The sequence below is a fragment of the Pleurodeles waltl genome, chromosome 2_1 (assembly GCF_031143425.1).
Source record: "Pleurodeles waltl isolate 20211129_DDA chromosome 2_1, aPleWal1.hap1.20221129, whole genome shotgun sequence".
NCBI classification, from domain to species: domain Eukaryota; kingdom Metazoa; phylum Chordata; class Amphibia; order Caudata; family Salamandridae; genus Pleurodeles; species Pleurodeles waltl.
The window spans coordinates 347,525,071-347,597,159 of NC_090438.1; the positions used below are offsets into that span (position 1 = coordinate 347,525,071).

General features: G+C 49.3%; 1 long non-coding RNA gene across 1 annotated transcript; it reads right to left on the reverse strand.

The window, feature by feature from the left end:
• Positions 1 to 971: 971 nt before the first annotated feature.
• LOC138258843 (uncharacterized) lies at positions 972 to 49,175 on the reverse strand. The gene is made up of 3 exons (XR_011198589.1): positions 49,111 to 49,175; positions 48,908 to 48,974; positions 972 to 1,089 (listed from the first exon to the last, which is right to left on the reverse strand). It is a non-coding gene; the product is annotated as an uncharacterized lncRNA (long non-coding RNA).
• Between the last annotated feature and the right edge of the window lie 22,914 nt (positions 49,176 to 72,089).

Below are 72,089 nucleotides of genomic sequence, written 5' to 3' on the forward strand. Positions count from 1 at the left end.
GCGGCAGTCAGCATTGCGGTAAGTGGGATTTACTGCCAATGTCACAATGAGGGCCAAAGTCTCTTAACTAGATTGCACATTTTTTTAAATGATGTACAGCTAACTTTCTAAAGTGTCGAAAATTACTTTTACACACTTTTTTGAAAGACATGCCAAAGAATGACCTTGTAAGTTTGTGCATTTTCTAAGTGTACATGAATCTAATTCTTGAAGCATCTTAATTTTCTGTTTCAGACTCCTCCATGAAAATTCTCTTAGAAACCTTTTTAATTTATGAATGGATTCCTGACGGACAGTACAGATACTGCTACACCTGTACTTGTACACAGGAGCTTGCTTAGGCCTACCCTGTACTACTTCAGCTATCACTTGTTTTACATTCCTAGGAACTAATTGTTCTTTTTCTATTGGACTGCCATCCTTCACTGCAGAGCAATGGGCACTTCTGTCAACTGTATGCACTAATGAGTTTTCTTGCAAGTAGTTCTCTTCATTAAAAAAAATGGCTCTGTGCTAGATGTGTGCATCCATTCACCTTTAAAAGATTTTAGATAATTATGTATTTGTTAATTAGCCTTTTCCTCAATGTTCTTTTCCTCATGCAGAGTACTGTTTTGTCTAGTGTCCTGATTCAGAGTAATATTAGGACAAGTTTCGTTTTAAAACCAATGCTTTGTCCACAATACTCTCAATAAGTTGCTTCTCCTTAACTACAGCACTTCTCTTTCTATCGTTCTTAATCTTTTTCAGCAAATTTTGTAATACTCTAGTTCAAAACTTTTTGCTCTTATTTCCTTAAACTTTTTTTGTCTCCAAGCCAACTCCTCCCATTGTTGATTACTTTTTCTACCTTTACTAGCATGTAAACCTTCCTCTGTGATTTAATTTACACTTCCTCGTCTCACTGGACATTTGTTTTCAATTTGCAATTTGCAATTTTCATCAGACTTTTTTTTCTTGTCACCATTTTGTACCTTATCTGTCTTTTTACTGTCAGTTTTGAATTAGGTAGTATTTCTTCCTCTGTTTCTTTCTTCTGTATGTCTTATCAGGCATTCTGATTTTTCTTTTTTCAATACAAGTGGATATCTGCAAATTAAATTATAAAAAAAACATTTAGCTCTGTCTACATACCGGCACCTCTATCCTTTTGTTATTAACTATGAGTTGCAGTATTAGTTAGACAATACATATATAAGTAAGCACACCACCCTGTAACTGCTTATCTTAGTCAGTTAAACTTAGAGGGACATGTTTCATTTTTTTAAGATGAAGCTCCCTGATCTATGTCCTAAATAGAGCCTACCTGACAAGTGAACTTTGACCACTAAAATGACAATTTAAGAACTGACAAGCAGCCTTTCTAATGTCAACTTCAGCAGATAGTAAAGGTGCATACTTGGAGTGTGCAGTAGTAGGCCTGAGCCATGATTTAAAAAATAGTTATTTGGAAGTGTGAGCAGGTTGTGACAGTACCTGGCTATATGTCTGGGTGACGTATGAGTCATTTTATGAGTGTGCCTCCAGATGTTTAAGTAAATATGGTAACCACAGACATATGTAACTGTGTGTGCAACTGGCCCCAATACTAATGGGATCATAAGTGCTGTCTGGGTGTGTGCCTGGATGTATAAGCATGTCTCTCAGTGTCTGACTGGATGTGTCAGTGGCTCTATTGTTTTGTTATTATTAGCTATATGAGTTGTAGTATAAAGTATAAAAGTGAGCATAAGACTCTCTATCTACACATCTAACTTTTAAATAGGAAGCTCCCTGCTCTATGCCCTACCTAGAGTCTACCTGAGAACTGAACTTTTACCACTAAAATGACAATTTGAGGACTGATAAGCAGCCTTTCCAATGGCACGTGCAGCTGACAGTAAAACTGCATACTCAGGGTCTACAGCAGTAGAATACTTATGTAGATAGCTGAGCAGGTTGTGTTAGTATTTGGTACATATCTGACTGAGTGTATCAGTACCTTTATGACTGTCCCACCAGATATTTAAGTATATGTGGTGAGTAAATGAGTATGTAACTGTGTGTGCAACAGCCACCAATACTGCTGGATACATAACTGCTATCTCGGTGCATGTATTAATGTATAACTGGCCCTCTTCCTGTCTTATTGGTTACATGTCACTGATTGCCTAAGTGAAGGGTAACTTATTTGTACTAAAAGTACACTTTAAAGCTTTACTAAAAGGATTTTTAATGTCAACTTGAAGTATCGGTAATATTTCACACTCACACTCTGTAGTAGTAGCCTCAAGCCATGCTTAAAGGAGGACCTGTCTTAATAGGTGACTACTTTCTATCAGTACCTTAGTACATATCTGAGTTAGTGTATGAGTCTGTATAAGACTATACCAGCAAATGTTTAACACAATATGACAGCATATCACTGGCTCTCTCACTAAGTCTATGGGTCTGTAAATGTGTCTGTAACTGTCTCTGTGAATACCTAACTAGCTGTGCTGGTGACTACAATAGTATGTAAGTGTGTGTGCAACTGGCTTTGATACTGCTGGCTGCATAGCTACTGACTGAGTAGGTGCACGGGTTTATAAGCGAGCATCTCACTCTCAGACTGGCTGTGTCAGTGGTTCTATCCTTTTGTAATTAGCTATGTCAGTTGCAGTATGACTTGGACACTGCATATATAAGTTAGCATAGACGTCTGTAAGTGCATGTCTAACTCAGTGAAAGTTAAAAGGACATCTTTTAACTACAAGGCTCCTTTAGATGTTTAAGTAAATAAAGTGAGTGCAGGACTATATAACTATGTATGCATATTTCTCCAATACTGATAAAACCATAAATAGTATCTAGCTGCACGCATGAGTCTAAAATCAGCCCTATAAGTATCTAAGGGAGTCATTACAACCTCGGCAGTCTGCATGGCAGACCGCCGAGGTTGCGGGTGCCAGAATACCGCCATTGCTGGCGGTATGGCTGGCTCCCTATTTTGACATTTTCGCTGGGCCAGCGGAAAAGTCACATCAACATTGCCGCCGGCTCGTAATTGAGCCGGCGGCAATGCTGATGTGCGGCGGGTGCAGTAGCAGTGCAGTGAAATGCGCGACGGGGCTCTGCCTGGGGGCCCCTGCACTGCCCATGCCAAGTGCATGGGCAGTGCAGGGGCCCCCAGGGGCCCCCTGAGTCCCCTTAGCGCCAGCCTCTTCCTGGCGGTGCAAACCACCAGAAACAGGCTAGCGGTAGGGGAGTCATAATCCCCAGGGCAGCGCTGCTTGCAGCGCTGCCCTGGCGGATTATCACCACCGGGGCTAAAATGGCGGTAAAACGCCGGCCCCGGCGGTGCGACCGCGGCGCTACCGCCGCGGTCCAAATACACCGGGAGGCACCGCCAGCCTGTTGGCGGTGCTCCCGTTGTTTTGGCCCTGGAGGTCAAAGACCGCCAGGGTCATAATGATCCCCTTAGTGTTAAGTCAGTGGCTCCATCCGTATGGTAATAGCAATACCACCTCTAGTATCTATTTAAGAGTTAATATGCATGTGACCATAATGCTCTCCAATTCCACATATAACTCAGTTCAACTTAAAACAACATGTTTCATATTCTAAGAACAAGCTACCGTACTCTATGGCCTACCTCTAGTCTAGCTTAGTTTTGCTTCTTCCGTGGTTACAATGAAGTGTAATCTTTCTTTACTGATTATTATACCTATGTTTGTTCTTAGCATATAGACATTATATATATTCCTTTTAGTGCTTATGAACATATTAATCACTTGCACTCTTGTGATATACTATTATTCCTCTAGTAAAACATTTGAATTTAAAATATACTATACTACACATACCTGTTAAGTATGTTTCTTGCTCTGTATATTCGCCTGTAAGTATTTGTTTCAATTTCTTCTCACTTAAAATACACATAAACCAAGCAGTAGAACGGTACACCACTCTCAAGCAAATTAACCATTACCGACAATCGGTTCAACTTTGCTTTCAAGGTTACTCAATTACAAAGCCAATCAAAATCTCCCTTTCACATGTAAGTAATAGCATTCATCTTCTGACTGGATATCATAGTTTACCCTTTCCAACACTCCTCAAAAGATAGCCCAATTCATACCAGTTTCTGCCAGATCCTCCGCAGGGCTCATCTTGGACCCCTTATGTATTTTCACGGTTGGATCCACATGGGAGGACGAAATTTGTTTTTGGTATTTAATCTAAAATAATGCTATCTATGGTTCTGTTTTAATAAACAAATCTATTCTCTCCAAAACATACTTTTCAACACTTTTTTCCGGTGGACTTTAACTACCAAGTCACAATCTAGTCTTTTTTATACCCTCCGCCCCATGGTACTCTAGCTGTGCTTCCGTGGTAACGTAGTTTGCAACATTCTCTTGCAGCAGTAGGTCACAAGTTCATAACAGTTTCTGCAAGCACCATGCTTAACCTTAAATGAACGATAGCAGGTGTGGTTGACTTTTTCAAATATTACACATATCACAGACAACAATAGATTTTTCTGCCTTCTCAAAAGCCAATCCCACATCTATTCTCTTTTCTCACAATATTGTTATCTACCTCTATGTACCAACATACACAGAACAACCAATAAAAACTTTTTACTAGTACCCTCCAATTATAACTATATTTCTGCATTTCATTTGAACACAGCCTTATAGTTTGTGGATGTGACTGAGAGTATGAGAGTCTAACTGTGAGAGTGTGTGTGGGAGGATATCTTAGGGTGTGAGAGAAAATGTCTGGATGTGAAAAGACTGTGTCTGAGTACCAGAGTGGGTGTGACAGCTTGACTCTGAGCATCAGAATGCATTTGAGACTGTCTCTATGGGTCTGAGAGTGGGTGTGAGACTTTCTGTATCATGTGAGATTGGGTCAGAGAGTGTCTCTGTTGGTGCGAAAGTGGGTGTCAGAGTCTCTGTCTGGATTTGACACTAGTGTCTGTCATGTTGTGAGAGAGGGTGTCAAAGTGTCTATGTGTAAGAGTGAGTGTGAGAGTGTCTGTCTTGTAAGAGTAGATGTGAGAGGATATGTCTTGCTGTGAGAATGGAAGTGAGAGGGTCTCTGTTGGTATGATAGTTGATGTGACTGTGTCTGTCTTGGTGTGAGAGTCGGTGTGAAAGTGTTTGAATGTGAAATTGGGTGTGAGAGTGGCTGTCTGGGTGTGAGAGTGGGGATGAGAGTGTCTGTCTTGTTAAGAGAGTGGGTGTCTGAGTGTCTATCTTAGTGTGAGAGTGTCTTAGTGTCTGTCTAGGTGTCAGAGTGGGTGTGAGATTGTCTTTTTAGATGTGAGAGTGCATGCAAGAGTGCCTGTCTTAGTGTGGCAGTAGGGGTCTGAGTGTCTGTTTGAATGTCAGAGTGGGTGTAAGAATGTCTGTCTAGGTATGAGAGTAGGAATATTTGTCTTGCTTTCAGAGTACATGTAACAGTATCTCTGATGATGTGCAAGTGAGTGTGAGAGAGTCTCTCTGGATGTGAGAGTGGGTGTAAGAGTGTCAGTCTTTGTGTAAGAGTGGGTATTAGAGTGTATGTGTGTGAGAGTGAAAGTGTATGTCCGGTTGTGAGAGTGGGTATGAGAGTGTCTGGCTTGGTGTAACAGAGGGCGTGAGAGTGTCTGTGTTGGACTTGGCATTATTGGCGTGGTCTCCACTAACTTTTTGCATCTACTTCCCACTTTGTTTCTATGTGCTGGACTCTGTTTTTGCTGTTTTTGTTACTCTGGGCACTTTACCACTGCTGACGAGTCCTAAAGTGCAAGTGCTCCCTATGTGAAACTATGGGGGTCATTCTGACCCTGGCGGCCGGTGACCGCCAGGGTCACCGACCACGGGAGCACCGCCAACAGGCTGGCGGTGCTCCCAAGGGCATTCTGACTGCGGCGGTTCAGCCGCGGTCAGAAAGGGTAAACCGGCGGTCTCCCGCCGGTTTACCGCTGCCCCATTGAATCCTCCATGGCGGCGGAGCGCGCTCCGCCGCCATGGGGATTCAGACACCCCCTACCGCCATCCTGTTCATGGCGGGAAACCCGCCATGAACAGGATGGCGGTAGGGGGTGCCGCGGGGCCCCTGGGGGCCCCTGCAGTGCCCATGCCAATGGCATGGGCACTGCAGGGCCCCCGTAAGAGGGCCCCACAAAGTATTTCAGTGTCTGCTTTGTAGACACTGAAATACGCGACGGGTGCAACTGCACCCGTCGCACCCCTGCAACTACGCCGGCTCAATTCTGAGCCGGCGTCCTCATTGCAGGGGCATTTCCGCTGGGCCGGCGGGCGCTCTTTTGGAGAGCGCCCGCCGGCCCAGCGGAAATGTTTGAATGGCTGCCGCGGTCTTTTGACCGCGGTGCGGTCATTTGTCGGCGGTACCTTGGTCTGAATGACACCCTATATGTGTAATTGTCATTTCCATGATTGGCATATTTGATTTACTAATAAGTCCCTAGTAAAGTGCACTAGAGGTGCCTATGGCCTGTAAATCAAATGTTACTAGTAGGCCTGCAGCACTTGTTGTGCCACCTACTTGAGTAGCCTTGTAAACATGGCGCAGACTTGCCACTGAAGTGTCAGTGTGTGCAGTTTTGAGCTGCCAGTTCGACTTGGCAAGTGTACCCACTTGCCAGGCCTAAACCTTCTCTTTTTTATACATGTAGGGCACCCCTAAGGTAAGCCATAGGTAGTCCCACGGGCAGGGTGCAATATATGTTGAAGAAGGGACATGTACTGATGTGTTTTGCATGTCCTAACAGTGAAATACTGCCAAATTTCGTTTACACTGTTGTAAGGCCTATCTCTCTCAGAGGTTAACATTGGGGCTGCCATTAAATATTCTTAAAGTGCAGTTTCCCTTTGAGAGCAGATCAAAATTTGGAGTTTGGGGTCTCTGAACACAAAATTTAAAAATACACCTTTTAGTGAAGTTGGTTTTTAGATTGTTAATTTGAAAATGACACTTTTAGAAAGTAGGCATTTTGTTGCTTTAAGAATTATGTGACTCTGTCTGTTTTGTGGATTCCCTGTCTAGGTCAGACTGACAGTTGGGCTGTTTGTGAAGCTCCTCTAGATAGTGACACAAAGGAAGCTGGGGTGTAGCCTGCATATTCTGATGAGCCATCTGGGCTAGAATGGAGGGAGGAGTTGTCACTTACACCTGAATGGGCTCTGCCTGCCCTCAGACAATGTAGTCTACTACCCCTGGTGTGTGTCTGGCCCTTGCCTGGGCAAGGCAGGATCTTGTGAACAACAGAGACTTCCCTTTGAATTTTGCCTACTTCAGAGGCAGAAAGGGGTATAAGTAGTGGACCCAAAACCCCAGACTTTAAAATCACTTCTGGAACCAAGAGAAACCTCTGCCAAGGAGAAGAGCTGAGAAGTGCTGCTCCTGCCTGTTTGGCTACCCTGTAGTTGCTGCTTCTGCCTGTGAAAGAGGACAAAGACTGGACTTTGTTGTGCATTTCTGCTTGAAGAAAAATCTCCAAGGGCTTGGAGTAGAGCTTGCCTACTGTTTTGAAAGTAAAGGCTTCACCATCCAGTTTCAAGTCTGCATGTTGTGGACTCTAGCTTGCCAGAGTGTGCCGTTCCAGTTCCTGGGCCTCTGGAAGGCAATTTCTGGTGAAATCCTGTAAAACGACACCAGACGACGTCATGCAGCTTCACTAAGGACGCCGCTGCACGCAACCTGCAAGGCCTCCTGCACCTGAAGCCGTGGACCCCACAGAAGTGTGATGACCCCAACAACTCTGCAGGCCTTGCATCGCCGCAGCCGCTGATCCCACATGAGTTCGCTGAGATCAGAATGTCGTGGCACCGACGTTCATGACACCCGACTCTGTTGCGGCACCTATGACCCCGTGATGTGAGCATGACCCAGTGAGGTCACCCTGCAGCATCATGACTAAGCCAGACTTTGGGGGTCATTCTGACCTCGGCGGTAAAAGTCGCTTACCGCCGGCCAGAAGGCCACCATAACACCGCCGCAGCCGCGGTAAACCGCCACGGTCATTCTGACCCGCAACTGGCAAACCGCCAAAAACCCGACATCCACAAAAATCCGCCACACCAAAGGACAGCGAAAAAATGGCGCTGACCAAACCTCCACCGTCACGCCAACAGAAAAACGCCCATACCATTCCGACCCACAAATCCACGCGGCGGTCTTTCAAACGCGGTATTCCATTGGCGGTACACGCCGCCGCGGTCACAATACACACACACATAGAAAACTCAGCAACATTGGTCAGTTCGAAATACGCACACCTGATACACATACTAATACCACTCCCACACACCCAACAAAATATAAAGCACACACCCACATCACCCACAAGTCCCTACGACCCGAAATCATTGATGAAGGCGAGAGACAGAGCACAGAATAGAGAATCCCACAACACACAGGCACACAACACCATCACCCACACAGAATCCACGCACCAAACACCACACACCACCACACGCACCACACCCAGCACCACAAACGCCACCCCACACCTCAACCACACCACCCCATGGCACCCCAAAAACACCCCAGGTTCAGTGACGCCAAACTCAGGGTCATGGTGGAGGAAATAGTCCGTGTAGAGCCCCAGCTCTTCGGGGCACAGGTGCAGCACACCACAATTGCCAGGAAGATGGAGCTATGGCAAAGGATAGTGGACAGGGTTAACGCGGTGGGACAGCATCCACGCAATCGGGAGGACATCAGGAAGAGATGGAACGACCTACGGGGGAAGGTGCGTTCCATGGTATCAAGGCACAACATTGCGGTGCAGAAGACTGGCGGTGGACCCCCACCTACTCCCCCAGAATTTACCGCGTGGGAGGAGGAAGTCTTGCACATCCTGCATCCTGAGAGCCTCGCAGGAGTAGGCGGAGGAATGGACTCTGGTAAGGCAAATCTTCACTACTGCTTTCCACCCCCACTCCCACCCCACCTGCATGCCAAATCATACCCCCACCCTCACCCCCTTCCCCATCACACCAACCCCTAGCAAATGTCTCACCATCACAACCCACCCATCCCAACACCAAGCCCTGCATGCGAGCACAAAGCATGGCCACCCATCACCAAAGCATGCCCACTGCACACACACATCACCCCCACAAGCCACCCTCACAAAAGCCCCCACAAGGAAATGCCTGCACATGGGTACACGGACACCCACCCATCACACGAAATGCCACACACAGAAGCAATAACCATACCTTTATACCCCTGCAGGACCCGAACGACACCACACCGCCACGGAGGGTCCAGAGATGTCCATCCCACCCCCAGAAGAGGCCCCCAGCGATGACAGCAGCTCTGTCTCCCTGGAGCCAGACGACCAGCCCGGCCCATCGGGGACCTCTGGACAGTCGGTTCCCCACAGACAGCCACAGGCTACACCAGACCCAACCCCCTCTGGGAACACCAGCACAGCTCCCACCCAGCGGGCCCATGCCTCTGTCTCCAGGGCACGTAAATCAGCGGTGTGTCCACCACTACAGGGCACCCAGGTTGACCCACCACCCCAACAACAACAGGGACCTGGGGGCAGTGGTAGTGGGCACACCGTCCAGGGGACAGAGGCCCAGGAACACAGGGGAACTGGGAGGGCTGCTGTGCGACAGGGGGGGACAGGCCCGGGGAACCGACTCTCCAAGAGGCCCTCTCCACCATCATGGGAGCATACCACCGCTCCCAGGAGACGATGGCGACGGTACTGGCCCGGTTCCAGGAGATCCAGGAACTGCAGGAGGAACGGTACATGGGGTTCAGGGAGGAACTGAGGAACTGAGGAACATCGGTTCCGCAATGGGGACCATCGTCCTGGCCCTTACCCAGATCGTCACCACATTGCGGGACCATGTGGCACCCCAAAGGGCCCCTGTCACTAGCCCAGGCCAGGAACAGCCTACCACCTCTGCCGGCGCTAGTGGACAGGAGGCCCCCACACAATGACAGGCCACCAGAACCCCACCTCCTGCAGAAGATGAACCACCCCGCAAGCGGAACCTGAGATCTCACAAGAAGACAGAGTAGGATTGCAAGACCCCCCGCCAGCCTAAGATACGCCCTGATGTCATCCCACTGTCCCACATTGTCACCCTGTCCAACCTTGAACTGCCCTTGCTCCATCCTTCCACAGGCATATGGACAATGCACCTGTGCGACTGAGAACTGGACTCTGCCATGGACATTACTCCACCCCCACCCATCCCCGCTTCCCAATCATTTACCTATATGTAGCACTTAAAATAAATCACTTATTCCACTTAAAAAAACAGGAGTCTGCTTGTATTCTTAACAAATGTATTACACATAACGGTGCAATAATGGCCAGTTACTTTGTGATGACAACATACCAATTTCAATAAGCTTTAGTCCATGGGCAAAGAAACCAGAAGTCAGGCAGTGGGTCATACAGCTCTGAAAAGGGAAGGGAAAGTCACAAATCAGTTAACAGGAACTGGGGGGAAACACAGACAGTGGAGACGCATGAGGCCTCAACTAAAAGTACTGACATAACCTGCACCAGAGGGGGAATCCCTGTGGGTTGGCGGATGGGGGACATCAGGTCTGGCTCCAGCTGGGCACATAGTTCATGTATAGTTGCTCAAGCCGGTATGTAAGTATGATATGTCGTTCTTCCATTGTCGAATGGTCCACCAGCGGTCGGTACACAGGAGGATTCATCCTTCTCCTCGCAAGTCCCAGCGGACGGTGCCTAGGAAGGACAACATGGAGCACAGAGTCAAGCAACCCACAGGTCAATTCAAACAGCTTGCACAGTACACGAATCGCTATGCATGGAACGGCTTGTATGAGTGGCTATGCAAGGCCTGTGTGACGCAGTAGAAATCATGGCATATGGGCCCTTGAAATGGCGGCTGCCTGACCTGTGAAGTGTGACAGTGGGATGTGAGGTCACTGCGCTGGCGTGGCACACCGTGGCGGTCGAAGACCGCGGCGCAAAGCAGCCAATGACGATGTGCGCCGGCGGTCGCGGTACGCACTGCCGCGGTACGCACCACCGCGGGCGTGACCGCCATTTTCTATCTGATTAATCACTCGAGATCTGATCATCCACAGGAGAGGACCTATACTGCAAGTGCTGCTGTGACCTCGGTCTGGGAGATACAATGGCTGCTGCGACTGGGGAAAGGGCCCCTGCCTTCACTGCCGAAGAATTGGAGGAACTTGTTGATGGGGTCCTCCCCCAGTATGCGCTACTCTACGGTCCTCCAGACCAACAGGTTAGTACACAGGGTGCACGTTGAATGGGCTATGCCTGTGTTGAGTGGGGTGTATGTAAGATGGTGGGAAGGGGAGCGAATGAGGACTGCAACGCACGAAAGATGAGAGCATGTGCCACATGGCAAGGTTGGGGAGGGGGGGCCACTCACATTGACCAGGCAGAAAACTGATGCGATTTCTTTTATCACCCTGTACATGTCACATAGGTCAGCGCCCATCAGAAGATCGACATTTGGCGTGCCATCGCCAAGGACGTCCGGGCCCTGGGGGTCTACAACAGACGGGGCACCCACTGCCGAAAGAGGTGGGAGGACATCCGCCGCGGGACCAGAAAGACCGCAGAGTCTCTGCTGTGGATGGCCTCCCAACGTAGGAGGGGTGCCAGCCGCCAATTGACCCCCCTGATGTCCCGGATCCTGGCGGTGGCCTACCCCGATTTGGATGGGCGCGTGAGGACATCACAGCAGACACAAGGGGGTGAGTATCAGCACATTCTGCTATCTTTGCGCGCAGGCAATGTGTCTGGGTGGGGGAGGAGGGCTGTGGCTATCTCCAGGCCACGGCGCATTCTGTAGGCTAGGCCCCTCTGTTAGACACGGTCCTGTGCCCCCGCCCCCCAGGGCGCCAAGTACAGCTATCCATGGTCCAGCCTCACCCATGTGTGGATTTGTCGTCCAGAGACCCGTAGTACTAGTCACAATAACTGAGTAGTGTACCCCCATTGCGCGGCCTAGTTCAGGGGGCTTCTGTGTCTGTCCTCTCCGACAACGGTGTTGCCAATGCATGCACTCAACCTGTCTTCATTTCTCCACCCCCCCCCATTTTCTTTGTCTTCCTGTTCATGTGTGCATTAGCATCATCTGGCGGAGGAGAAGTGGCATTGGAGCACAAGGGAGCTGCATCTCACATGGCCCCGGAGGGCCATACGACAGACTCCGAGTACACCAGTGAGACGGAGGGCGAGTGGAGCTCCACAACGGGGACCCGTGGAGACGTCAGCGACACCGACACGTCCTCGGAAGGGAGCTCCCTAGCGGTGGCGGCAACATCCGTGCCCACCGCCACAACAGGTACAGCCGCCACCCAGCGCACCAGCCCCGCCCGCCCTCCCAGCAGCCCCTCAGCCTTCGCTCCGTGCCCGCTCGCCCAGGATGGCGGGCATCTCCTTCGCCCCAGGCACCTCAGGCCCTGCCCCAGTTACCCCTGCTGCCCTCAGGACACTCATTGTTGGGCAGTCTACCCTTTTGAATGCCATCCAGGGTGTAGAGAGGGAGGTGCATCGGAGCAATGCATACCTGGAGGGCATTCATTCGGGTCAGGCTGCCCATCAGCGATCATTCAACGGTCTGGCCTCAGCACTGACGGCAGCCATTGTCCCTGTCTCCAGCCTCCCTCTTCTGACTCCCTCCACCCAGTCCCAGTCTCCTGTTCCTCTGCCTATCCCATCCACACCATCAGACCAGCCTGCACACACCTCAACACCCAAGGGCAGCTCATCCAGACATAAGCACCACAGATCCCACAAGCATTCACCCAAGCAACATCCAGAGGTAGACATGCCAACAGTCACTACCACCTCTGTGTCCCCCACCTCCTCATCTCCCTCCTCCCTCCCTGTGACGTCTCCACTCACACCTGCATGCACACCCCCATCAGCCAGTACTTCCATCACCAGCACACCCTCCATTACAGTACGCACACATGCAGTCACCACCCCCACTGCCATTTACACGTCCCCTGTGTCCTCTCCCAGTGTGTCTGTCACCCCCTCTTCCAAAGCACACAAACGCAGGCAGCCACCCACCCAACAGCCATCCACCTCACGACAGCCTCCGTCACAAGCACCTGCACCCAAAGACAGCACACTTGACTCTCCTACAACCACATCCTCTTCCTCCACTCCCAAACCCACTACACCTACCCGTCCCTGTCCTCCCCAAGTCCTTTTCCTTTCCAACCTTGAACTCGTTCCAATCACTGACCCACCCCCTCCATCTGGTAAGACCAAAAAAAGCACCTCAGCCACCACCAGCCCTGCATCTACTGTGACCATAGTGAGGGCTATTGGAGTCCACCAGATCCTAGGGCAGGAACATCGGCCAGCAGCAAGGGGACAGCCAGCCCCCCCCCCTGGGAAGAGGACAAAGAAGAAAAAGGCCCGGCGCAACAAGCCTGAGACGGCTGCCACCAAGGACAGTAGCCTTGCCCCATCACCTGCCACATCATCCAAGGGAGGCAAGGGCCACAGAGCTCCAGCGAAGGAGGGCAAGGGCAGCAGGGCGGAGAAGTCAGGCAGCAGGCGAGCTGCCCACTACGGACGACACCCACGGGCCCAGGACTCCATCACAGGAGGGCGCCGCGACCGCAAGTTCGGATGGTGAATGAGCGGGAAGTCTTGCCCAGGTCTGGCTCCCTAGACACACAGGACAAGCACCGCTGAACGGGCCCTGCCGGGACAAGAACCGCTGAACGGGCCCCGCCGGGAGGAGCACCGCTGAACAGGGCCCCGCCGGGGCAAGAACCGCTGAACGGGCCCCACCGGGACAAGAACCGCTGAACAGGCCCCGCCGGGACAAGAACCGCTGAACGGGCCCCGCTGGGACAAGAACCGCTGAACGGGCCCCGCCGGGACAAGAACCGCTGAACGGGCCCCGCCGGGAGGAGCACCGCAGAACAGGGCCCCGCCATCTCAAGCACCGCTCCGCTGGGCCCTTCATGTCAAGCACCGCTCCGCTGGGCCCTTCATGTCAAGCACCGCTCCGCTGGGCCCTTCATGTCAAGCACTGCTCCGCTGGGCCCTTCATGTCAAGCACCGCTCCGCTGGGCCCTTCATGTCAAGCACCGCTCCGCTGGGCCCTTCATGTCAAGCACCGCTCCGCTGGGCCCTTCATCTCAAGCACCGCTCCGCTGGGCCCTTCATCTCAAGCACCGCTCCGCTGGGCCCTTCATCTCAAGCACCGCTCCGCTGGGCCCTTCATCTCAAGCACCGCTCCGCTGGGCCCGCCATCTCAAGCACCGCTCCGCTGGGCCCGCCATCTCAAGCACCGCTCCGCTGGGCCCTTCCTGTCAAGCACCGCTCCGCTGGGCCCTTCCTGTCAAGCACCGCTCCGCTTGGCCCTTCCTGTCAAGCACCGCTCCGCTTGGCCCTTCCTGTCAAGCACCACTCCGCTGGGCCCTTCATCTCAAGCACCGCTCCGCTGGGCCCCGCCGTCTCAAGCACCGCTCCGCTGGGCCCCGCCGTGCCCCGCCGTCTCAAGCACCGCTCCGCTGGGCCCCGCCGTCTCAAGCACCGCTCCGCTGGGCCCCGCCGTCTCGAGCACCGCTCCGCTGGGCCCCGCCGTCTCGAGCACCGCTCCGCTGGGCCCCGCCGTCTCGAGCACCGCTCCGCTGGGCCCCGCCGTCTCGAGCACCGCTCCGCTGGGCCCTTCATCTCGAGCACCGCTCCGCTGGGCCCTTCATCTCGAGCACCGCTCCGCTGGGCCCTTCATCTCGAGCACCGCTCCGCTGGGCCCTTCATCTCGAGCACCGCTCCGCTGGGCCCTTCATCTCAAGCACCGCTGGCCCATTGACAGTGCCGGTTCTGTGTCGAGCAGGGCTTCAGGAAGCACTCGGGGCACCATGACTCCTCCAATAACAGTGGAGTCGGTAATCCATCTGATGGACTGTGGCTTTGCACCCCCCAGGATGGGACAGTGGGCATGGAGGCCCCTGGTGGATCTGGCATTGTGGACTCATGTGGCTGAGGTGCCCCCCCCTTCCCTTCCCCCTGAGGTGCCTGTAGTTTTATCATCTGATGCCCCTGCAGTGTTCTCTCCAATGGTATCGGGTCTCCTGTGTGGGCGTTGCCCATGTGTTTGTGCACATTGGCCCACGGACTATGGAACTTTGACGGAATGTGCCGGACTTTTTGCCTATGGATATCTTGTTGACTATGTTCATTCCTTATTTTTGTATCTTTTATATGGCCTATTTGCCATTCCTTCAATGGAGCTATTTATACATATATTTTATCGAACATTTCAATTGTGTCTTTGCATTATTCCGGGGGGTTTGTGTGGTGTCACTCTGACTTGTTGGTCGGCATTGGGGTGTAGGTATTTGTGGTGGGGGGGGTGTATAGCACATGTGTGTGCCCGTAAGCTTTTCTCCTCCCCCCTCCCCTGTGTCGTGGGTGCAGTACTCACCGTTGTCGTCTGCGCCGGCGTTCGTACTCCTGGTAGATGAGCAGGTAGACAATAGCTGGTAGGATGTGTAATTTGGGCTCCATGCTGTCCTCCATCCTCGTGGACTGTGTATAGGTGAGCGTTTTCCCGTTCGTAGTCTGTTGCCGCCATGTTTTTATCGGCGGGGCTCCCGCCCCGGAAAAGGTGGCGGATTGGTGAGTTGTGATAGGGTGGGCGGTACATTGTCTGCCGCCTGCCTGTTGGCGGTGACCGCCGCGCTGTTTGTCGGTCCCGCCGTGGCGGTCGGAGTGTTAATGTGGCGGCCTGTGTTGGCGGTTCCCGCCAGAGTTAGAATACCATTTTTTAGACCGCCGGCCTGTTTGCGGGTTGGCCGCCGCTTTATCACCGACCGCCAGGGTCAGAATGACCGCCTATGTCTCTGCCAGAGGTACCCTAGGACCCACACCTCTCTTAATATCAAATTGCAACATTTGTGCTTCTAGGCACTATTTTTGTGTTTTTAAGTGCTAAAATCATATTTGTTTTTTGTAAACAAAGTTTATTGCAATTTCGATCAACCAATGATTAGGTAAACATAGTATAAGAGAATATACAGTGATCTACATAGACTCTGAGATCAAGAGCTTTTTCAATCTACACATCTCTGCACTAATAGCAATCTGATGTTGCAACAACTACCCTACCCCCCCATCCCTCAACCTCCCCAACAGTGCCCCACCCCCCAGTGATGGTACTGGTAGCTTATCTGGACAGTTGTATTGTATGTAGGTGTGCTATGAAGGAGTCAACCCTCCGCTCACAGTGTGAGAGTGTTTACCCCGTCCAGTCCAACCGTAGGATCCTGCCCCGGGGTCATCTGTACTGGCACCAATGGATTGGGACTATTGGTAACTTCTCAAAACATCCAAACATCATTCAATCAGGGGACTGGACCTAATCGGCATTCCTCCTTAAAGGAGTCTAATATCGCGTCCCAACCTTGCGCCACCTCCAGGGGCCGCCAACCCCTTCTGGCCTCGCTATGTAAAACAGCGCTCTCACACCCAGCCCACCTAGTTAATTCTCTGGTCCATAGGGACAGTCTCGGCCCAACTGGATTCTTCCAGGACATCGCTATTTCCCTCTTGGCCAGTACGTAGGCCAAGTCCCGGAACCTGTTGGTTATTTTGTACTTAGCCGTGCGTGGAAACCAGCCAAGCAGACAATGCCCTATTGTGCAAGGGACTTCTCTTCCTATCGCTCCAGCCACCAGACGGCTCACCTCCGCCCAATACACCTCCGCCGTAGGGCAGCTCCAGAACATATGCCTAAATTCTGCCTTCTCTAGTCCGCACCTCGGGCAATTTACTCCTTCCACTTCAAAGTACCTGCTGATCCGCTCAGGGGTGAGATATGCCCTATGAAGTACATAAAAATTAATCAGCTTAAATCTGGCATTGCGAGTCATTTTGGGGAAGCCCCCCAGAATACGCTCCCAGTCCACATCGGATATAGTTGTGCCCAGGTCTACTTCCCATGACGATTTGAGTTGAGTCAAAGGTATGTTCCTATCCGCTTGAACCCTGCTGTAGAGATTAGAAACTGCCTTAAAGGTGCCAGAAGAAGTCGCCAAATATGTACAGGTTGTTTGTGTAGTGAGCTCTCCTGTCCGTGTCAGCCAGTGTTTCCTGATACTAGCCACTACTGAGCCATACAATAAGAAGTGTCCTCCCTGTAGACCGAATTGTGTCCGAAGGACTTCAAACGGCATCAGTGTCCCCTCCTTAAATAGTGCTCCTACCGTCTGTATCCCGGACTCCACCCAGGACTGGAGTCCTCCCCAGTCACCCCGATGGGGCAAAGCTCTTAGGGACAAGAGGGGTAGGTCAGGGGAGTAAGGGGCCTTTACTTTAAGTTTACGCAAAAAGCTCCTCCAACAGCGCGCAAGGACTTTAAATTCAAGGGAATCATGCGCCCCAGTACCCGGACACCCCAACAACAGTTCGTATAATCTAGTCTCTGGGGGAGTAAATGCCTTTACCCCCAACCCTGTTGCTGCTCTGTTGGCTATCCATTGCGCCAACCACTGGAATTGCGCTGCCAAGTAGTAAGCCTCAAAGTCCGGGACTGCTAGGCCTCCGTCTGTGGACCGCCTCTGAAGTTTGGCCAGAGCCACTCGCTTCTGTCCACCCCCCCAGATAAAGGCCATGACCATGGATTCTAGTTCTGCAAATATGGCCTTAGGAATCCATACTGGCAGGACCGTGAAGTGATACAGAAGGCGAGGCAACACCACCATTTTAAGGATGGCTACCCTTCCCGCTACAGATAGAGGTAAGGTTTGCCAGAAAGCCATGTTGGAACGGAGGGAACGCAATGAGCCTCCAATATTGCTGTCTATTATATCCTTTGGGTCATGGAAAATCTTGACCCCCAAGTATGAGAGGCATCTTGGAACCCACTGGACATTTCCCAACTCTAATGGTGGGGCTACAGTAGCGTTCAAAGGAAACAGGCCGGTCTTGCCCCAATTCACCCGAAGACCAGAAAGCTCACCAAACTGCGAAAGTAACTGCTGGGTCCGGGAAAGGTCTCTGTGTACATCGTCTAAGAAGATCAACAGATCATCCGCATACAACGCTATTTGATGTCTCTTGCCCCCTGCCACTATGCCGGGACCCCCCCCACCACCGCGCGCTGCGGCCGCTAATGGCTCCATAGCCAGTGCAAATAGCAGCGGCGATAGGGGACACCCCTGTCTGGTACCCCGCTCAACGACATAAGGTCTGGATATTATCCGTCCTGTCCGTACCCTAGCAGTGGGCTCAGTATACAACAATCTGACCCAGGCAATGTATTCAGGTCCGAAACGAAGGCGGGACATCACTGTATAAAGGAAGGCCCACTCCAAGCTATCAAAGGCCTTTTCTATATCGACTGCGAGCACTCCAGGGGCTGGGCTAGACGATTTTCGATCGTTCATGACCGCTATAAATCTGCGTATGTTATCCGCTGTGTTGCGCCCCGGGATGAACCCTGCCTGGTCAGTATGTATTAGTGTTGCCATGTGGGGGAGAAGCCTAGTGGCCAGAACCTTGCTGAGGATCTTGTAATCCAGGTTCAGCATGGATAAAGGTCTGTATGCCCCAGCTTCCGCAGGATTTTTCCCAGGTTTAAGCAAGGGCACTATTACCGCCTCCCTCGCTGTTGCCGGTAAAATTCCTCGGTTTCTGGCGGATTGATATAGAATCTCAAGCCTAGGAGCTAACAAATCTATATACGTGGCATAGAATTCGATAGGGAGACTATCTGTCCCCGGAGTCTTTCCCCTCGATAGTTCTCTAATGGCCCTCCGAATCTCTGGTTGTGTAATGGCTCCCTCAAGTTGTGTCGCAACATCTGGTGGTAGTGTCTGCAACTGCAGACTAGATACATAACTATCGGTGGAGTTACCGACAGGACGAAGAGTGCTTTTATATAATCGTTCGTAAAAGGACATGAGGTGAGAGTTAATTTGCTCCTGCCCGTGAAGGGGATTTCCACCCTCCGATATCATTTCCAGGATAGGGGATGTCTTATGCGTTTGCGATATTACCCAAGCTAACATCCGACCCGCTTTGTCTCTCTCCCCGTGTGCTCGTGTAATATAGTTTTGGTAGTCAAAGCATCGAAGACGCTCCACACAGTCAGCGACCGTTGCTCTAAGCTCTAAGATAGTAGGTTGAAGGAGCGGACTTTCAGGCCTTTTTTTCTCCATCTCTCGCAGCTCACTCTCCGCTTGTTCAGTGTCCCTAAGTAGAGTCCTTCGGACCCCTACCGCTCCCGCAATACAGCGCCCACGCACCACCACTTTAAAAGCGTCCCATTCAATCAAGGGGTTATTGGTCGAAGCCTCGTTATCTACAAAGTAGTGGGTAATATGTTGTCTTAGCTCCTCCCGAAAGGGTGCGTCTTCTAGGGACTCAGTCTTCAGCCGCCAGGTGGGGATGCGAGAGGGGGGCGAACCCCAGCGTGACTCTAGTAATAGAGGGTTATGATCAGAGATTGTGCGGGTCAGGTATTCAACATTATGCACCTGAGGGAAAATGTCTGGGGAGCAGAAAAACACATCCAAGCGGACATGGAGCTCATGCCGGGGGGAGAAGAAGGAATAGACTCTGGTCTCTGGGTGTACTCGTCTCCAGACATCCACCAGCCCCCAACTCACCTGCCAGGAGGAGAATAGCCCTGCTACTCTCATCAGAGGGGAATCATGTAACGGAGGGTGAGAGCGATCCCTGGAGGGATCGGCCACACAATTAAAGTCGCCCCCCATCACTAGGGGGAACTGCAAATAGGTGGCTAGGAGGCCCGATAAGCGTGTAAAGAACTCACCCTGGTCCCAGTTCGGGGCATAGACATTGATCAACGCTAGATCTCTTCCCTCCAATCGACCCCGGATTGCTACAAAACGTCCCTCTGGGTCTATGAGCGTGTCTAATAACTGGAATGGATCCCCGGCTCTGATCCATATCAAGGCACCCCTGGCGAATGCGGAATAAGAGGTATAGTATGCCTGGCCCCTCCACCTTTTCTGTAGTGCTAGCCCTTCAGCCTGGGTTAAATGTGTTTCTTGGAGCAACGCAATCTGAATCCCCCTCCGCTGTAAATGTGAGAATACCTTATATCTCTTAGACATTGTGTGCATGCCCCGTACATTCCATGAGAGAAATTTATAAGTGCCTAACGACGCCATAACTGTGTTTCAATCCCCATCTGTGACATACCCCATGCAGGGCTAGCATATACCACGAAGATCCCTACTCTCACATTATATAACATCAGCAGACCAGTGTTAAACATCCACCACTCATCACTCCCCCTAAACAAGCCCCAACAATTAACATCCCAACTCCCCTTCCCCGGGACAAAAGTTTGAACTACTCTCATCCAAACTTCGCGAAGTGTCAACTAGATTATCGAAAGTGGGGTAACTCCTAGATCACAAAAGGAGTGGGCCATCGCCCTAATCCCCACTACCGGATTGCAAGATATAGTAGTACTTGTGGACCCCGGTCTCATCCATCTGGCGGGTACGACCGCCATAGTGACAGCTAGTACGCCCTCCTCACCGGCCACCACGGTGCCTGCCAGGGGAGGCTCTCATTACCAGGACAACTGGCTCAAGTGTAGTTCGATGGGAGGACTCTCATATGATACAGTCAGAAGTGCCCGGTGTTATGGCCGGGCCCGATCTGTCGGATACTTGGGAAGTCTCGGATTCATGGTCCGAATCAGATGGTTCACAGTCCGCAGCAGTCTGTACCTGGGATCCGCGATCAGAGCCGCTCAATGAAGCTGCTGCCTCCATGGCTTTTCGTCTCTCAGTTTGCATCTCCACTGGTGAGGGACTATTTACTATACGGGCCGTGTTGCGTTTAGCCCCTCTCCTCCGTCCATGCTCAGGGCCCTGTGCCGGAGGACCATTCCCCTCATGTGGAAGCAGATCAATCCATTGCCATACCTCCTCCGCCGTAGTGAAAAACTGTGTACTGTCTTTGGTCACTACCCTAAGCTTCGCCGGGAACAGCATGCCATATTGTAGACCCAATTGACGTAGTTTCTGTTTTGCAGCTCTGAAGGTGGCCCGTTGTTTCTGTACTTCCCGGGAGAAGTCTGGGAAGATACGAACCGTGTGATTGTCCATTGTGCGGTCCCCTTTGGCCCTGCTTTGATGCAACAGGTAATCCCTATCCCGGTAATGAAGAAGCCTGGCTATTATAGGTCGCGGGGGGGCTCCCGGAGGGGGAGGACGCGACGGAACTCTATGTGCCCTCTCGATCGCAAAAAAAGGAGAAAGTCCGTCGCCCGCTAAGTCCTCTCGGAGCCACCGCTCGAGGAACTCCGCCAGGCCAGTTTGTGGAACACTTTCAGGCATACCAATCACCCGTATGTTATTGCGACGCGATCTATTTTCCGCGTCTTCGGCCCTTAATTCCAGGGCCTTGATCCTGGTCTCCAGCTGCTGTGTAGACTTAGTGGCATCTTTGACCTCTGGAAGGAGCTCTTTAAGTTGTCTGTCGGTGGTGGACACCTTTTCGGCCAGGCGGCGGTGATCATCTCGCAGTACTGTGAGATCTTTGGCCAAAGCGTCGATTTTCCCCTCCAGTGCTACACGGGAAGCAGTTATAGCTTTTAGGACATCTTGAAGTGTGGGGTCGTCACGGCCCTCTCCTGAAGCGTCATTCCTGGGTTCAGGCGGGACTGCCTGTGCCTCAGCTGAGGACCCACCTTTTTGTTCTATGTCCCTCCGGCGACCGACTTTACCCATTTTCTGGGGTATGGCTCCAACTCCGTCTGATCGGTGGGCTCTGGACCCCTACTCTCCCACCACCGCGCTGTATACTACACTGCCAAAGGGATCGCCGAACTTTTTATTAGAGACTTGCTGTTTCTGGCGCTCGGTACACGTGTAAGAGGATTATCGCCTTCCAGTGCCAGCCGCACTCCGCACTCTAGGCCGCTAAGAACCCCTGAGGTACACCACACGCCAGGTAGATAGGACACTCTCTCTCCTCCCAGTTAGGGTGTGGACCCGTCGAGCCAAAAAGCCTCGCAGTTCGTGGAGGGTGCCTTCAAGCATGCATGACTCCCATCCAGTGTCTGGGGGCCCCCTGCACTCTCCTGTATGTAGCACTGCGCATCTAGGGGGACCCCCGTAGAGGGGTGCCGCATGCACCGTGTCCCAGTGCAGGCCAGGTTCGCCCCATCAAGTCGCCGACTTCGCCCTCCTCGTTCCAGCTCACCTGAGGCGGTCCATGGGGTCAAGCCTCCCAGAAGTACCCCCCGGCGCTGTCGTGTAGACTGCGATCAGACGTCCTCAGAGGGGAGCTGCCAAAGGAGCTCTGGGGGAACCCCGGAATTATCGCCTCTCACCGTGATCCACTCGGTCCTTCCCTCGGGTGTCGGTCGCCATGTTGTGTGTGCTCCGCGGTCCTTATCCGAGCACAGACGCCGCGCTGGGCCCCACTGTTCGTCGGCGTGGGACCCCAGAGGGAACCACCAGGGCCCCTTGTACTTCCTGTCTCCCAGAGGGGTGAGCGGGAAAGGAGCAGGGAATTGCTTTAGTGGCTCTTCTGCCACCGGGGACGCCGTTCAGATCGCGGCCGCCATCTTTTTTTTTTCGCGGCACTCCATCGGCCGCCAATTCGGCCCCGAAACTCTCTTCTCTCCGGGATCGCACCCCTCAAAATGAGCCTCGGGACCCCTGCGCATATTCAGCCAGGCAATGGAGCGGTTTGGGGGTCCACTGCCTTTCAGGCTGGACCGGAGTGGGAATCGCTGGCAGGAGCCTCACGGAGAGGCTTCCACTGCCATCGGCGTCAGGCCACGCCCCCCCTGCTAAAATCATATTTGTGATGGTATATTGTGGATATTTTTTATCGTATTTGGTCTTGTTTATTTAGATAAAATATTTACTATTTTTCTAAACCTGTGTTGTGTCAGTTTGTAGTGGTTTACTGTATTACTGTGTGTGTTGGTACAAATACTAAACACATTGGGGGTTATTCTAACTTTGGAGGAGTGTTAATCCGTCCCAAAAGTGACGGTAAAGTGACGGATATACCACCAGCCGTATTACGAGTTCCATAGGATATAATGGACTCGTAATATGGCTGGTGGTAAATCCGTCACTTTTCCGTCACTTTTGGGACGGATTAACACCTCCTCCAAAGTTAGAATAACCCCCATTGTCTCTAAGTTAAGCCTGCCTGCTCGTGCCAAGCTACCAAGGGGGTGAGCGGGGTTACCTTAGTGTGATTTTCCTTTACCCTGATTGGAGTAAGGGTCCTTTCTTCGACAGGGGGCAACCGGACTGCCAACCAAAGACCCCATTTCTAAAGGTCTGCGTGTGAGATTGAGTGTCAGAGTGTTTCTCCGGGTGTGAGAGTGGATGGCCCTCATTACAACCCTGGCGGTCGGTGTTAAAGCGGCGGTAATACCGCCAACAGGCCGGCGAAAAAAATAATGGAATTACGACCACGGCAGAAACCGCCAACATAGACATCCACTTAAACACTCCGACCGCCACGGCGGTACAAACAAACAGCGCGGCGGTAACCGCCAACAGACAGGGAGAAGACAATGTACCGCCCACCCTATCACAACACGGCAATCCGCCACCTTTTCCGGGGCAGAACAAATGCAAAAAAAAACACGGTGGAAACAGTACACAGAAGGGGAAATCACTCACCTCTCTACACCCCACGAGTAGCCAGGACACCATGGAGCCAGAAATGCAGATACTGCCGGCGATGGTCTTCCTGCTCCTCTATCAGGAGATCCAGAGACGGTGGCGACGACCACAGGGGAGTACTGCACCTACAACACAGGGGAGGGGGGGAGGGAAAAGAGAGTGACACACACACGCAATACACAACACCCCCACCCCCACCCTCACCCATAACACCATACACACAAATACATGACGCAACATTACATATACACCACCCACCCCCCCCTTGAATAACGCAAGGACAAAAGGAATTGATTTGAACGATTGTAATCAATAAAAATACAGTAGTCAAAACTCAAAATACAGTATATACAATTATGTACACCAACTACACAAGTCTGGATAATGCACCAATCATTGTCCGTGGACCACTGGGCCCAAAATGCATGGGCAAGGCCCACATTCAATACCTGACTCCAAACGGAGAGAACACTGGAGGGGTATCACAAAGAATATATACAGGGACCTCAGGGAGAGTGGGAGGGGGGGCACCTCAGGCTGATGAATGCCACTGCTCCACGAGGGGGCTCCATGCCCATTGATGTATCCTGGGGAGTGCAAAGCCACAGTCTCTCAAGTCCTTTCAGTGGGTGGTTTGCCCGCTGCTGCATCCTGGGGAGTGCAAAGCCAGTCTCTCAAGTCTCTCAAGTGGGTGGTTTGCCCATTGCTGCATCCTGGGGAGTGCAAAGCCACAGTCTCCCAAGTCTTTTCAGTGGGTGGTTTGCCCACAGCTGCATCCTGGGGAGTGCAAAACCACGGTCTCTCAAGTGGGTGGTTTGCCCACTGCTGCATCCTGGGGAGTGCAAAGCCACAGTCTCTCAAATCTCTCAAGTGGGTTGTTTGCCCACTGCTTTATCCTGGGGAGTGCAAAGCCAGTCTCTCAAGTCTCTCAAGTGGGTGGTTTGCCCATTGCTGCATCCTGGGGAGTGCAAAGCCACAGTCTCCCAAGTCTTTTCAGTGGGTGGTTTGCCCACAGCTGCATCCTGGGGAGTGCAAAACCACGGTCTCTCAAGTGGGTGGTTTGCCCACTGCTGCATCCTGGGGAGTGCAAAGCCACAGTCTCTCAAATCTCTCAAGTGGGTTGTTTGCCCACTGCTTTATCCTGGGGAGTGCAAAGCCACAGTCTCTCAAGTCTCTCAAGTGGGAGTGGTTTGCCCACTGCTGCATCCTGGGGAGTACAAAGCCACAGTATCACAAGCGGATAACAGTCTCCACTGGTTCTGGAGGGGGCCTGGTGCCCAGAGTGTTTCATCCTGCCAAGGACTGAGGTAGTGGATGTGATACTCCACTGGTTCTGGAGTGGGCTTTGTGCCCAGAGTGCTTCATCCTGCCAAGGGCAGAGGTAGTGTATGCCTTTCTCCACTGGTTCTGGAGGGGGCTTTGTACCTAGAGTGCTTCATCCTGTCAAGGACAGAGGTAGTGGATGCCTTTCTCCACTGGTTCTGGAGGGGGCTTTCTGCCCAGAGTGCTTCATACTGCCAAGGACAGAGGTAGTGGATGTGATACTCCACTGGTTCTGGAGGGGGCTTTGTGCCCAGAGTGCTTCATCCTGCCAAGGACAGAGATAGTGGATGCCTTTCTCCACTGGTTCTGGAGGGGTTTTTGTGCCCAGAGTGCTTCATCGGACGAATGACCACTGGAGATGGCAGCCATGTCTGCGGTTGTGCCACTGGCTCAGGAAGTCCCGGGGCCGCTGGCAGTGTTTGCGGCGGTGTCAGTCACTGCGGTGCTTGCGGCGGTGAGAGTCGTGGTGGTGCTGCCTGCGTGCTCTGTAGCGGTGGTGTTGGCTGCGGGCTCTGTGGCGGCGGTGCTGGCTGTGGGCTCTGTGGCGGCGGTGCTGGCTGTGGGCTCTGTGGAGGTGCAGGTGGCGGTCTTCTCCGCCGTACAGGTTGGCATCGACGTGGACAGAAGGTGTAACACTGGTCCCTCAGTTTCTGGCCCTTCCCCACCTTTGAAGGTGGCACAGCTGTCTTGCCACTATCCCCTTTCGTTTTCCCTGACCCCTTGGTGGCAGGTGTTTTCGGCTTCTTGCTCCGGGATGTGGCCAACTTTTTTAGCTTTGCAGGTGGGGGGATGTCCTTGCCTTCGCTCTGTGGCACACTGGCAGCCCTGATGGTTGGCGCACTCCAATAGCCCGCAGTTGCTGGCACCATTGTCCCTGGGGATGTGGTGGCTGAGGTGCTGGGGTGGGACCTGGAAAGCCTGGCCCTAGGGGAAAGACGGGGGAGGTGTAGGGAAGAGGTCAATATTAGCCAGGAAAAGGTTTTTAGACACACTGGGACAGGTAGATGGGGGGGTTTGGGAGTGGAGGAAGAGGTAGTGGTTGTATGAGGTGTACGTCTGCTGGATTTGGGTGAAGGTGCATGGGCCGGAGGCTGTTGTGAGGTGGATGGCTGTTGGGTGGGTGTGTGCCTGCGTTTGTGTACTTTGGGAGGAGGGCTCACTGACACGCTGGGAGAGGACACTGGGGATGTGTGTATGGTAGTGGAGGTGGTGAGTGCACGTGAGCGGTGTGTGGTGTGTGGTGATGGGCGTGCTGGTGATGGAGGTAGTGGCTGAAGATGTAGTGCATGCAGGTGTGAGTGGAGACAAGACTGGAAGAGAGACATGGAGGAGGGGGACACAGTGGAGGCAGTGGATGTTGGTATGTCTGCATGGGTATGATGCTTGTGTGAGGCTCAGTGCATGACGCCTACATTTTGAGGAATAGCAGCATCGCTTATGTGATGGGGCAACTCCAGAGGCACCGTATGTGGCTAATAGGTGAGGACAAGGACCCTATACAGTGTGAATAGTTGTCTGGGTATGGGTTTGTCCCTACGGGTTAGTGTGTGTCTAACAGTTGTCCCTCGACATTTGCAGGTGACTGATTTCCCCAACCTGTCATGGCTACTTCCCCCAGTAAGGAATCCCAGGACAAGGGCAGAGGAACGCTACAATGAGGAACATGGGCGAACTAGGAGGGTGATAGAAAGGGCCTTCGGCCTCCTGAAGGCCAGGTTCTGGTGCCTCCATATGACAGGTGGTTCTCTCCACTGCTCACCAAAGAATGTGTGCCAGATCATCGTGGCCTGCTGTATGCTGCACAACCTGGCTTTGCGATAACAGGTGCCTTTTCTGCAGGAGGAGGGTCCAGCTGGAGGTCTTGTTGCAGCTGTGGAGCCTGTGGACAGTGAAGAAGAGGAGGCAGAAGAAGAAGATACCGACAACAGAAACAACGTTATCCAGCAATACTTCCAGTGAGACACAGGTAAGATACATTTGTTCTGCCTCTCATCTGTCTGTCACGTTCACCCAGTGTATGGACCCTGATTTGTCACTTTCCCTTTCGATTTTTCACAGATGTGGGTCTCACTGTGTTACCTCTGCTATGTTTCCTCATGGACTACAGCTGTGTGACATAGGTATGTTGACAATACAATGGACATTGCTATTTCCCTCAGTTATTGCAATTACAGATTTATGAAAGCACAGACTGACTCCAGATTGTTTTGTGATTAAAGTGTGTTTATTTCTGTGCAAATAAGTGGAGGGGGTTGTAAAATGGGCAGGGGTGATGGTGGAGGAATGTCCATGGCAGAGTCCAGTCTATTAGTTTCACATGTGCATTGTCCAAAGGGGCATAGGAAGTGGAGCAAAGGCAGTTGTAGGATGGACAGGGTGACAAAGTGGGACAGAAGGGTGACATTCTGGGGGGTCTCATTTCCTGGCCGGGGTCTTGGCAATGTTCTGTGTCTTGTTCCTGGATCTCAGGGACCGTTTGCGGGGTGTTTCTCCATCTGCAGGGGGTGAGGTGCTGGTGTTGTGGTCCTGTGGCGGTGCCTCTTGTCCACTAGCACTGGCGGAGGTTCATCATCCAGGCTAGTATCAGAGGCCCCTTGTTGTGCCACAGTGTCCCTCCTGATGTTGACAAGGTCCTGGGGCACCCCTGCAATGGTGACCAAGGTGGTGTTGATGGACTTGAGTTCCTCCCTGATCCCCAGATAGTGTTCCTCCTGCATCCGCTGGGTCTCCTGAAAGTTGGCCAGTACCGTTGCCATCGTCTCCTGGGAATGATGGTACACTCCCATGGTGTTGGAGAGTGCCTCGTGGAGAGTGGGTTCCCTGGGCCTGTCCTCCCCCTGCGCACAGCAGTCCTCCAAGTTCCCCTGTTTTCCTGTTCCTCTGTCCCCTGAACCGTGTGCCCACTGCCACTGCCCCCAGGTCCCTGATTTTCTTGGGGTGGTGGGTTTGCCTGGGTTCCCTGTAGTGGTGGACACACTGCTGCTTGACGTGTCCTGGGGACAGAGGTATTGGCCCGCTGGGTGGGTGCTCTGGTGGTGTTTCCTGAGGGGGAGGCTCTGTGGTGGCTTGTGCCAGTGTCAGGGGAACCGACTGTCCCGAGGTCCCAGATAGGCCGGGCTGGTCATCTTGATCCAGTTGTGCAGAGCTACTGTCATCACTGTGGGCCTCTTCTGTGGGGGGACTGGCTATGTCTGGAACCTCCTATCCGGTGACGTTGGGTAGGGGTCTTGCAGGGGTGTAAAGGCATGATTATTGCATCTGTTTGTGCCATCGTGTGCAATGGGTGAGTGACCCTGTAGTCCAGTGCTTGCATTCTTGTCTAGGTCCTTGTGTGATATTTGGTTTGGGGTCTGTGTGGGTATCTGTGGTGGACATGCTTTGGTGATGGGTGTCCATACTTTGGTGATGGGTGTCCATGCTTTGGTGTTGCATGCAGGGCTTGGTGTTAGGATGGGTGGGCTGTGATAGTGAGACACATGTGAGGTGTTGGAGTGATGGGGTGAGGGTGAGGGTGGGGGAATGTAATGGCCTGCAGGTAGGGTGGGGGATATAATAGTTAAGATTTGACTTACCAGATCCATTCCTCCTGCTACTCCTGTGAGGCCCTCAGGATGCAGTATTGCCAAGCTTTGCTCCTCCCATGTTGTTAGTTGTGGGGGGAGGTGGGGGTCCACCGCCAGTCCTCTGTACTGCAATCTGGTGTCTGGAGACCACGGAACGCACCTTCCCCCATAGGTCGTTCCACCTCTGATGTCATCCCTACTTCTTGGATGCTGTCCCACTGTGTTGACCCTGTCGACGATTCTGCACCATAGCTCCATCTTCCTAGCAATGGAGGTGTGCTGCACCTGTGATCTGAATAGCTGTGGCTCTACCCGGACGATTTCCTCCACCATGACCCTGAGCTCCTCCTCAGAGAACCTGGGGTGTTGTTGAGGTACCATGATGTGGTGTGGGTGATGTGTGAGGTCGTGTCAGTTGTGATGTGTGAGGGGTTGTGTTGTGTGTTGTATGAGGTGCGTGGATGTTGTGTGAGTGATGATGTGGTGTGTCTGTGGATGCTAGTGTTGTTTCTGGTGGTGTCTCTCTCTGGCTTTCTTTCAAAATTTTGGTAGTAAGGGTTTGTGGGTGATGTGGGTGTGTGCTTTATATTGGATTGGGTGTGTGGGAGTGGTGTGTGTATGTGTATCAGGTGTGTGTATTTTGAATTGTCCAATGTGGTTGTGTTTTGTAAATGTGTGTATATTTTGAGCGCTGCGGTGTGTACCGCCAATGGAATACCGCGGTTGAAAGACCGCCGCGTGGATTCGTGGGTCATGATACTGTGGGCATATTCTTGTTGGCGTGACGGTGGAGGTTTTATCGCCAGTTTATCACTGACCTTTGGTGTGGCGGACTTGTGTGGGTGTCTGGATTATGGCGGATTCCGAGCTGTGGGTCGTAATAGCTGTAGCGGAATTCTGCCGCCGCAGCGGTGTGTTGGCAGTCTTCTGCACGGCGGTAAGCGGGATTTACTGCCAATGTTGTAATGAGGGCCGATGTGAGAGGGTATATTTTACTGTGAGAGTGGGTGTGAGAGTGTCTCTGTTGGTGTGACAGCGGATGTGGCACTGTCTGCCTGGATGTGAGAGTGGATGTGAGAGAGTCTCTCTTGGTATGACAGTGGATGTGACAGTGTCTGTGTTGATGTGAGAGAGAGTATACGAGTGTCTGTGTGTGAGAGTGTCAGTCTGGGTGTAAGAATGAATGTAAGAGGGTATGTCTTGCTGTGAGAAAGGGTGTGAGTGTCTCTCTGTTGGTGTGACACTGGATGTGAAGGTGCCTGCCTTGGTGTGAGAGTGGATGTGACAGTGTATGTCTTGGTGTAAGAGTGTCTCTGCTAATGTGCAAGTGGGAGTGAGAGTGTCTCTCTGGATGTGAGAGTGTCTGTCTTGGTGTGAGAGAAGGTGTGAGAGTGTATGTGTGTGAGAGTAAAAGTGTCTGTCTGGATGTGAGAGTGGGTGTGAGAGTGTGTGTCTTGGTGTAAGAGAAGGTGCAAGAGTGTCTATGTGTGAGTGAGTGTCAGAGTGTTTCTCTGGGTGAGAGTGGATGCAAGAGGGTATGTCTTACTGTGAGAGTGGGTATGAGAGTGTCTCTAGTGGTGTGAAAGTGGATGTGACAGTGTCTGGATGTGAGATTGGGTGTAAGAGTGTCTGTCTGGGTGTGATAGTGGGTGCAACAGGCTATGTCTTGGTATGAGAGTGGGTGTTAGATTGTATGTAAGAATGCAAGATTGTGTGCGCTAATATATATATCCATTTTTGACAGTTTTGGAGATCTGTGGATTTATCCGTGGGGCTTAGCGCAGCCCCTGTGTCAATCCGCAGTTGGATCCGCAGATTTCAGAAATACTTTTTTCAACATTTAAAAAACAATTATTCATTACGCAGACACATTTACATCATCCTCCTGTGGTCAGGGAACTCCTACCCAGACCCCTTACTATGAATTGCAGCCCATATTTCGGCCCCGGGGACTGTTGCCTGATAAAATAAAATGAAGGACACAACTTCCCTGTCAGGTTGTGGCCAGCTAATCAGAAACTACCTGTCGATCATACATCCGCGGATCAATCGGCGATGGATCAGCAGAGAATACGCATCCCTATATATCTATAATTTTTGGTCTTAAATAGTTCTAAAACTACTGAATGGGCTTACACCAAATCACAAAGAGCATGCTTCTGGACAAAGAGCTAGCCAAATTTGGTGTAATTCTGTCCAGTGGTTTGGGCTGTAGTCGTGTTCAAAAATATGAAAAATCCAATTGACTTAAAATGGGGAAAATGTGTTTAGGGAGCCCCCCTTTTTCTCAGCATCTGCTTAACGGATCAAGGCAGCAGCTGAACTGACCAAAGGATACGTTTTGAAACTTTTGTGAAGATTCGTCAAGCAGTGCCAAAGTTATTGGCAAAAAAAAAAAGCTCTGTCCATGTTAAAAGTCCTAACTATAACTGCCTAGTAGTAGCCGCTACTAGGTACATATATATTTATGTGTGTATATATATTTTTTCCTTGTTTTTTTTAAATATTGAGATATTGGGTTGTCGGTTAACTGGGGTGTGAACCCTCATCAAGCAAAAGCCACAATCTGTTTCAGGGTGAACCACAAAACGTCACTAAATTAACCTGTGCTTTACCCTCTGTAGCTAGGCACAAAAAGCAGACAGGCTAAACTTAGAGGCAATGTGTTAAGTATTTATGCAGTACACAAACAGCAACATGGTGAACACACAACACAATAAAAATCCCAAACTAATTTAGATAGAGAGCATTTTAATAAATTATTGACACCAAATAGCAAGTCTTCTGTTTTAGAAAATGGTCACCTCAGCACCTTTAGCACCAAAACCAAGGGTCCAGGAATGGAGGGATACCTCTTGGGGATGCTAGACTCACTCCGGCTGGGTCTAGGTGCAGGTTTAAGATGGTGAGAGCCTGTTATATCCCTGTGGCTCAAAACTGTAGACCAGCTGAACTAGTCCTTGGAGTAACCTCTGGAATCCTGGGTGCAGGTGGTGATGAAGGGGTCTGCAGCAGGGCTGGTCTCTGAAGGTACCAAGAAGGCTCCAGGAAGCAAATTAGTCCTTCCAGGTACAGCAGCAGTCTGGCAATCCTCTGAGATTCCTTCCATAGGTCCAGCAGTGAACTGAGGAGCAGGTCTGAGAGCATTCTTTTTATACCCTGGTGCCCTGCTCCTAGTAGTTGGGAGAAGTTTCCAGAAAAGTTCTTCGAAGTTCCAGGAATTTCCTGTCTCCCCTGTCCTGAATCCTATCTGGCTGCACTGACAATACAGAGTTGTTAAGCCTATTGTGCGGTGGAAGAGCCCAGCTTATTCAGTTGCAAGTGGAGCTGTGCTTAGCACCACCCCATCAAGTCAGTTAATGGCCCATTCTGGCTCTGCTAATAGCCCTATTGTGTGACTGTCTGGGGTGAAGTCACAAAGTCCCAACTGTCAGTTACACTAAGTCATGTGACCTACGTCAGGTTACATGCACAGAGGACTCAGGGCAGGAAAATTACAACTTTTTAAAAGTGGCATTTTCAAACTTGTGATGATAAATCCAACTTTACTATTAAAGAGGGTTTATCATCACAAGTTCATAGGAAGCAAACATGACATATGTACCACTTTAGTTTAGGAATTACAACTTATTAATTTTAATAAGGAATTCCAATGTTTCCCTATGTGAGGAGTAGCCCTCTCAGATTTGGGAGTTTTTCACTACTAAGCCTTGTAAAACTAAAGTCCTACCTTTTGATTAAACAGCACCCTGCCTTATGGGCTACTTAGGGCCTACTTTAGAGGTGAGTTATATGTAATAAAGGAGGTGTTTAAGGCTTGGCAAGGGGGTTTAAATGCCAAGTCAACATGGCAGTAGGACACTGCCTTCAGGCTGTAATGTTAGAACTGGGACAAGTTTTAAGGTACCACTTCTGTGGGTGGCACAATAAGTGCTGGAGTCCCTCTGGTAGCATTTAATTTACAGGCCCTGGGTATATGGCATACTACTCTACAAGGGACTTACATGTAAATTAAATATGCCAAACAGGTATATGGCAATCAAACCATGTTAAAGGGAGTGAGCATATGCGCTTTAGCACTGGTAAAGTGCATAGAGTCCTAAGGCCAACAGAGCAAACATTGAGCCAAATGGAGGCAAGCAGGCAAAAGGTTTGAGGGAAGAAAACCCTAAGGCTGACAGGTCTAACATATAAATATATATATAATCAAAAAGAAAAGCAGAGCCCAGTTTCAGACAACATCAAGTGTTGAATTCCATAATAAAAGTGGCTGCATGCTCTCTTTCCTTCTTTTCTTATGTGCTTCAGCTCTACAAGGAGCCTTGAACACAGGTGAGCAGGTTTGAGGTGAAAAGAGATTTTGGCCCTCATTATGATCTTGGTGGTCAAGCACAGCCACGCCGGCAGTGGCAGTATGACCGCCGACGGCATGGCGGTTCTCAACCACCATATAATGATGCAAGTAGTGAACTGGCTGCAAAACATTCAGTTCACCACCACCCACCGCCAGGGTTGGGTGGACCGCAGGGCCGAAGGTAGCCACAGTCGACCCGGTGGTCGACCATTGACCGCGGGTGGGATATGATCCCATTTCCACCATGGATTTCCTGGTGGGATACCCCGCCAGGTAATCCCTGGCAGAAAGCATACTGGTGACAAGAATTCTTATTCCTGTCACCAGTATGTGACACGCCAGGCCCCCCCCAACTTCCACAACCCCCACCCACCCTCCCAAGCCCCTAGACCCACCCCACCAACCCTCCTCCCCAAATCTCCCTGTAGGCACTCCCCAACCCTCCCACCATCCCCCACCCCCCTCCCTCCAAAAAAACATGCACGCATCCACACACATGCCTAAACATGGACACACGCTCACCAACACCCTCAGTCACACACGCACACATTCACAGACATACACACACGCGTACAGACACGCAGACACACATCCCACCTTCACACACACACATGCACACCCCCATGCACCCACTTAATCACTCCACGCACCCACTTAATCACTCCACACACACACCCTCACCCCCTCTTCCCTCTCGGACAGCACTTACCTTTTCTGAGGCCCTGCTCTGTGAGGGAACGGGCTCCCTGGATGCTGCTCCGCCCGCAGCGCTTCATCTCCATACACAGCCACACCTATTACTGCATAATGATAGGCGTGGCGGTGTCTGGCTGACATGACGGTGAGGGTGGAGCAGCATCCATCTCCCCCACCGACCGCCAGTGTGGCGTCTGGCGGTTCACACTGCCATCAATGGCGGTGTGTCACCAGACCTCATTATATGGCTGTCAAAGAACTGCCAGCACTGGCGGTCTTGCCGCAGTGGTGATCTCGGCGGTCCACTGTTTGGACCGCCAAGATCATAATGAGTGCCTAAGTGCGTAGGTGTAGGCTGTCACGTGACCTTGTGATTTTAAATCTTACTTCAACCAGAAAGCACTGGAAAAATTGCCATATGTTCCTTTAGACCCCATTGTGTTATTACAAATACAGCATGATTGCATCAAAAGCACTATTGCCACATCACAATCCTCCTCTTTCTGCACTAATATATAGGACCTCATTACGAGTTTGGTGGAGGGGATTACTCCATCCCAAATGTGACAGATATCCCGCTCTCCATATTACAAGTTCCATTATGTCCTATGGAACTAGTAAAATGGCGAGCAAGATATCCGTCACGTTTGGGACAGAGTAATATCATCCGCCAAGGTCATAATCAGGCCCATAGGCCCTCTTTACAATCCTGGCGGTTGGTGGTAAAGCGGCAGTAAGACCGCCAACAGGCCGGCGGAACAAAAAATGGAATCACGACCATGGCAGAAACCACCAACATAGACAGCCACTTTAACACTCCGACCGCCACGGCGGTACAAACAAACAGCATGGCGGTCACTGCCAACAGACAGGCGGAAGACAATGTACTACCCACACCATTATGAGAGGCCAATCCGCTACCTTTTCCGGGGCGGATTCAACGCAAACAAAAACACGGCGGAAACAGGACTTGGAAGGGAAAACGCTCACCTCAACACACCCCACGAGGAATGAGACGCCATGGAGCCAGAACTCCAAATTCTACCTGCCATTGTCTTCTTGCTCCTCTACCAGGAGCACGACCGACGGGGGCGACCACCACGGTGAGTACTGCACCTTTGACACAGGGGAGGGGGGAGGGAAAAGAGAGTGACACACACACGCAACACGCAACACCCCCACCCAGACCCTCACACACAACAACATACACACAAATACATGTTGAAAAATTACATTTACACCCCCCACCCCCTGCAAGAACACAAGGACAAAAGGAAATGATTTGAACGATTGTAATCAGGAAAAATCCATTAGTCAAAAATATATATACACTATTAACAAATATGTACACCAAGATTTCAAGTCCATGTACTGCATCTGCATAGTCCGTGGACCACTGGGCCCAAAATGCATGGGCGAGGCCCACACTCAATACCTGATCCAAACGGAGAGAACACTGCAGGGGCATCAGATAGAAATAAAACAGGCACCTCAGGGGGAAGGGAAGGGGGGGCACCTCAGCCGGATGAGTGAACGACGCCAGCTCCACGAGGGGGCTCCATGCCCATTGATGTATCCTGGGGAGTGCAAAGCCACAGTCTCTCAAGTCTCTCAAGTGGGTGGTTTGCCCACTGCTTTATCCTGGGGAGTGCAAAGCCACAGTCTCTCAAGTCTCTCCAGTGGGTGGTTTGCCCACTGCTTTATCCTGGGGAGTGCAAAGCCACAGGCTCTCAAGTCTCTCCAGTGGGTGGTTTGCCCACTGCTTTATCCTGGGGAGTGCAAAGCCACAGTCTGTCAAGTCTCTCCAGTGTGTGGTTTGCCTACTGCTTTATCCTGGGGTGTGCAAAGCCACAGTCTCTCAAGTGGATAACAGTCTCCACTGGTTCTGGAGGGGGCTTTGTGCCCAGAGTGCTTCATCCTGCCAAGGACTCAGGTAGTGGATGTATCTCTCCACTGGTTCTGGAGGGGGCTTTGTGCCCAGGGTGCTTCATCCTGCCAAGGACTCAGGTAGTGGATGTATCTCTCCACTGGTTCTGGAGGGGGCTTTGTGCCCAGGGTGCTTCATCCTGCCAAGGACTCAGGTAGTGGATGTATCTCTCCACTGGTTCTGGAGGGGGCTTTGTGCCCAGAGTGCTTCATCCTGCCAAGGACTCAGGTATTGGATGTGTCTCTCCACTGGTTCTGGAGGGGGCTTTGTGCCCAGGGTGCTTCATCCTGCCAAGCACTCAGGTAGTGGATGCCTTTCTCCACTGGTTCTGAAGGGGGCTTTGTGCCCAGAGTGCTTCATCCTGCCAAGGACTGAGGTAGTGGATGTTTTTCTCCACTGGTTCTGGAGGGGGCTTTGTGCCCAGAGTGCTTCATCCTGCCAAAGACTCAGGTAGTGGATGTATCTCTCCACTGGTTCTGGAGGGCGCTTTGTGCCCAGAGCACTTCATCCTGCCAAGGACTGAGGTAGTGGATGTATCTCTCCACTGGTTCTAGAGGGGGCTTTGTGCCCAGAGTGCTTCATCCTGCCAAGGACTCAGGTAGTGGATGTGATACTCCACTGACGGTGGGCCAATATGGAAGCTGTCCAGGCCCTTGGAACTTACCACCAGCCACGTACGACTGACCACTGGGGATGGCAGCCATGTCTGCGGTGGTGCCACTGGCACAGGATGTGGCGTGGCCGCTGGCGGTGCTGGCGGCGGCTTCAGTAGCGGCTGTGCTTGCGGCGCTCATTGGGCAGCGGTGCTGGTGGGTGGCTCAGTGAGCGTGCTGCTGGCGGCGGTGTCCTGAGCAGCAGTGCTGGTGGGTGGCTCAGTGAGCATGCTGCTGGCGGCGGTGTCCTGAGCAGCGGTGCCCGTGGCGGCGGTGCATGTGGCGGTGCCCGTGGCGGTCTTGTCCGCTGTGCAGGTTGGCGGTGACTTCCCTTTCTTCCTCTGGCCCTTCCCCACCTTGGATGGTGACGCAGCTGTCTTGCCACTCACAACTGTAGTCCTGGGAGAGCCCTTGGTGGCAGGTGTTTTGGCCTTCTCCCTCCGGGCTGTGGACAACTTCTTTAGTTTTTGAGATGGGGGAATGTCCTTGGGCTGGCTTCTTGGCACACTGGCTGCCCTGCTGCTTGGGGCACTGCAGAAGCCGGTTACTGCTGGCACCACTGTTCCCGGTGATGTGGTGGCTGAGGTGCTGGGTTGGGACCTGGAAAGGCGGGATCTAGGGGACGGAAGGGGTGGGGGAGGTGTAGGGAAGAGGTCAAGGTTTGACAGGAAAAGTTTTTTAGACACACTGGGAGGGGTAGATGGAGGGCGTTTGGGAGTGGAGGAAGAGGTAGTGGTTGTAGGAGGTGTTCGTTTGCTGACTTTGGTTGAAGGTGCATGGGCTGGAGGCTGTTGTGAGGTAGATGGCTGTTGGGTGGGTGTGTGACTGTGTTTGTGTAGTTTGGGAGGTGGGCTCACAGTCACACTGGGAGAGGACACAGGGGTTGTGTGAATGGTAGTGGGGGTGGTGAGTGCACGTGAGCGGTATGTGGTGATGGGCGTGCTGGTGAAGATGTAGTGCATGCAGGTGTGAGTGGAGACGTGACAGGGAGGCAGGAGGGGGACAGAGTGGAGCCAGTGGCTGTTGGTATGTCTGCATGGGTATGATGCTTGTGTGAGTGCCTGTGGGATGTGTGATGCTTATGTTTGCCAGAGCTACCCTTGTGTGTTGAGGTGTGTGCATGCTGGTCTGATGGTGTGCTTGGGATAGGCTGAGGTACTGGGGATTGGGTCTGGGTGGAGGAAGTTGGAGGGGGGACGCTGGACACAGGGACAATGGCTGCCATCAGTGCTGAGGCCAGAGTCTGAAAAGCTTGCTGTTAGGTTGCCTGACCAGAATGAATGCCCACCGGGTATGCATTTGTCTGTTGCAACTGCCTCTCTACACCCTGGATGGAATTCAGAATGGTAGACTGCCCAACAGTGAGGGATCTGAGGAGGTCAATGGCCTCCTCACTGAGGGCAGCAGGGCTGACAGGGGCAGAGGCTGAGGTGCCTGGGGCGAAGGAGATGCCCACCCTCCTGGGTGAGCGGCCAGGGGACACACGCTGAGGGCCTGCTGGGAGGGCGGTGCTGGTGGGGGGGGGGTGGCTGTACCTGTAGATGCAGTGGGCACAGAGGGGCCTGCCACCGCAAGGGAGCTCCCATCAGAGGAGGAATCGGTGTCGCTGGTCTCAGCTCCTGTCCCCGCCGTGGAGCTCCCCTCGCCCTCTGTCCCACTGGTGAATTCGAGGTCCGTAGTCTCTCCCTCCAGGGCCATGTGGGATGCAGCTCCCTCCTGCTCTGGTGGCACTGCTCCTCCGCCTGATGATGCTAATGCACACAAGAACAGGGAGACCACAAAAAGTGGGGGAAAGAAAGTAGAAAGACATGTTCAGTGCATGCAAAACAGCTACCGTTGGCGGACACTACAGACACAGCAGCCCTCTGCACTACCCCATGCACTTAGAGTTCCCTAATTAATCACAGGGACATGGGGTACAAGGCCTATGCCCAATTGCTGCACACATGGAAGTCACAGGAGCCTGACTAGGGGTAGATGGCTCTTAACACTGGTGGGCTGGGGTGCCACATAGCCTGCTTCACGAAGGGACCTTGCCTGCAAAACTCGCCCTGGCCTAGGGTAACCCACTGCCCACCTCCCCCACCCAGACACCTCCCATGCGCGCTAAATCAGCTGAATGAGATTGTACTCACCCCCTTGTGGCTGCTGTGATGCCCTCAAGCGCCCATCCAACTCCGGATACGCCACCTCCAGGATCCGGAACATCAGGGGGGTCATGGTGCGACGTGCACCCCTCCCACGTCGGGAGGCCATCCCCAGCTGGGCCTTCACCGTCTTCTTGCTCCAGCGGCGAATGTCCTCCCATCTTTTACAGCAGTGGGTGCTCTGTCTGTGGTGTACCCCCAGGGTCCGGACTTCCTTGGCGATGGCACGCCAAATATCCTTCTTCTGGTGGGCGCTGACCTACATGAATAGTACAGGGGAAAAGGAGAAAATATAACCGGCCGGACCGTCACAGTCATTGGCCCACGTTCCCATCCTTGCCCTGACGCACATACACTCACCGTTGTTTCATGCACGCCTCATTGCGCCCCCATCTCCCATCCACACCACTCCAAACAGGCATTGCCCATACAGCATGCTCACAGTGTACTCACCTGTTTGTCTGGAGGACCGTAGAGTAGCGTGTACTGGGGGAGGACCCCATCCACTAGTTTGTCCAACTCCTCCGATGTGAAGGCAGGGGCCCTTTCCCCAGACACTGTAGCCATTGTCGCTTCCAGACTGAGGTCACAGCAGCACTTGCAGTGTAGGTCCTCTCTTGTCGAAGATCAGGTATCAAGTGAGTGAACAGACAGAAAATGGCGGTCACGTCCACGGCGGTGCGTACCGTCACCGCCGGTGTACATCGTCATTGGCTCCTGGGACCCATAGGGTCCAAGGTTAACCAATGCAGGATTGCGCTGCGGTCTTCGACTGCCTACCGCGACGGTGTACAACGCCAGCGCAGTTACCTCATATCCCATTGTCCCACCTTACAGGTCAGGCAGCCGCCATTTCAGGGGGACACATGGCATTAATTTTAAATGCGTCACACATATCTAGGCCTTGCACACACACTAAGACAGGCACAAAGCGGATTGAAAAATGTGTGCAATAAAGTTGTGTTTTCGTACCTCAGTGTTGGCTGACCCTCTGCTCGCTGTTCTCCTCCATAGAGCACATCCGCTGGGGCAGGTGAGGAGATGGTGGCATCCTCCAGTGTACAGACCGCTGGTGGACCTGTAGACAATGGAAAAGCGACATGTAATAGTGACCTACAGACTTCATCGTGCCACAATCCAGGAACTGTGTGCCCAGTTGGAGCCAGACCTGATGTCAGCTATCGGCCATCCCACAGGTATCCCCCCTCTAGTGCAGTCCTGTCAGTACTCCATTTCCTGACAAGTGGGTCTTTTCAAAGTACAGTGGCCATAGCATCAGGGATGTCCCAGCCTATGTTCTCAAACGTGTTGTCCAGATTGTTGTCTGCCCTGTTGAAACACATGCGCAGCTACATCGTGTTCCCTCAGGTGGAGGATTTGCCTACAGTGAAAGGTGACTTCTATGCTCTGGGACATATCCCCAACATCATAGGTGCCATTGATGGGACACATGTGGCCTTGGTACCCCCCGCAGGAGTGAACAGGTGTACAGAAACCGGAAGAGTTACCATTCTATGAATGTGCAGATGGTGTGTTTGGCCGACCAGTGCATCTCCCATGTGAATGTTAAGTTTCCTGGCTCAGTGCATGACGCTTACATTCTGAGGAATAGCAGCATCCCCTATATGATGGGGCAACTCCAGAGGCACCGTGTGTGGCTATTAGGTGAGGACATGGACTCTATACGTTGTGAATAATTGTCTGGGGTTGTCCCTAAGGGTTAGTGTGTATCTAACAGTTGTCCCTCGACATTTGCAGGTGACTCTGGCTACCCCAACATGTCATGGCTACTGAACCCAGTGAGGAATCTCAGGACAAGGGCAGAGGAACGCTACAATGAGGCACATGGGCGAACTAGGAGGGTTATAGAGAGGACCCTCGGCCTCCGGAAGGCCATGTTCAGGTGCCTCCATATGACAGGTGGTTCCCTCTACTACTCACCAAAGAAGGTGTGCCAGATCATCGTGGCCTGCTGTATGCTGCACAACTTGGCTTTGCGACGACAGGTGCCTTTTCTGCAGGAGGATGTTCCTGAAGGAGGTGTTGTGGCAGCTGTGGAGCCTGTGGACAGTGAAGAAGAGGAAGCAGAAGAAGAGGACATAGACAACAGAAACACTGTGATCCATCAATACTTCCAGTGAGACACAGGTAAGAAGACATCACTGCCTCCTACATCTGATACACTTTTTCTACCTCTCATCTGTCTGTCACGTTCACACAGTGTATGGACCCCGATTTGTCACTTTCCCCTTCGATTTCACAGATGTGGGTCCCACTGTGTTACCTCTGCTATGTTTCCTCATGGACTACAGCTGTGTGACATAGGTATGTTGACAATACAATGGACATTGCTATTTCCCATAGCAATTGCAAATACACATTGGTGAAAGCACAGACTGACTCCAGATTGTTTTTGATTTAAGGGTGTTTATTTAAGTGCTAAATAGTGGAGGGTGTTGTAAAATGGTGGAGGAATGTCCATGGCAGAGTCCAGTCTATTAGTCACACAGGTGCATTGTCCAAAGGGGCACAGGAAGTGGAGCTGGGGCAGCTTAAGGATGGACTGGGTGACAAAGTGGGACAGAAGAATGACAATCAGGGTGGTCTCATTTCTTAGCGGGGTCTTGGCATTGTTCTCTGTCTTTGTCCTGGATCTCAGGGACTGCTTGCGGGGTGGTTCTCCATCTGCAGGGGGTGGGGTGCTGGTGTTGTGGTCCTGTGGCGGTGCCTCCTGTCTACTAGTGCTGGCGGAGGTGGTGGGCAGTTCATAATCCAGGCTAGTGTCAGGGGCCCCTTGTTGTGCCACAGTGTCCCTCCTGGTGTTCACAAGTTCCTTCAGCACCCCTACAATGGTGCCCAGGGTGGTATTGATGGATTTGAGTTCCTCCCTGAACCCCAAATACTGTTCCTCCTGCAGCCGCTGGGTCTCCTGAAACTTGGCCAGTACCGTTGCCATCATCTCCTGGGAATTATGGTAGGCTCCCATTATGTTGGAGAGGGCCTCGTGGAGAGTGGGTTCCCCTGTTTTCCTGGGCCTCTGTCCCCTGAACCGTGTGCCCACTACCACTGCCCCCAGGTCCCTGCTGTTCTTGGGGTGGTGGGTTAGCCTGGGTTCCCTGTAGTGGTGGACTCACTGCTGCTTGACGTGTCCTGGGGACAGAGGTATGGGCCCGCTGGGTGGGTGCTGTGATGGTGTTTCCTGAGGGGGAGGCTCTGTGATGGCCTGTGCTAGTGTGAGAGGAACTAACTGTCTCAGATGGGCCGGGCTGGTCATCTAGATCCAGTTGGACAGAGCTGCTGTCATCACTGTGGGCCTCTTCTGTGGGTGAAGTGGACATGTCTGGAACCTCCTGTCCGGTGACGTTGGGTAGGGGTCCTGCAGGGGTGTAAAGGCATGATTATTGCATCTGTGTGTGCCATGGTGTGCAATGGGTGGGTGACCCTGTACACCAATGCTTCCATTCATGTGAAGGACCGTGTGTGCTAATTGTTTAGGGGTCTGTGTGGGTATGTGTAGTGGCCATGCATTGGTGATGGGTGTCCATGCTTTGTTGTTGCATGCAGGGCCTGGTGTTGGGATGTGTGGTTTGTGATAGTGGGACACCTGTGAGGAGTTGGATTGATGGGGGTGAGGGTGAGGGCGGGGGTATGTGATAGCATGCAGGTAGGGAGGGGGATGTAATAGTTAAGATTTGACTTACCAGAGTCCATTCCCCCTGCTATTCCTGTGAGGCCCTCAGGATGCAGTATAGCCAAGACCTGCTCCTCCCATGTTGTTAGTTGTGGGAGAGCAGGTGGGGGTCCGCCGCCAGTCCCCTGAACCGCGATGTGGTGTCTTGACACCACGGAACGCACCTTCCCCCGTAGGTCATTCCACCTCTTCCTGATGTCATCCCGTGTTCTTGGATGCTGTCCCACTGCGTTGACCCTGTCCACGATTCTGCACCATAGCTCCATCTTCCTAGCTATGGTCGTGTGCTGCACCTATGATCCGAATAGCTGTGGCTCTACCCGGATGATTTCCTCCACCATGACCCTGAGCTCCTCCTCAGAAAACCTGGGGTGTCTTTGAGGTGCCATGGGGTGGTGTGGGTGATGTGTGAGGTGGTGTGTGTTGTGATGTGTGGGTGATGTTTAGGGGTGTGTGGTGTTTTGTGTGTGGATGTGTATGTGTGATGGTGTTGTGTGCCTCTGTATGCTGGTGTTGTCTTTGCTGTGCTGTCTCTCTGGCCTTCGTCAGAATTTTTGGTAGTAAGGGTTTGTGGATAATGTGGGTGTGTGTTTTATATTGTATTGGGTGTGTGGGAGTGGCTTGTGTATGTGTATCAGGTGTTTGTATTTGGAATTGTTCAATGTGGTAGTGTTTTGTAGATGTGTGTGTATTTTGAGCGCGGCGGTGTGTACCGTGAATGGAATACCGCGGTTGAAAGACCGCCGCATGGATTTGTGGGTCGTGATAGTGTGGGCGTATTCCTGTTGGCGTGACGGTGGAGGTTTTGTTATCGTCAGTTTATCACTGACCTTTGGTGTGGCAGACTTGTGTGGGTGTCTAGATTTTGGCAGATTCCCAGCTGTGGATCGTAATACCTGTGGCGGAATTCCACGGCTGCGGCGGTGTGTTGGCGGTCTTCTGCACAGCGGTAAGTGGCATTTACCGCCAATGTTGTAATGAGGGCCATAGTCTCTTCCATTTAAATTGACCACGTGCAATTAGAAAACAGCCTTGTATCAAATTTAATAGTCTTTCAAACCTTCAGCACATTATAAATACATTTGTATTAGTTCAAAACTGAAATGTAAAGTGTACTTAATCTTCCGATATAAACATAACACCACAGTTTCAATTTCACATCAGATAATTTTTATCTGCTGAGTTCATTGATGTACATTATGCTAGCCGAAGTCAAGGAGGCATATTGCCTCTCTGGTATCTCTTGCTGCACCTCCATGCTCGTAAATATCAGGCTAAATCCTTCATGTTTCATGAGGGTGAGCGAGTCATGCTCCCAAAAACAGTCAGCCTCTGAACATATTAGGATGCAAGTTTAATAAAACGTAAATGAAATAGATTCCACTAATTCATAATGCTAGATATAAAATATCTAACTATATACTTGGTTAGGACCATGTTTCTGTAGGAAAATAGTTTTTTGACTTGCCTATATCTGTGGCGCTGTTTAGGGTATCTTCCCCAAAAAGTGTGCCGGTAATTTTTGTTGCACATGGAAAGTTCTGGGGTGATCCATCAATGGGGGGCTGAGAAAAAAAGTGGGATCACACAAAAAAAAACTTTAAAAAAAGAAAAGGGGGCAGGGTAGGAAAACTCTGACACCCAAGTCTTTGTCTTGGGGGGGTCCAGAAAGACCCCAGAGGGCAAAAAAAGCATTTCTGGAGAAAAACAAATTGCTTGGACTTCGAAAACATTTGCGAATTTGCCCCAAAAATGAAGCGCGGTCTCCTGCACTTGTTTTTAGTTAGGCCCCCAGGTGGACCAGGTACCAGTGGCATTCCTCCTCCTTTATTAAACTAAAGGAGGGGGGCACAGGTAGCTCCCCTCCATGGGCATTTTTATGCCCTGGAGACCACAACCTCCCCAGGGCTTTTATTAATTATGTTTATGGGGCTTCGCAGAAGCCCTGGGCCTCAGAGACCAACTCCTCCCTGGGGCCACAATGTAAGAAATACGTAGTGGGGGCACACAGACGCCCCACCTAGGCTCCAGGGACCACCACCTCCCTGGGGCCAAAATTGAAAACATATATAGGTGGGCCACGGGGACACCCCCTGGCCCCACTTACCACCACCTACTTGGGGCCAATTCTATTTTCAAAAAATGAGAGAGGGGGCTGCACGGCCCCGCCTCACGGGCCATATACAGCCCCAGGGACCACTACCTCAGCGGGGCTGGCCTGCAATGCACTGCTTATGACCTCACATATTACATCACTCATGTCATGGTCAGCACCATCACTGATGACATCACTGATGATGGGTACGTAAGTTATAGTTAGCTCAGATAACTATAACTGCTGATTTTCACAGATTTTGTACAAGTAAAATGTGAGCCTAACTGTAACGTAACCTTTGGTTTCTGCAGTGAATTTCTAAGACTTTTTTAAATTCTATTTACTAACTAAAGATCCCTGTAAACTTTGTTTTTTTCAGTGAATGTGTATATATATATATATATATATATATATATATTGTATATATATATATATATATATATATATATATATATAATTTTTTTTTTTTTTTCTCTATTCTCGGCCCAATCTGTGGACAGGTCGTGGCGTTCTTTTTATTATTTTCTCAGTGAATTAGTCAAATTCAGGTGCCCATGCTCTTTGCTGTTCCCACCAACTCATTATTAAATTGGCGTAATTCAGTGAAAAGGGAAAACCCATTGCAGTTCCCTTTATTTGCTTGAATATCTCTTCGTTAAAGGCAACAATGTTGTCATGCAAGCACATTTCCATCATCTCCATGAGCATTTTAATATATTGAAAAAAGTGGATGTTTCTTCTCTTCAAGAAGTGTTCAGAGGCATAGAGGCCAAATTCATGCTCTATGCTTGTGTGGAGCGACACAGCATCCATTATGATGAGTTTGTAGGAGGGCTGCCAGGGTACCCCTTCCAGTGTTTGTAGTAAGTCACCTCTGTCCCTAAGATATGAATTTAGATTTTTTACCAGAGGTGCCAAAAAGTATTTAACATAATTGGAAATTGGTTTCAATATTGAGCTATTTGCAGACACAATTGGTTTGCCCAGTGTATTTTGTTTGCCTTTGTGGATTTTAGAGACAAAAAATATTGTTGGTGTAGTGGGATATTCAGTGCTCAGGTATTTCCGTTCTTTTTTATTTATTAAGTCTGATTCCAATAACTTCTTGAGTTTTCCTGATAGTTTTTCTTTTATCTCCTTGGTGGGGTTGGTGGTGAGGCGAGCATAAACATCTTTATCCAGAAGATGTCGTTTTGCCTCATTAGTGTAGTCTGATTTGTAAAAGATAACAATGTTGCCAACCTTGTCTGCAGGCTTTATTTCTATTGTATCATCCTCCTGTAGATGTTTCAACACCTCCTTCTCCTCTTCCAATAAATTGCTTTTCAATTTTGTGGCTTTTATTTTACACTGATCATTAATCACTGCTTCATGAAAGATACCTATTTTGTTCCTCGGTGGTAGATTGGGGTAAAAATACAATTTACGTTTTTTGCCACTCAGACCTGCACCTATTGGGGGTATTTATTTATCCATAGACATTGGTTCTAGTGTTTTGGCATTTTCCTCCAATGTTATTAGGAGCAAGATAGTGGACCTATCTATTACTGTTAGGTTGACACTTGATTTGTATAGAAGATTCTCTTTCTTTTCAATTTTTTGTTCCTCAAAAAAGATTTTTGCTAGTTTCATTTTACAGATATATTTGTGGAGGTCAATCTTTATCTGAGCTATATCAAAATGCGTAGTTGGGCAGAAACGTAATCCTTTCTTATGCGATGATATTTCTTCAGTGGGCATTTCTCAATGTGAGAGATTAATGATGTTTGACAGCTGAGTGGTGTCCTCTTGTCTCATGCTGCCTCTCATTTGCATTCCAGGTTTTCCTCCATCCTCTTACCCTCTTGCCTCTCCTGGTTTCCCTTTACTGTTTTTTCCTCTTCCTCGACCCCTGCCTCTTTCTGATGTTGAGAATCTTGTTTTTTCCCATTGTTGCTGTTGTAATGTGAGGCTCATATTGGTTAAAACTGTTTTCTTCTCATTTGTTGATGGCGCTGTTGCCCCTCCTTCCCCTTCACTGAAATCAGCGTCTATAATGGATACACAACCTAAAGGCTCTCCCGTGGTCAGATGTAATTGATCTTTTTTATGTAATGTGTCAAACCTTCTTGCAAAGGTGAATATTCTTTGTTAGAAATGGGGTCTCTAGTTGGCAGAGGTATACACCCTTGTCCAAGTAGGGACCACAATCCTAGTCAGGTTAAGTCACACACAATCCAAATTATGCTGTGCTCACCCTCTGGTAGCTTGGGACTGAGCAGTCAGGCTTAACTTGGAAGGGAATGTGTAAAGTATTTGTGCAATAAATCATGCAATAACACAGTGAGAACACCACAAAAAGACACCACACAGCTTTAGAAACATAGGATATTTATCTGATTGAATTAAGGTCAAAACAATCAAGATTTGATAAACATAAGTTGAAATATTACTTTTGTAATGATGAGTCTTTAGTTCTTAAAAGCAATAATTGTCTCTTGCAAGCCCAAATTACCTGGTTTGTGTCAAAATTACATGCACAAGGACCACAGAGGAGGAGATGCATGGAAAAAGGTTGGTGTGCTTTGGATTTCCTGGTGCACACAGACAATGCGTCAATTCTTTTCCACACGGCAAGGGCTTTGTGTCGAATTCCGGCACGCAGGCTTGCATCCTCTTTGTGATGCAGGGTCTTTTGACGCCCAGGGACGACGTGTGGAAACACTGGGCGTGTGGGGTGAAGCCACAGCTGTTGCATCGATCTGGTGGGTGATGTGGCGGAATTTCTGCCGCACGGCTGGCACTGCATCGATCCCTCTTGCAGGAAGTCGGGCTGTGTCGTTCTGGCTCGGTGATAATTGATCCGGTGAGCTGTGCGTCAAAGTTTGGTTGCAACATTGGTGCTGCGTCGATCTCTACCTGAGGAGCTGGGCTGTGTTGTTCCGGTTCGGTTCGGCGATGCAGCGATTTTCCCCTTGCTGGACAGGCTTTGCATCGATTCCGGCAGACTGTGCTTTGATTTTTGCTGCAGAAGGAGTTTCTTTGCAGAGATGAAGTCTTTTTGGCCCTGATGCTTCAGGAAACAGTAGGCAAGCTCAATTCAAGACCTTGGAGAGCACTTCTCAGCAGAGCCAGAGGCCAGCAAGGCAGCAGGGCAACAGCAAGGCAGCAGTCCTTTACAGCAAAGCAGTCCAGGCGAGTCCTTTAGGCAGCCAGGCAGCTTCTCTTGGGAGGTTGAAGGTTCTGGTGCAGAGTTTCCTTCCCAAGAAGTGTCTAATTTGGTGGGGTCAGGGACCCAGTTTAAATACCCAAAAGTGCAGAGAGTGGTTTTGAAGTGCACAAGGTCCCCTTTCAGTACAACTCTGTCTGCCAGGGTCCGAGTAGGGGGTTTAGCAGTCCTTTGTGTGAGGGCAGGCCACTGTCCTTTAAAATGTAAGTGTCAGGCCCTCTTCCCTTTCAGCCCAGGAAGACCCACTCAGTATGCAGATGTGTGTAGGTGTGACTGAGCATCCTGTGTTTGTAGTTGTCTGGGTGAAATGCCAAAGGGAGCTTTAACCAGCCCAGCCCAGTTGTGGATTAGAGACAGGCTGTAAGGCACAGACGGATTTAAGTGCAGAGAAATGCTCACTTTCTAAAAGTAGCAATTCTACAATACTAATATAAAATCCAACCTCACTATTCAGCAGGATTTTGTATTACCATTCTGGCCATACTAAATAATATCTGTTTACCCCTTTCTAATCAGAATCTACCACTCAAATAGTTTATAAGGTCAGCCTTGAGGTTAGCCTATAAAAAGGAGCAGGCCTCAAAGCAGTGGAAAATGAATTTAGGAGTTTTCCACTACCAGGACATCTGACACACGCAGGTATAAGTCCTGCCTTTTACTTACAAAGCTTACAAAGCACCCTGCCCTATGGGTTACCTAGTATATCAAAAGAAAAGGGGTCTACCCAATTTACCCTACTAGACCTGGGTAGGAACAAACCGATATTGGAAAGCACGGACAATTAGTAGGGAAAGATGAAGTCTCTAATTCACTTTCAATGAGACCATAAATCTATCGTTGAGGGATGCAATTTAATTGTTCAAAAATTCACTTATTTTTTCATTCCCAACACATAAGACGTTTTTGATAAATCACAGAAAAAAATTCACATATATAGTATAAACAGTAAACTGTACAAACAAACGAATTTAACAAAAACAAAAGTCAATAGTTCAACAGTCCTTATAAATTATTGGTCCAACATTCCTCTCCTTTATTTTCCATACACCCATGCGGTGCCCAATGAAAATTAAGCTGAGAATCCACATTGAAGAGATGGTTGTCAATTCAGTCCCAATTCTAAAACATCTTTGTTTATGACCCAGTTCAGGGAAACAAACCAAGGGACTATGATCAAGATTCCTTAGATGGTAATTTCAATTTTCATAACAACCTCTCCATATGTAACTAGTCAACGCATTTCGGACCCTTTCCAAATCTGGGCCTCTTCAGGACTACTGGAGAGAGCCAAACTTAACAAATAAATCCACATTTTACTTTATATCCACCTAAACCAAAATAAAGGCCACCCTTCACCAAATAGTGCACAAAAAACACAATTCTCGTGGTGTTATTTTAAAAAATACAAATCTAATGGTGCTATTTTAAAAAATAATAACTGCATGCTCTATGACAGATACTACACAGTAGAGTTGAAATCACACCAACAGAGGTACTAAGGGTCTGTGTGCCCTTTCTGTTCCGCAAACCAACTAAATGGAATTATAAAAAGTGTAGTAAAAAGGACCCACTTCCATAACATCAGGTGAGCATTCCTGATTTCAAATTATACTCACCCTAGAGATCGGGAAAACGTATATATATTCCTGCTCAAAGTGCAGAGCTGTCATGTCCCGTGGCTACCTAAAAAAAAGAACACTATCTATAGAAAAAAGTTTCTATGGGGGGAATGTCACTAAGGAGGGTTCGCCGTGATGACATAATTTAGCAAAACACCACGGCCTTATAAAAAGGCTCATTAGCCTTTTTTCAAACTTACTTGAGAGGGGCAGACCGTTGCCATTCTTCAATAATTATTTCCTGACGGTCTGATACTCCGTCTCATCGTGTTGCCGAATGGACTGCGCACGCTGAAGTGTCAAGGTTATACTACCTCCTCGTAGGCCATCTTTATAAATAATAGGGTCTACCCGCGACGGCCATCTTAAAGTGGAGGGAATAGAAGGAATCTAATTGGACCCTTTAGTACAAATTTATATTCCTGCTTGAAATAACGACATATTGGTGCTTACTGCAAAACTAATGTTGTTCTCTAATAATTGTTATCTGCCAGTCCAGGACTCCGTCTCCTTATATTACCAGAGGGGCTGTAGAACTCGCAAAAGTCAAGATTTTACTACTTAAATGTCAGCCATCTTTGTAAAATATTGTGGTCTGAACGCGGCGGCCATCTTAAAGTGGAGGCAAAGAGAGAGTCTTCAGGGGCCCTTTACTAAAGATTCCTTATCCTGCTTAACACAACAATGTGCAGGTGATTATTGCATAACTAATCAGGGAAACAGAGCTCTAAGGGAGTGCAGAAACAATAGCAAAAAGTCTTATATATTATGCCTCCCTGTATTCTTTGCTTCTCACATTGCAGTACGTATGGAAGATGATCTATACATGTTGTCTATTTAAAAAGATACATAAGTCACCACTCAATAAATTACATTCAGAACAGGAGATCGAATTTTACAAGGACAAAATGTACACAGAAACCAATGTCTAAGCCATTTATAAAGGCCATTTATATAAGGGCCCACATTTCATCTTCATCATTTAAGCCATGTCTGGCCGTTCCGAATTTTTCAATAAGTCTAGCCTCCTTTTTATTTAAAACATCGGAGACTGATTTTCCATTGCTTTTGGTGTGTATCACTTCTAAAACTGTCCACCATATATCATCCGATTAAGGGACTACTTATGTGGGTGGCACAATCAGTGCTGCAGGCCCACTAGTAGCATTTAATTTACAGGCCCTGGGCACATGCAGTGCGCTTTACTAGGGACTTACAAATAAATTAAATATGCCAATTGGGTATGAGCCAATGTCACCATGTTTTAATGGAGAGAGCATATGCACTTTATCACTAGTTAGCAGTAGTAAAGTGCACAGAGTCCTAAAACCAGGAAAAAAGGTGTCAAACCTGTGGAGGGAGGCAGGCAAAAAGTTTGGGGTGACCACCCTAAGGCTGTCAGGTATAACATTCTTCGTTCTTTGTAATCCTCTATATCACTTTGGAATTTTGTTTGTTTCCTGAGTTTGACAGCAACAAGACAGGCAACTCAAAAATTCATTTTCAATAAATCACTGACAGAACAAGGGCTTAATTGGATGAAGAATCATTGAAGAACGAAAGCAAAAATTTCAATTTTACAGCACAGAAAATTATCAAAATCCAATCTACGGAGGCTAAATGGAAATGTGGAAATGGCCAAGCTGTTTAGTCATGGTACCATCCAATTGCAGTCAAAATCAGGAGACACCAGTGTACAGAAAAATTCTACACATATGATAAGTAAACTACGTGAATAGGAGAAATTATCTAAAAAGGAAATAAATAAATGGCGAGATGTATTGACACTCAAAAATATGTGGAAGTACAAAGACTACCACAAGGAACAAAAATTTGAAAAGAAAGAAATTCCCCACCCAAATCTAGTGTCAACTTAAAGGTAATAGATAGTTCCCGTCTCTTGTCCCTTATAACATTGGAGGAAAATGTTGAAACACTATTATCAACGGCTAAAGATATAGAAATACCCCAAATAGGTGCAGGTCTGAGTGAAAAAAGCCCAAATCGTATTTCTCCACCAATTTACTACCGGGAAACAAAATAGACATCTTTCATAAAAACAGTGATTATTGATCTATGTAAAATGAAGGCCACTAAATTGAAAAGAAGTTTATTATAAGAGGAAAAGGAGGTGTTGAAACATTTACAGAAGGATGTTAAGATAGAATTAAAACCTGCAGAGAAGGGTGGCAACAGCTTTATCTTGAACAAATCAGACTATATTAATGAGGCAAAATGCGAACTTATGGATAAAAATTGTTATACTCCCACAGTATCAACCTTACCAAGACAATAAAAGAAAAACTAACCGAAAAAACTCAAGGAGTGGTTGGAATCAGACTTGATTGATGAAGAACGGAAATATTTAACCACTGAATATCCATTTACACCAATAATATAGTTCCCCCTAAAATCCACAAAAGCTAACAAAATCCACTGGGAAGACCAATTTTGTCTGCAAATGGCTCAATATTGGAACTAGTTCCCAATTATGTTGACTACTTTTTGGCACCTCTGGTAAAAGATCTAAATTTATATCTCGGGGACACAGGTGACTTACTACACAAACTGGACGATTTACCCTGGCAGCCGTCATACAAACTTGCCACAATGGATGTTGTGTCGCTCTACATGAGCATGGAGCTCAGGCATGGAGGCCAATTTCATATTGGCCTCCATGCCTGTGAACATTTCCTGAAGAGAAGAAACATTCACTTTTTCCAACATAATAAAATGTTCATGGAGCTGATGGAAATGTGCTTGCATAACAACATCTTTCTCTTTTACAAAGAGATATCCAAGCAAATAAAGGGAACTTCAATGGGTTTTCCTTTTCACTGAATTATGTCAACTTAACAATGGGTTGGTGGGAACAGCAAATACCATGGGCACCTGAAAATGACAAATAATTCACTGAGAAAATAATAATGTGGTTACGCTTTATTGATGATTTATTCCTGGTATAGGATGGCACAGATTACGAGTTTTCAGTTCATTTTAAAAAGCTGCAGAACAACTCATCACAACTTCAGTTCATATATGAAATTAGTGCTACAAGAGCCACCTTTCTGGATACTGAACTTTATATTCAAGAAAATTTGATTCAAGCAACTTTGCACAGAAAGGAAACAGCAACTAACAGTGCTGCACGTGGAAAGCTTCCACCAAAATACCTTAAAATGGAGCATCTCTTACAGGGAATTTTTAAGGATAAGGAGTCATTTTTCACTGGATTTAGAATTTCAAAAGCATAATGAATTCTCAAGTGAATGTTTCAAGAAATGAAAATATCCCCAAAATGGGAATAAATCAGGACTCCAGAAAGTTAAATCCACAAATAGAACTCAAAATCTGCATGTGAATGAAATGTGCCAAACAATTAATCAAACAGAATTAATTACCACATATTCAGCTTAAACAACCAAGTTCACTTCCACCTTGAGAAAACATCTGGGAACTATTAAATTAAACTATGTCTGTTGGTAGTAGCAATAGTGGGAGATCACTGTAATATAACATACAGGAAAGCACAAGGACAAAATAGTGCACTTCCACTTTAAAACCATACCCAAAATGTGGATATCTTCCCTGCGTTTTTAAATGTAATCAATGTGAAGCCTGCAAAATAGCCATAAATACAAAATAATTTGTCTTAGAAGATGGACAAAATAGATAATTACAGCAACACATCACATGTAGGAGCAAATATGTGGTATATGTAATTGAGTGTGCATGCAAAGTCAAATATGTGGGAAGCTCCATCTGTGTACTGAAAAAGAGAATCTTGGAGCATATACATGCAACCACAAACAGAGATAGAAGCAATGCATAGGCCAAACATATGGAACTCCAACATAACAGCAAATATATTATGACATAGATCAAACACCTTTACCAGAAAGGGGTGGAAACAGAGAAAAAATGTTCAGACAAAGAGAGTCAAGATACGATACACAAACAGCTTGATAAATGGTCACAGAAGTACCAGTAAGTATTATCACCAAAGTATTAAAGTGCACCAGAAAAAGGATTGTCAAATAAAAGACATTAAGCCCCTCATTATGACCCTGGTGGTAAATCCTGCTTAATGCAGCGGTGACGGCCGCCAACATACCGCTGTGGTGGCGAATATCCGTTCGCCATATTATGACACAGCCACATACACAAATCCGCCAGCCCAAAGGTCAGTGATAAAGTGGCTGACCCAACACCCATACTGTTACGCCAACAGAACAAAACCCATCACATTATGTCGCACAAATCACGACAGCGGACATTCAACGGCAGTAAACCATTGCGGTACATACTGCCGGGCTCAGAATGGACACCCACATACAAAACAATACCACATTGGCCAATAATAAAGCTACACACCTGACACTCATACACACACCCCACCCACACACCCACAGCACTATAAAACACACATCCACATTACCCACAACCCTTTACGAATACAAATCATTGCCACCAGACTGACACCAAGACTACTGTGACAACTAGACACACACACCACTTACACCCATACATCCCTCACACACCCCACATCACACACCACAACACATTATTCAACACACCCTCACCAACACACACCACACAACACCCATGTCCCCACAAAGGCACTCCTGTTTCACCGATGAGGAGTTAAGGGTCATGGTGGAGGAAATTGTCAGGGTAGTACCACAGCTGTTTGGAGCACAGGTACAGCAGATATCCATTGCCAGGAAGATGGAGCTATGGCGGAGAATCGTTGACTGGGTGAATGCCGTGGTACAACATCCAAGAACAAGGGATGACATCAGGAAAAGGTGGAACGACCTACGGGGAAGGCACGTTCCATAGCAGCAAGGCACTAGCTCACCATACAGAGGAGTGGCAGTGGACCCCCACTTCCTCCCCCACAGCTCACAGCATGGGAGGAGCAAGTCTTGGCATTACTGCATCCTGAGGGACTCACTGGAGTTGCCGGAGGACTGGACACTGGTAAGTCAACATTTACCACTTATCACCTCCCATACCTGCGTGCCATCTCACACCCTCACCCTCACTCCCATCACTCCACTCTACCTACTGCACCTACTCATATGACTAACTCCAATGCCAAGCCCTGCATGCTATACCAAAGCATGGACAGCCCTCCCAGCCCTGCATGGACACCCATCACTAAAGCATGCACAGCATAGGGAAGCTATCAATCACAAAATACATCATCATACACAAGCAAAAGGTGGCAGGGCAACACCAACGATAGAGGGGAAGCCAGGGATGTACAATACGTCACACACAAGAAGCATAATACATCACTTACTTCCCCACAGGTACCCCAGCCAATGTCAGTGGAGAGGAGGTGCCATGACTATCCAGTCCCCCAACAGAAGATGACCCCAGTGATGACAGTAATTCTGGACTTCAGGATCTGGATGACCTACCTGGCCCATCAGGGACCACTGGACAGCCAGTCACCCAAGCCCACTCACAGTCCACCACAGAGCCTCCCCCATCAGGATCTAACACCACAGCACACACCCAGCATACCCACACCTCTGTCCCCAGGACACGTCAATCAGCACTGTGCCCACCTGTACAGGACCCCAGTCCACCCTTCATACCCAAGACAGCCATGGACCTGGGGTCAGTGGCAGTGGGCACACTGTTCAGGGGACAGAGGCACAGGCCAGCAGGGACACTGGGAGGACTGATGTGCCCCAGTGGGAGAACAGGACCAGGGAACCGACTCTCCAGGAGGCACTCTCCGAGATCCTGGGAGCCTACCAACATTCCCAGGACCCGATGGGCCAGATCCTTGACAACATGCAGGAGAACAGGTGGCTGCAGGAGGGACAGTATCAGGGGATCAGGGAGGACTTGCAGGCCATTAACACCACCCTGATCCCCATAGCAGGGTTGCTGGCAGACATGGCCAACATCATGAGGGAGGCAACAGCACACCAGCGGGCCCCTACCACTAGCCAGTCTATTGACCAGCCCTCCACTTCCGCTGCAGCTAGTGGATAGGAGGCCTCACCACAAGACCCACAGGCCACCAGCACCCCTCCCACTGCAGAAGGTGAAACACCCCACAAACGTTCCCTGCAAACCAGACAGAAGCCAGAGACCACCGCCAGGAAATGAGACTCTCCTGATTGTCCCCTTTGTGTCCCACCCTGTCACCTTGTCCACTTTGAACTGCCCTTGCTCCCCTTCCTATAGCCCCTTGGGCACTGCACCTGTGCTACAAACAGACTGGAACAATAGCCTGGACTTTCCTCCTTCATCACCCCATTCTATTGTACTTTCCCCTCAATTTCTTAGCACTACAATAAACACCCTTGAACACAACTTGATTACTAGTGTTTTATGTTTTGAAAATGTGAAATTGTGTATTTATGGAAACAGTCACACCTAGTGCAAATGAACTGTACACTATGAGAGCATAGAAATAATGACCTGTAGGGGGCTGTAGTCAGAACATCAGTACAGTTGTCATATCACCAACATCTGTAAAATAACAAACCATAGGTGAGAGTAAGTTGAGATGCAAAGAAAGTTAATGCCATCATGCTACCGCCACACAGAAAACACCAATAGTCATAGAAATGTGCAGTTGTACTGTCTCACCTGTGTGTCATTGGAAGTACTGACGGATAACTGATGTTCTGTTGTCCTCATCCTCATCCTCAGCCTCTTCATCTTCACTGTCCTCAGTGTTTACTGCTGCCACAGGGGCATCTCCAGTCTCCTCCTCCTGCAGAAAAGGTACATGGCGTCCGAGGGCCAGGTTGTGCAACATGCAGCATGCCACTACTGTCTGGCAGAATGTCTCGGTTGAGTAGCACAGGAATTCACCTGTCAGATGGAGGCACCTGAACCTGGCTTCTGGAGGCCGAAGATTCTCTCGATGATCCATCTGGTTCGCCCATGTGCCTCAATACAACGTTCCTCAGCCCCCATCCTGACATTCCTCACAGGGGTCAGCAGCCATGATAGTTTTGGATAGCCAGAGTCACCTGCAAGTATTGATGGACCACATTTAGCCTCACACAATCCTATGGGGTTAACACTAGAAGGCATACACTAACATACAGTGGGTGGGGACCAAGGCTCACCTATTAGCCACACCCTGTGCCTCTGTGGTTGGGCCATCACATTATGGATGCTGCTATTCCTCAGAACAACGGCATCATGCACCGACCCAGGATACTTATCATTGACATGGGAAATGTACTGGTCCACCAGGCACACCATCTGCACATTCAGTGAGTGGAAACACTTATGATTCCTGAACACCTGTTCATTCTGGCAGGGGGGACAAACGCAATATGTCTCCCGCGAATCGCCCCAACAATTTTGGGTATATGCCCCATTGTATAGAATCAGGCCTTCACATTGGCCAAATCTTCACCTGAGGGAAAGAAATGTAGCTGCACATGTGTTTTACCAGGGCAGACAAGACTCTTGCCAGCACGATTGAGAACACTGGCTGTGACATTCCTGCTGCCAAGCCTACTGTCACTTGGAAAGAACCAGTTGCCAAGAAATGGAGCACTGATAGCACTTGCACAAGAAGGGGGATCCCAGTCGGATGACGGATAGATGTAATAAGGTCTGTCTCCAATTGGGTACACAGCTCTGTGATTGTGGCCCTGTCCAGACTATAGATGAGGATAATGTGCCTGTCCTCCAGTGTAGCTAAGTCCACATGGGGTCTGTACACGGGGTTATGTCTCCATCTCCTATTCATCTGCAATGGTAGGTATCTAAGGGACACAAGAGTGAGTAGGCTGTCACAATTGGAACAATCGAACCACAACTTCAATATACTTGATGCACTTATGTGATGGGACAGTGTTAATGGCAAGGTATGTGCCAATCTAATCTGTGACACAGTTAATGTCAATATGACTGTTGTCCCCTCCCCTGAAATGGCGACCACCTGTCCTGTATGTAGGGACAGATGGAAGTGAGGTAATTCCGCCGACGTGGGTGTCGTGGTGGAAGGCGGTCTTGCACTGTTGTGCAATTCCTCATTGGGTAATATGGGGCTCTATGGAGTACAGTGGCCAATTGGGATCTGCGGCAGCTGTGACAGTGTACACCGCCATGGACGTGACCGCCATTTTCTATCTGATTCCTCACTTGTTTCCTGACCTTCAACAGGAGAACACCTACACTGAGTGTGCTGCTGTGACCCGTGTCTGGAACTCACCATGGCCCATGTGACCAGGGAAAGGGCCCCAGCCTTCACTTTGGAGGAGTTGGAGCGACTGGTGGATGGGGTCCTAGCCCAGTATGGACTTCTGTATGGGCCTCCAGACCAACAGGTGAGTACACACTGGGCACGATGCATGTGGGAAGGATGCATGGGGATGTGTGTGCAAGCATTATGTCATCAGGAGGAGCGGTTGGAATGTCTTGTGGTGGTGTACATGGTGTGCGGTGTGCGAAGTGTGTGCCAATAGTGATGGAAACTGGTATGGTGGGCCATATGTGTGACAGGCTGGACTGTTTGTTTAATGGTGTTCTGTCTGTATTGCCTCTGCAGGTTAGCGCCCATCAAAAGAAGGGATTATGGTGTGCCATCGCCAAGGATGTGCTGACCCTGGGGGTCTATGGAAGGTGGAGCACCCACTGTCGGAAACGGTGGGAGGACCTGAGATGCTGGGCATGGAGACCGGGGAGGCCCAGCTGGGGATGGCCTTCCAACAAGGAAGGGGTGCCCGTCAGAACCTGACCACCCTGATGTCAGTTAGTGGGTGCCCCTAAGGCCAGGCCAGACATTGCAGCGTGAGTCAACTTTAGGATAATGGGTGTATGTCAAATGCAGGTAACCTAGCTTGTTAGCATTCAAGTGTATGGCCCTCATCTTGCCTTAGCATCTATCCATATAACTGGCAGTGCAATGCATAGTGCTTAAGCCTTTTCCATGTGTTTGACGGTGCTCTGTTTGCCAACTGTGGTGTGGGTGCAGTCATTGACCCAGTGTTTCCTTTGTCTCTCCCCCCAGGAGGCAGAGTCCACCAACGCCGAGGGAACCAGTGGGATGGAGGGCGAGGGGAGCACCAGGGCGGGGACAGGAGGTGACAACACAGACTCAGATACCTCCTCCGATAGAAGCTCCCTGGTGGTGGCGGGCACCTCTATGACCACCCCAGCTGCAGGTACAGTCCCCACCCCCGTACCAGCACTGCCCTCCCAGTAGCCCCTCAGTGAGTTGCCCTTGCTCCCTCACCCAGGAGGTTGGGCATCTCCTTTGCCCCGGGCACCTCAGGCCCTGCCCCAGTGAGCCCTGCTGCCCTGAGTGAGGAGGCTATTGACCTTCTGAGATCCATCTCTGTAGGGCAATCAACCATTGTGAATGCCATCCAGGGGCTGGCATCCCAGATGCAGCAATGCAATGCATTCCTGGAGGGCATTCAATGTGGATTAGCAGCCCAACAGACATCGATTTAGGCTCTGGCCTCCTCTTTGATGGCAGCCATTGTCCCTGTTTCTACCGTCCCCCCTCCAACTACCACTTCCAAGTCCCAGTCTCCTCAACCCCGACCCATCCCATGCACACATTCTGACGAGCATGCACACAAGACAACACCCAAGAGTGGCACAGGCAAACACAAGCACCACACTTCATCCTACAAAACACTCACACAAACACCAGACAGTAGCGGACAAAACATCATCCACTGCCTCCACTGTCTCCCCCTCCTCTTACTCCTCCACCTCCCTCCCAGTCACGTCCACACTCACACCTGCTTGCACTGCATGGTCAACATCCACCACCAGCATCACCACACCAAGCAGCACACACACCTGGCTAGCAGACACCTCCACAACATCCATGCATGCGTCCCCTGTGTCCTCTCCCACCCTGTCTGTCCCCCTCCTAAAGGACACAAACGCAAGCACTCACACACCCAACAGCCACCCACCTCACATCAGCATATTGCCCCAGCACCCAAATCCAGCAGACATACACCTCCTACAACCACACTCCCTCAACATCCACTCCCATCATGCCTCTCTCCTCCCACCCCACTGTCCCTAAGAAGCTTTTCCTTGCCAAACTTTACCTCTTCCCTCCATCTCCCCCCGTCCTGCACGTAAGGGCAGGATACCAACGACCCAGCCCAGCACCTCAGCCAAACAGTCCACGGGGACAGTGGTGGCACCATCTAGTTGTGGTGGGAAGTATACCACACCTCCAGCCAAGAAGGTTGAAGGAGCCTGCACCTCCAGGCAAGAAAGAGAAGGAGCCTGTACCTCCAGCCAAGAAGGAGAAGGAGTCTGCACCTTCTGCTTTGAAGGGGAAGGAGCCTTTGATTCCTGCCCGGAAGGCTGATGACCATGTACAACCTGCCATGAAGGGGACAAAGCCATCAACCCCTGCCAGGAAGGGTAAGGATTCCACTCCCCATGTCATGGAGAGGACGAAGCCCTCTACTCCAGTGGAGGCTGTCAGGGTGACACCTCCACCACCACCAGCGGTCACGGGGCCCCCACCGCCATCTGAGGAAGTGTAGCCATCACCACCTGCAGATGCTGCCCAGGATGCACCTCCATCTGCCACCACACTGCAGCCATCACCACCTGCAGATACTGCACAGGATGCACCTCCATCTGCCACCACACTGCAGCCATCACCACCAGCGGAAGCCATGTAGGCCACCCTCCAGAGGCTGCTGTACGAGGGCCCCCCTCCAGAACCAGTGGGCTAGCCACCCAAGTGTGAGACGGTTGCCTTGTACTCCCCAGGACAGAGTAATGGGCATGGAGCCCCCTTCAGAACCAGTGGGAAAGTCACCCACCTGAGAGACTGTGGCCTTGCACTCCCCAGGACAGAGTAATGGGCATGGAGCCCCCTCCAGAACCAGTGGGAAAGTCACCCATCTGAGAGACTGTGGCCTTGTACTCTCCAGGACAGAGTAATGGGCATGGAGCCCCCTCCATAACCAGTGGGAAAGTCACCCACCTGAGAGACTGTGGTCTTGCACTCCCCAGGACAGAGTAAAATGGAGGGAGACCCCTCCAGAACCAGTGGGAAAGTCACCAACCTGAGAGACCGTGGCCTTGCACTCCCCAGGACAGAGTAATGGGCATGGAGCCCCCTCCAGAACCAGTGGGCTTGTTCCTGACTTTGGCTGAGGTGCCCCCACCATCCCCCTGAGGTGGCTGTCCACTTGCAAACTCTTGCCCCTGCAGAGTTCCATCCGGATGAGGTCAGGATTCGAGTTGGGCCTTGGACTGTGCCCTCTGGCCATGTGAGCCGTTTGAAAATTGGACTGGGTGGTGTCCCTTTGTGTACATGTGTATATATCTGTTTCACTGACAATTGGATTATTTATTAGCTGTTGATATTAATACATTCACCTTAGTGCATTCCTGTTGTCCTTCCATTATTCTGCTGTGTATCGGGTGCAAATTGTTTTTCGTGTGCAGCTGGACGTGTTGTGCGTGTGTGTGTCACTCTTGTTTTCCTCCCTCCCTCTCTTGTATGCTAGGCGGCTGTGCTCACCGTCGTTGTCTTTGTTGGTGTTCCAGGTGGAGCATAACATAGAAGATCATCGGAAAAGCTTGCAATTCGGGTTCCATCGCGGCATTGTTCTTCCCTTCCGATGGTGTCTCTTTTCACTTCAGTGATGTGTTTCCGCCAGGTTTTTGATGGTGTTAGTACCGCCACGGAAAACCTGGCGGATTGCAGGGTCTTTATGTGGTGGGCGGTACTTTGTCTTCCGCCTGGCTGTTGATGGCAACCGCCGGCGTGCATGGTGTTTCTGCCCTGGCGTATGGTGTGGTACATTGCCTGTCTATGGGAGTTATCACTGCCACAGTCATAATTTGGCGATAATTACTGCCACCCTGTTGGCAGTATTACCGCCACTTTATCACGGCGTGCATGGTGTTTCTGCCCTGGCGTATGGTGTGGTACATTGGCTGTCTATGGGAGTTATCACTGCCACAGTCATAATTTGGCGATAATTACTGCCACCCTGTTGGCAGTATTACCGCCACTTTATCACTCACCGCCAGGGTCATAATGAGGTCCTAAGTGCCAGCCCATTTTACGGCTGAAATTTCATGGAAGCAGCAATCAATTCATAACAAGGGCGAGAACAGTGACACCAAACATGGGATGATTCAAAAAGTGAAAATGCAAGTCTGATGGACGGAATGCTAAACAATGCAAACATATATCCCAGTCACAAAGATCTGGGTTTAATCCATTGTTTTTGGATGGATTAAACTCAGACATTTGTGAATGGAGGTGAATGTTTGCATTGTTTGCAATGTTTGCATTGTTCAGCATTCTATCCATCATCTGTTCTTTTTGCTTTTGTCACCCTAAGTGGGAAGGATACGCCCAGACATGAGTCCTGTGCTCACTGCACCACTGGATTCAAGCTAATCTAGCTGATGAGGGGTCATACCCCAAAACTGGTCCCAAGAGGCTTGTTTCAGGTCCAGGGAAGACCTTGCAGTTTGGGCTGTACTGTTCCCATGGGGTGCAGCATCAACACTGATGTGCAGATGGCCCGGCCCAAGCTGGGATTGCATGGTGGGTAAAAAAACGATGGACTAAACCCAGATCTTTGTTATTAGGGGTGAATGTTTGCATTGTTCAGCATTCGGTCCATCATCTGTTCTTTTTGCTTTTGTCATAGATTTGCCAGCAATAAATGTATGGATGCCTGGTATACATTTAGCCGGAATAGTGCTAAAATGAAAGCAAACACATGGGATGGGGGTGCACATAGTAACAATACTAATAGGAAAAAACAGTCCCTGAAATCTCTCACATTTGGTCTGTCTGATAGTCTATCAGGAAACTTCGTGAAGTCTTCATTTCTTTTCAGAGGCAAAGATAATAAGGCGTCTGCTGATATACTGAAGAGGACAATGTTCAAAATTCCGGTCTGAGAATCTTTCCTTTGATAATGTGCAATGTGATGTAAATGAATGTGCTAATTCAATAAAGCACAGGTAATCATAAATCGCCTTAAATCGCTGGAAAGGTCAGATACCAGCAGGGCTTCTAATGCGCATCGTTTACTTCGGATAGCACAATGGCTACTCCTCCGCAAATCCTTTGCAAATCCATCATTATTATTTCGCCTTTGAAAAGATTTTGCAGAAAGCACATTACGGCCATTTACGCGGCCCAGTTTCTCAAATAATACATCGGTTTGTTTATCCACTGTGAGAGAGCGCCATGTCTCTCCATTTAGAAGTCCTCTGTGTAATGATGGTATTGTACTTCAGAGTTCACAGATAGTATGCCATGTATTATCCCATAAACCTTGCTGTGATTGGACAGACTCTGGCTCTTCACGCAGAGCACCTTCTGAGGCACAATTATCAACCTCGCTTAACTCACTGATTTCGGTAGTGGCCTCGCATTGAGACAGAAATGATGACCCCGGTGGTAGGTTACCTTCTGTGCGAAGTGGAGCAAGGGATGCTTGACCTATGACGCCACTGATCATGGAATTGGAAATGACAATCTGAGGTGTACTGCGACAACTGCCTGACTGATATACTTTACGAAATAATACACAGGGCCCTTTGCAGAGAAAGAGTACAAGAAGCCCCATGTTCTCAAGACAAGTAAACGTATTTAGTTCTAGTTAGAAACATTATTTACACAAAGGTCCTTAAAAAATGATTTACGTGTCCTTCAGTCATATATTTTATGCACCGAAGGAAGTGACAAGAATAACGTAGTAGCCTAAGATATTGTGTGGGTTTGTTTTTGGGAGATTGCTGACAAATTTGAAACATCTATACGTTGTTTTAGGCGCTTTATCTAAAATTGGGTGAGTGTGCGGAGTTTTGGAGTCTTTGAGAGTGGCAGTTGAAGGTAGTCTGGAGAGCACGTGGCACACATGGTGCTGGTGGAGTGTTTTACTTTTTAAACGTTTGAGGCATTGAACCTTTAAAAAATATAAGCAGCCTGAAGCAAAATGCAAGTTTGCAGCTGTTTAACAGGGGTTACGTGAACTTTGACGTGATGTCACTGATATGTAACTATTGCCCCTTTAATATTTTTACGAACTCCTCGCTGGTGAATGCTATTGAATGATAATACAGTTCCAACATTTGTATAGGCAAACCTGGTCATTGCCATTTGCACAGTTCATCCTAAAGTCTCTTGCCCCGATTCCGGGTTTTCCAACCCAGCGCAAACCCCTATTTGGGTACTGGTAAGAATTCTGACATGGATTTTATTTACAACAACCTATAATTATCTGGTGTGTTAAAAACCTTACCTTTGTTAAATTTAAACAGGTCAAATTTGAAGGAATTTAACAGATGAAAACAATACGGCATTTGCAGTTACATGCAAATTTTCATGACGCTAGCACCAAAACCTGCAAGTTATCCCTCAGAATCTCAGAGTAGGTGCTTTGTATCCCAGCCCATGAATTCCAAACTTCAGATCCCGTAATGTATCTAGACAGGACTCACTGTCCTTGGTTGTGCCACGGTGCACATTTAAATAGCACACCGGGTACAAGCAGGGATATTGCTTCCTGTTAGAAATAAAAAAATAATGTGCTGCCCTCAGGGCAGCTGTGTACTCACGCTGCACTGAAACACCACATTCAGTGAAATACGGAAGATCAGACTGAAGCAGATTCTCCATATGTCTCTGTGCAGACGTACCGTACGAGCAGGCAGAGATCCCCTGCAGGTGGGTGCAGTGAGTGACAGAGGACGTAGGAATGTCTATAGAAAATTGTACTTTAAGGAATAATGTTTAATGAAATAGACTAACATTTACAGCTATTTGTGTTTTTGTTTCTGTTCTGTGATAATCTTCAGAATAGGATAATATAATTGGAATTTAAAATAAAACACTAGAGGACCAAAAAAATCAGAATATAAGGACACGTGGATATAAGCAATAGAGCAGTTTTCATTCAGACTGTAGGTAGTGATTTCTCGAGTGTCAAATGAGGTTGCGTTCAAGTAAAGAGAGGACACTCAAGTTGAGAAGGCAAGTCGGAAAGCCAGGTAAAAGATGCCTGATCCAGAGCCCACATAAGTCTTGCGGACACTTCCATATTATTATTTCTAATTGTGATTTTGTAAGAGTACTGAACATGTACCTAAAGTGACTGAAATATGGCCCACATTACTTCCTAGAACTCCTTAATAAATAAGTAACTAATAAGATAAGACACCCCCACCTTCATTCTAGGCACTCGGTGAAAGCACTTTAGAGAAGCAGTCAATAGATTGAGATTCCTATATTACGGTAGTAGTAGGAAGGGATACCTTTAATCACCATATTAAAAGTGACAGTTATCCCACCCCGGAAGTGACACCATTTCCAGTGGCTGGGACTTCCGGTGTCCCTGAGAGCCCTCCCCGGAAGTGCCATGTGTGTAGGGTGTGTCACGTGGTCTGTGACCTCATGGTGTTGTAGAGTAGAGCCCGCCCTTTTTGAACTGTGGCATATAAGGAGCGGGTTAGAGCCGTCTGCCAAACCGTGAACCATTGCTGAAATAGCTTGTCAAGGCGCCATGAAGAGGTACAATCCGCTCGCCAGAAAAGCCGCCTCCTCAGGGGCCCTGAACACTATTGGTAGATATTACCGGATCCTAACACCTCTTACAATGGATGAGAATGCACAACAGGCTGTCCCTGACGACAGGGATACCAATGTTACCGGTTTTCAAGAGGAACTTTGCCAGCGGCTTGAAAAGCTCAAACTCAAGGATTTGCCGAACCTGATATCCCCTATTAAGGGGGCCAGCAGCGACAGCGATGCCTCGAAAGATGAATTAAGTGTTACAGTTAACTTCATCGACATTGAAGATGTTGAAAAGTGTGTAGCACCGCCAAATTCGCCCGTCTATGAAGACATGGGATTCCAGGAGGACCCCGAGCCAGAGGCCGTTGTTGTACAGCCGTCCGTTGTAAACTCCAACGATGCTTCTACCCCAATGGAACTCTGCGACTCGCAAGATTTCAGAGGAGCCTCTGAGTGTAGCGAGAATGTTGAGGTTAATAAAACTCTATAGACATTTTTTTTTTCATGTATACTCTGGTGTCATACTTTTAACTAATAATTTGCCTTGTGCTTTCTGTTTGAACCATAGAAAACAACTAAAGAAAGAGAGCCTCTAGAGGGGTCCGCGCCAAAGGTTAACGACGTAAATTTTTACTGCTTATGCTGTTCCAGATAGTCTGAAAGTATTACAAGCCAGAACAAAGAGCCTCGTAAGAAATGTGTTTGCACCTACACTATCCGCGATTTTGAAAAGGAAACTCCGGGCGTGCCCTATGACGCCATATGGCCAGTTAAAGGTTTTGCAGCGACCGTTGTGAACACGTGTGTTAAACGGGACTATTATGACCTGTGTTACGGGCATAAAATTAACGAACCTCAGCAGGCGGCTCACGAATGTCTATACGAGTCGTACACTGCAAGAACAATTCACCACATTTGTAGTTGGCTAGACCCTCACCGGGTATATAATTTGTTAAGGGTGGTGTACGGGCTGTCAGCTGTAAAGAAAGGTGTCCACGCTGATATGATTAAGGTCTTGGCTGCGGCTGTCAATGAGATCCGATATGCTGCTGAGCCCTGCTCAAAACTCGAACGTATGCAGGGGCTGTGTCCCCATTTTGACAAAAGTATGATAGAAAGGGTTATAGAAAGATGAATGTGTGACATTTATTATAAAAACAGAAGAATGAAGTCTTTAGCCCTACGAAAGTTGTTTTAAAAAGCAGACCATAAATGTGTTACTTAACGCTCAATACTTACTCACTTTTAGGCAGTGAATCCGAGTTTCGTGGTGAAAGATGTCTATGAGTTACACCCGGGCTACATCTGTATCGGGAGATTGATATTTGTGCTGGTTAAAGAAAGAATAACTGAAATACACCCTTTGACTCTGCGGTATCTGAACATTTCGGAACCTTAGGCCTCATTGCAGTGCAACAGTCATGTGTGTATCGCCAAATGGTGTATCAATGCCCAGCTACCCGCATCTGTTAAATGCCGGAACTCGGACAAAGATCACTCTTGCGAGATAAGACTTTCACCATTGACTGGGATACACGGGGCTTTGGAGCACATGACTGAAGATTATCTCACAAATAAAGGTTCTGTATTGTCCTACCTAGAACTGTATGAACTGTTGAATTCTGTCAGTATCCTGAGCTTTCAGAGTTATAGGCGTGGGGAGCGGGAAGTCATGTCTAGAGCTATTGAGAGCATAGCTATAAAAATATCAAAGTTCGTGACGCTTCAGGCAAGTAAAAGGACCTGCTCTGAGTAACATGTGTAACAGGTGTTGTACTACGTATACGCTGGTAAAAAGGCCCCAGTGGTCCACAGTTTTGACAGTTATAAGCTATGTACTACAAAATGTCAAATACACGCTGGCTGTGTAGTTCCGCCACACTTTTATGTTTTTTATGTTTAATAAAATGACCTTACACACAACATGCGTCTTTCATTTCATGGTGATGGTGGGTGACAGCATGACGGGTGCAGCTTTAAGGAAGCCTTATTACGATACACTGGGGGTTGGAAGCTTTGGAGGCTCCGAAGCTCTATTTAGAAGGGCTCGAGCTGAAAATGAATCTGTAAACCGTGCCGGTGTGAAGACATGGTTAGCTGGGGAAGAGGCTTATTCGCTCCACAAACCGGCCAGGAGATACTTTAAGAGGAGGGCCACCGTTGTTAGCACACAGCTCGATTATCAATGGCAAGCTGACATAATCAGTCTTCAAGATCTAGCAAAACATAACAATGGCTCCATGTAAATATTAACCGTCATAGACGTCTTGTCCAAGTACGCCTATGCAGAGTCGTTAAACGATAAAAGTGGTACCAGCGTCACAGCCGCTTTTAAAGACATCTTCGCTAGAGGTTGCGTACCTCAGAAACTACAAACAGACGGCGGAAAGGAATTTTTAAACAAACCTTTCCAAAAATTATTAAACCAGCACACTGTTCAACATTTTGTAACACACACAGAGGTAAAGGCTGCGGTTGTAGAGCGTTTTAACCGAACTTTAAAGTCAAAGATGTGGCGATATTTCACCGCCAACAACACCTACAGATACGTGGATGTTCTACAGGCTTTTATAGATGTTTATAATGCCACCTACCACAGGGCAATCAAAATGGCCCCAGTTGAGGTAACGCTGGATAATTCGTTAATGGTGTGGAGAACTGTGTACGGTAGTCGTCTTACGCCGAAGGTCAAGAAACCTTCTTTAAAAGAAGGGGATCATGTCAGGGTTTCAAAATTGAAGGGTGTCTTCACCAAAGGCTACCAACAGACATTCAGCGATGAGATATTCATAGTGGAAAGTGTTGAGCTTAAAGAGGGTGTATATATTTACAGGTTAAAGGACTACGATGGTGAAAAGGTAGCAGGCGTCTTTTACAGCGAAGAGTTACAGAAGGTTCCCTACGATCCGAACCGGGTGTACAGGGTTGAAAAGGTTCTGAAAAGGAAAGGGAGCGGTGCCAGGAGACAGGCATTGGTCAAATGGCGGGGGTGGCCCAAGAAATTTAACAGTTGGGTTCTGGCCAGTTCGCTACACGGTGTGTGAGGCCAAGCTGTAAGCGCCGAGATGAAGAACTCACCTTTTTATATCACGCTACCGTCCAACGCTTCGAAGGACATGTTCCCAGACAATCAGATTTCTAGTTATACAGTGAAACAGGCAAAGCCGGTGGATTTGAAACAACCCTGGGAGGTGGCGCTAACGGAGATACAGTACCCTAAAACTTGGAATACATTTACAAAGCCCGAGGCAAAATTTCATATGAAGCGCACTCAGGACGCCCTGAGCTTTCCCCAGACTTTGCCACACGGCTATTACCCAACCGTAGCGTCGGTGGTCGATGCCATCAACAAATCTATAAACAACGTTGAAGAGTATGCAAATATACATCTGGTGTCGGATTACGTTAGAAGAAAACTCTTTCTTAAAGCCCCCGAGTTTGATACCAGGTTTACCTGTACTGGTAAATTACAGCGGATTTTAGGGACCGTACAGCATGTGCAAAGACAGGTGGATCCAGACCCTACATGCCCCGATATTAACGGTGGATTTTATACATTCTACGTGTATAGCGATATCGGAGAACCGCAGAGGGTCGGGGACAGTTATTCACCGTTGTTGAGATGGGTCCCTGTGCAGGGCAAAAATAATACGATGGTTAATATGCAACATCACAAACTCGACTATGTGGCAATTTCTAAAAAACATTTTGACACTATAACCATCATGGTGTAAAACGATCAGTCGGAGCCGGTGGCCTTTAAATACGGGAAAATTATTGTTAAGCTTCATTTAAGACCCCGTCGCGACGGTGACTATTAGGCTGCTGCGATGGTCATCATGAAAACCTATGGGGATCCCTCTATGTACAGGGACTGTTATAGAGTTCAGGCTGGCTATGGTGGTCCCCCGCCCTACTTTCAAGAGGCTCCTGTTATGTACGGGGCTGGATTGGGGGGTTTCTTCCGGAGCCTGTTTAGGCGAGCCATGCCCTTTTTGAGAAGAGGGTTTGAAGTTGCAAAACCTCGTGTTAAAGCGGCTGCTACGAACATAGCCCAGGACGTCGTGGGTAGTGTAACGTCGGCTGTCGCCGAGCTTATGAACAGACAGCCCCAAGGAGGAGCTGGGATGATGTACAATGCGTGTGCTGGTGTTAAAAGGAAGCAAAGGGCTTCGAGGCGTAGGGGGCCACCAATGCCCTACAAGAAGCGTAGGACTACTTCAAAAGGCCCACACAAAAGAAGAGCCGCAAGACGAAAGAGATCTTCCAAGAAGAAGAAGATAACACGTTCTAGTGCGAATATTTTTTAAAGCAGCGGTCATGGCCTTCGTACACTGTACATTGGGTGAATGCGCCAAATATGAGTTAGATCTGTTTTCTCTCAAACCAACACAGACCAGCATTGAAAACTGTTTTTTCATGGAAGTGTCGCCTATGGCCGCTCTGACGCCGCTTACACCGATAGAGTTTTATGTGTCGGGGTCCACGGATATGTACCTGCATCTCAACAACACTCTTCTGCACCTCGTCTGCAAAATAATCAAAGCGATTGGTGCCAACATCGAGGCTGATGCAAGAGTGGCCCCGATCGCCTACCCCATCGCAACCATGTTTAATCAAGTGGATATTAACCTAGGCGATCGACTCGTCACGCAGAGTGATAACATGTATGCCTACAGGGCCTACATAGAGAGTATTCTAAATTACAGGCGCGACGCGCTGGACACACAGCTTTCAGCAGGGCTCTTCTACAGAGATACCGAAGCGCATTTGGAGAACACGGATTTGAACGGGGGCAACAAGGGTTTTAAAAAAAGAGCCAGCTTTGTCGCCGACAGTAGGCAGTTTGACCTCCTGGGGCGCGTACATTCAGACCTTTTCTTCCAAGACAAACTGCTAGTCAATGGTATAGATCTTAAGATCAAACTCAATCGTAACAAGGACGCTTTCTGCCTCATCAGCGGCGATGCAGAGCAGTATAAACTGGTTATATTGTCCGCAAGCCTGTTTGTAAAGAGAGTGAAAGTGTCCCCGAGCGTCAGACTGGCCCATGCAGAAGCTTTACAATTATCGAACGCCAAGTACGCCATTGAAAGAGTGGCTCTGAAGATATTCAGCATCCCCGCCGGTACCCAATTAACGCAGCAGCAGAATCTATTTCTGGGACAATTACTGAAACTCATCATCATGGGGTTTGTTGAGAATACAGCTTTTAGTGGCCTCTACAACTCAAACCCTTTCAACTTCAAACACTACGATATCAACTACGCAGCTTTGTTTCACGAGGGCGCCGTGATACCCGTAAAACCCTTCACGCCGAATTTTGGAACATCAAATTTTGTCAGGGAATATCTCGGGCTGGTCTCGATAACAAGGAAACATCTGCAGGACTTGGGAGTAGTTGTTTCAAGAGAGGGGTATGCGGCCGGCTACACGCTGTTTGCTTTCGACCTGACGCCTGACATGGAAGACGGTGACCACTACAACCTGATCAAAAAAGGAAATCTAAAAGCGGAAATACGCTTTACACAGGCGCTGGCTGCCAATGTGAACATGGTTGTGTTCTCGGTATTCGACAGCGTTATCCAGGTCAACCACGCACGCCAGCTTATGTTTGATTACCATTAAAAGAGTGTAAAATAATTTAAAAAAAAGAAATACAAAAAATGGACAATACAGAGATATGAGACTTCTTAAGTAGACATAAATATGCTAGGAAATACTTTCTAGGTGTATTCCCTAGCGATGGACTACCTGAAAAGATAGGCCCAGAAAGACCCCGCACCCTCGTCTTTAACACCGATCCCCATTACAAGGATGGTACACATTGGGCGGCTCTGTTTCTGGATGTGGACACAGTTATAGTGTTTGATAGTTTAGCAGAGTTCCCTGAGCATAGCATTTATACAAAGCCTATATTTAAATATGTAAAAAAAACATCACCCACGGTTGAGTATAACAAACTATGGGGGTCATTCCTACTTTGGCGGGCGGCGGAGGCCGCCCGCCAAAGTACCCCCGCCAGAACACCGCTGCGCGGTCAGAAGACCGCCGCGGTGATTCTGGCTTTCCCACTGGGCTGGCGGGCGACCGCCAGAAGGCCGCCCGCCAGCCCAGCGGGAAAGCGCCTTCAACGAGGAAGCCGGCTCCGACTGGAGCCGGCGGAGTTGAAGGTGTGCGACGGGTGCAGTAGCACCCGTCGCGATTTTCAGTGTCTGCATAGCAGACACTGAAAATCATGGTGGGGCCCTCTTACGGGGGCCCCTGCAGTGCCCATGCCATTGGCATGGGCACTGCAGGGGCCCCCAGGGGCCCCACAACACCCCATACCGCCATCCTGTTCCTGGCAGCCAAAACCGCCAGGAACAGGATGGCGGTATGGGGGTCGGAATCCCCATGGCGGCGCAGCAAGCTGCGCCGCCATGGAGGATTCCCCTGGGCAGCGGAAAACCGGCGGTACACCGCCGGTTTTCCGTTTCTGACCGCGGCTGTACCGCCGCGGTCAGAATTGCCCAGGATGCACCGCCAGCCTGTTGGCGGTGCATCCGCGGTACCCTACCCTGGCGGTCTCGGACCGCCAGGGTAGGAATGACCGCCTATGTGTGCAGGATCCTTTAGCCATCAAATACGGGGAACATTGTATATATTTTATTAGTAAAATGTCTGAAGGTATGACGTTTAGAAATGTTTTAAATCTGTACTCAGCCGATCTAGTAAACAACGACGGTGTTGTTATGAAATATGTGAATGAAAACTCCAGGACAATGTTGAGCGCTGTTAAAACAGAATATGGTCTTTGTCAAAAGTGTAAGGCATTGTAAAGCCGCTATTTGTACTGATGAGTGTCTAAAATAAAAATAAAACATCTTAAACATGATTTCAGCCTAGGCATTTTTTATTCACACGGCGCACATTTTCAAACCATTAAAAAAAAAAAAAAGATGCTGGTCTACTGTTGAAAATTTAAAAGTGTTTATTACAAACCTGTTTCAGCACAAACATTTACAAGGGTAAACATATAAAATGAAGCAACATTTTTCGACACGCACAACTTTTAACAAAAACTGTACAAGGGTACAAATTTCGGGATCACATTAGAGTGGTAGCCAGGTGTTCATTTTGAACAGTCTCTTTTTAGGCCCCAGAGGAAGAGCAACGCTGCTCCTAGATGGTGTTAGTTGTGGAAAGAAAGGCGTCGTCGATACGGCGGGGCTCCTTGTAAAAACAGCAGGGGTCGGATCTTTTAAACTTTCAAGCTTACGACGATTCTCTGCATTACCGATAATCGTTGAGGGAATGTTGAGTTCCGCAGCGGCACTTAGGAACTGCTCCCAACCTCTAGGAGCGTCTTGTGTTGAATGGGTTTTACCGTGTGTGAGACCCCAGATCATACATGTGGGAACCAGCAACCGGCTGACCCTTGTAAACGAATTCACCCCTGTCGTTCCACGAGGTCAAATCTTTAGTAGCAGTCATTTTACTGAGCAACATTTGAGCAGCCCCTCTATACTTCTGACTTATATTTTTTAAAAGGTCTACGACAAAGGCATCTGGGGAGGGTGAGGGCCCTAGGTCTTGAGGCACCATAGAGGGTACTGGTTGCTGTTCAGCATCTGGGGTATACAGAGTAAGTTTGTTTTTTTCAGA